The 72,089-nt window shown below is 37.8% G+C and overlaps 3 protein-coding genes and 1 long non-coding RNA gene across 4 annotated transcripts in view; 3 read left to right on the top strand and 1 right to left on the bottom strand.

Annotated features, from left to right (window-relative positions):
* The window catches only part of LOC141649578 (protein FAR1-RELATED SEQUENCE 5-like), a 1,639-nt gene extending 957 nt beyond the window's left edge, over positions 1 to 682 (top strand). Inside the window, exons 2-3 of the mRNA XM_074458264.1 lie at positions 197 to 524; positions 614 to 682. Coding sequence (XP_074314365.1) covers positions 197 to 524; positions 614 to 682 — 397 coding nt within the window. The remainder of the gene's footprint in view (positions 1 to 196; positions 525 to 613) is intronic.
* A 23,107-nt stretch (positions 683 to 23,789) lies between these two features.
* On the bottom strand, positions 23,790 to 24,260 carry LOC141646248 (uncharacterized). Its single transcript, XR_012545458.1, has 2 exons — positions 24,140 to 24,260; positions 23,790 to 24,053 (listed from the first exon to the last, which is right to left on the bottom strand). It is a non-coding gene; the product is annotated as an uncharacterized LOC141646248 (long non-coding RNA).
* A 5,503-nt stretch (positions 24,261 to 29,763) lies between these two features.
* LOC141649579 (uncharacterized) lies at positions 29,764 to 31,891 on the top strand. The gene is made up of 5 exons (XM_074458265.1): positions 29,764 to 29,892; positions 30,485 to 30,907; positions 30,998 to 31,227; positions 31,399 to 31,591; positions 31,658 to 31,891. The coding sequence occupies exons 1-5, from the start codon at positions 29,764 to 29,766 to the stop codon at positions 31,889 to 31,891; spliced, it is 1,209 nt and encodes a 402-aa protein (XP_074314366.1).
* A 3,587-nt stretch (positions 31,892 to 35,478) lies between these two features.
* Positions 35,479 to 40,810, top strand: LOC141647911 (uncharacterized). The gene is made up of 10 exons (XM_074456281.1): positions 35,479 to 35,612; positions 35,722 to 35,851; positions 36,847 to 36,907; positions 36,998 to 37,130; positions 37,719 to 37,842; positions 38,159 to 38,215; positions 38,299 to 38,395; positions 38,837 to 39,044; positions 40,212 to 40,272; positions 40,366 to 40,810. The coding sequence occupies exons 1-10, from the start codon at positions 35,494 to 35,496 to the stop codon at positions 40,423 to 40,425; spliced, it is 1,050 nt and encodes a 349-aa protein (XP_074312382.1). The 5' UTR covers positions 35,479 to 35,493; the 3' UTR covers positions 40,426 to 40,810.
* Positions 40,811 to 72,089: the final 31,279 nt, after the last annotated feature.

Below are 72,089 nucleotides of genomic sequence, written 5' to 3' on the forward strand. Positions count from 1 at the left end.
ATCGTATTTGTTTGTTTTGTTATGTAAGAGTAGGAGTGTTTTACCATGCTTCAAGAATTCATAAAATTAAAATTAAAATTACCAATTTAATTGTACTATAGAAATTATTCTGATTACTGATTTTATTTGTTTGGTTATGTAAGTATAAGTTTTGTAGTAATTCATTAATCTGATAGAATAAATCATGGTGTTACAGGTATCGCATGTCTTTTTCCCCTTTCATAGGGGTGAATCAACATGGGAATTCAATTGCTTTTGCTTGTACTTTGGTTACGCGTGATTATGAAGAAAGTTTTGAGTGGGTTTTTGCCAAGTTTTTAGAATGCATGGGTAAAGCTCCATCAGTTATATTGACAGACCAGGAAAGAGCAATTGGTAATGCAATTAAAAAAATCTTCCCCAACACTCACCATAGGCTCTGCCTTTGGCACATATTGAAAAATGCTGGTAAAAATCTGGGAAAACATCCACTTTGGAACGATATCTCAAGTGACCTTAATTTAGCAGTTCACGACAGTTTGGAGGTGCATGATTTTTAGATAGCATGGAAGGAAATGGTTCGTAAATATGGTATTGAAAAATGTTCGTGGGTGATGGAGTCGTATTTGATCAGGGAGAGTTGGGTCCCCGCATATTGGCGTGGGATATTTTGTGCTGGGATGTCATCGACGTAGAGGAGTGAGCAACAAAACCGGTTTTTCAAAACTTATGTCAATGGGAGGACTACTTTAAGTCAGTTTGCCCAGAAAATTGAGGAAGCCTTGAAATTGAAAATGGAGGAGGAGACCGCGAACAATCACGATTGCACAGAGAAACCGTATAAAATTGAGTGCAACTTACTTGTTGAGCAGGTTTTCCATAAATTGTATACTAAGAAGATATATAAGTTGGTACGTGACGAGGTAATTGGGTTAATTTATACGAACGTTGATCCGCCGAGAAGACTTGGGCATGGTGTGACATTTAACGTTGAAGATAAAAAAGTGGCGCCATTTGGTAAGTGTAAGAACTATTGGGTTGATATTGACAGAAGTGTGGGACTGCTCAAGTGCTCATGTAAGTTATTTGAGTTCAAGGGTATACTGTGTCGACATATTATTAGATGCATGGTTATCGAAGATGTGAAGGTGATCCCGGAGAAGTATATACTTGATCGATGGCGAAAGGACTTGGTTAGAGAATACGAGACAATCAAAACTGGGTACTATAATCCGGAAGCCTCAGCTCGTGCGAAGAAGTCGTTGGAGGCAACTATAAGGAACCATTACATTTCCACACTAGCGCTTCGAGATGATGAAACTTATGCAACATATGATAGATTGACTTCTGAATTAATTAAGGAGTTGGAGGGGATTGTTGGTGTTGAAACTATAGACGCCTATGTCCCTGGCGGTGTTTCTTCTAGGGTATGGGGTCACTGAAGGCTACAGCTTAAGGAATGCAATATTAGATATATGAAGAGGAAGGCGGCACAGAGGGAAGGTGGTCTGCAGGACCATGTTGACAGAAGAAGATATGGGAGGGTACCAAAAGGCAATAGAACTCCCGATGCTAGAAAGAATAAGAAGGTTAGTAATAGAGTAATTGTTATTCATTGTTGTACTAAATTCTTTAATCGGCTTTTTTGCATAACCCTCTAAATAACGTCATAATTTTTTGAATTGCAGAAAAAAACTAATGTTCCAAACCCATTCACCGCTAAGGAGCAATCATTTAAATACTGCATGTAGCGAGTTTGGTGCATCGCAATCTACTCCTACAAGACAGTTTGGTGCGTCGCAATGTACCCCTACGAAGAGCCAGTTTGGTGCGTCGCAATGTACCCCTACGCGGAGCCTGTTTGGCGCGTCACAATGTACCCCTACGCGGAGACAGTTTGATACGTCGCAATCAACTCCTACAAGGAGCGTATTAGGTGCATCGCAATTACGCTCACCTTATTCTACCCCTAGCAGAAGCACATTTGGTGCATCACAGCCTACTCCCCCTTTGCATGCGATGGAAGGAGATGTTAATCGATCGATGTACGAGTCATCTTACGAATTTTACCGTTAGTCTGTTTGTCATGTAAATTGCATATGAATGAAATTGCATTTTGCATAATGAAGACAATCATCTACTTAATGAAGTCTAATTATATTGACCAAGTTTAATTTCACATACCATAAGTTTAATTCCATAAACCATGAGTTTATAATTACAAAATTACATACCAATTTAAACTTAGAGCCCTAAAAGATCAACTTAAAAGTAAATAAAGTCATGGACAATATCGCCTCTTATAATCTTCGTCGTAGAAGAGGTACTCAGTACGCACTTGCTCTTCAATACGTTCAATGGTCGGGCCTGAGTGGAACCACAAGGTATACCATCCCCTTGTTGCCTTGCTCACAGAACGTTTCCACCAGCCACACCTGGGTATTATATAACCCACCATCAAGTCCTCATTAGAACCCACTTCTTAAGCGGATGATCTCTCATCGTCCCTTTGAGGATGACCTTTCCTTTTGGATACGCAACTGAATTTGGAACATTCCTAGCCCTTCTAAGAAATCTTTCTTCCTCTAGTTTTGTTATTTCCGCCTCCCAAGGACAATCCGGATTTGAAACCGCTTGTCTTTTATTTGGATGTTGAAACTTTCACCAGAAAGGGTCGCACTTCCGTTTTCTGTTCATATCCATAATTTCTTCGAAAGATTCCAGTAAGATCAAACATGCATAAAGATTAACGAGATACATGATGTTACTCAAAACTCACAATCATCAATCCTTTAAACCTAAACCTCAATATATGTAGAACATGCATATTTGGGGATTACATATCATATAATCAGAATCATCAAGACATTAATATATGAAGAACAAGCATGCATCTTGGACTGACTAAGCAACAATAATCATTTAAACTTGTACAGAGTATAAATTTAGGGCAAAATTTGTATACAAAGAACAATATTCCATCAAGTACTTCATCTTCTACTGATGAAGAACAATAATTCTTTAACATATACAGTAACATACATACTTGTTAAATTATTAATAAACATATTTAAGTTTAAATGTGAGATCAAACCTACCTTGTTGATAATGATGAAGAAGTAGGCATGATGTAGACGTTATCAGACGGTATGTCTCTTCAACTTCTCTGTGCAGTCAGTTTATATGGGGAAGTGGAAAAAGATATGAATGGGTGCCAATTTGTTGTGGGATATTAAAATAAACGATTTGTATTTTTTTTTTATTCAGTACAATATGAACATGATTATAGGATTATACTGTGGCAGCAAATTAAAAAAAAAAAGAGATAAGATCTTAACAATATTGCGTTATTTTAATAGCTTTATGATACGGATATTATAATATTGCATTATGTGATATGACGATCTAACAACGAACGAAACCTACTTAGATAAACATAAACATTATAACATTAATATATTTTCTTCTGTAAAATGATCTAAAAAGAACGAAACTTACTTAGATAAACATAAACATTATATATTAATATTTTTTTATTATTCCATAAAATAAAAAACAAACAAGACATTTCCTTATTGAATATTGTCCATTTTCATGGACAATATGGTGGTTGTGGCCAACCACCAGTAATTGACATATTATACTTGTTCGTTTCATCACGGCCACCTTCCTTATGGTACCAACTGCCCCATGCTCTGCAAACCAAGGCAGCATTCAGCCTAGTTTCCCTATCGCATCTTGGCAGGATGTAGGAGATGATAAGGTCCTTGCACGAACCAACTCTGAATGCCGGTGATGTCTTGTTGTATCCCTTGACCTTATAGTTATTTGGTGTATAGAGCCTTGGTTCCCACCTCATTCTTTTGTATGGGTAAACAACTTCCATTTAGGTTTTTTAGGGTTTTTGGGTTGTGTTGATGGAATGGTTGACAGAGAAAAAAATTTATGGGGACACATATATATATATAGGAGATGGAGATGGTGTCTTTTCATTTTTATACTCCATATTCAATGGTCAGTTTTACGTATATTGTATAGGTTCAATGTACATACGGCGTATGTACATTGAACATATACTCCATATTCTCTGGTAATTAATTTGAAGATGTGTGCGAAATGGTCCGTTTACTACGTTGTCTTCACGTGGAAATGCAATTCGTTAATTTAAAGTGTATACAAACAAATTTACATAAAATTAAACAAGTCATTTTCTTAATAGACTTCCCCGATCAGTTTCTTAATGATGTAACTGCTCCCGTTATTTTGGTGACCCAACAAAAATCCTAACGCTAACTTACGGCACATTTTACCGTCTTTCTCAAGTTCTGCCAAGTTTCCATCAGATGGATATAGTAACTTAAGAAAACGGTGCATGACGTAAGTTGCTGAATCCTCCTAAATTGCCACTCCTTCCTTCTCCTTCAGTTGCCATTTACTGCATTTGAGCGAAATCCCACCGGCCAAACTTGTTGCTTTCTCCAACGTCCTTTTCTGCAAAAACATATAGAAAATTCCATCTATTAGCGTTGTGCTATTTATGCTTTAGTAGCACATAACATATACGAAACGTTATTAGGACATTAATAACGCTTGCTTACCACAGCTTCATGAACATTCGTGTTGTCAACTGAATCATCGGTTGTCTTGTAAAGGCGTACTGACTTTTTACACTTGTTCACCACATACAGCATCCAGAGGCCATCAACAAATACAGGTACATGGAACTAGTCAATAAACATGGAAGGTTCAGGCACAAATTAAAACAAATACGAGTGAGGCACCGATAAAACCATCATGCATGCAAATTTATGCAGAAAAGGCACTTACATGGGTTGTCTCACTTAGTTTAAACCCCTTACTTATATCTTTCTTTACTAGGGTGGCCATATTCGGCATGAACTTATGACAGCCTCTACCCTTCACAACCAGATCAAGCATCTCCCCCTACATAAATTGAGGAAACATATAGTTCTAAGATTGTACATTACAAAGTTAGTTGAATATGTCTCACAATTTACCATAAGTTTTGAACAAAGTATGTAGTGTTGAGTGTCAATCGAATCTTCCATAAATAAAGTATAATTGATTACCCTTGCCAAAGCCTCCATTACCTAGTAAAGAAGTTAATCAAATTCTGATTTAGTAAAAATTAAAAAATTAGTTAATGTAATTTAGATGGAAACCTTTTTCAACAACCTCTACACCAATTGGTTCTTCTCCAAGAATAGTTTGACGAACACGACGGACCGACAATTCAACTTCTCCGTAGTTTCAGCACATTTTTACGAAAAAAGAGATAAACTTACCATTGAAAATTGAGTCGTCTTTGCATCTAAAAAATAACAATATGGACGATATCAAAGTACACAAACTGTATTATTTTATGAAAGCAACTACAGAATCCTAAAAATTCCCATGCACTAACCCATACGCAGCTTTGGCAGGATGTAGAACTATACGGCGTAGAAGTTTGTCAACCCTTTCATTGATAAAAGTCTTTTGGTCCACATCTTCAACACTGCAGTTATTTGTTTCCTTTTCTGTGACCTTTTTAACTCGCTTACGTCCTACCGTTGCCGGCTTTACCTTCACCTTCTTCAAATCCACATCAACACCCATTTCCTTAGTCGCCGAGCACCCTTTACCTTCAAGCCACTTTGGTCTACAGTAGTGTGGACAAGGCCCTCGGGAACTGTGTCCGCGGGATCCACACTAGGCATAATCGACTCGAGGTTCTTTCGAATCGAATTAAGACAAATTAGAGTCGCCACCAAGTTTTTTGGGAACTTGGAACCGTTCAAGTCAACTTTACACCTTTCATCGAAAAGCATAAAGCCAATCGACTACGAGTGATTAAAGATAAAGACTTGTACCCTATATCACTCGATTTGAATGACTCTCGTAATCCAATGGTATTTAGACGGATCCACAAACCATAGATCTTGAGTAAGGGGTGAGGGTACGTGTTAGGAAGCCCATAAGGACACCTAACCCCGCCCGTCGATAACGGCCTCTACTAAGTCAAGTGTCGGATTTCAAACAAGGTCATAGCTACTACGATATATGATATGCAAACATCGTTTTCAAAACCCTAACATGTGAAGTTTCTATGTCGATTTAGATGCAACTAAACTAACTTTGTCAAAGTTGTAATTTAGCATGTGGGTTGATTGATCTAACAACATATAAGCGAAACAAACAAGGCTTGATGGGAATGGGGGAGCCGTTGGGATCTACCCTATTACAACCCAGGCATTTCATGCCGACACGACGAGAAATAAGAGATACAACTCGATCTAAAATACAATGCTATACACAAAACCGTACATGACGCATTACACGGCCATTCGGCCTAGGGAAACGTGCACAAGGGGGGTGGCCCACGGCTTACATGACTCACGGCCTTGGGTCACTCCTCGTAATGTGTGCTTTCACTTAATCTCATCGAATTAGACATAAGGCCACGCACCAAAGCATGCATTAGCATAAATCGGGCCATGTTGCTTTAAACAACATGCGATTTACTAAGCTCTTACATGCATTGGGGCACAACCATCTAACCAAACAAGACTAAGGTTTTGAAAGATGTTTTGACTCGATAAAAGAAAGCTAACTCGAAAATTACAACTCGATAACAAACGATACATTACAAGCGACAAAACAAATAAAGAACGAACGTTGTAAAACAAACGAAACAAGAAAAACCAAAGGACACGGCCAAGCCTCACGGCCTAAAGCCACGTCCAACCCTAGGTCCTAGGTCAAGTTCATTAGTTAGATCGATTGATTGCGAAACAAGTTCGAAAGCGGGCTAGAAAACAAGTTAGAAACGACGTTAATCGATTTGAAAAGATACCTTGCAAACGCGCATTCTACACGGCCTAAAGGGGTCCAATTAGGTCAAGTTTGCTAATTAATTTAACTCATCGAGTGTTAATAAGAAGGTGCTAATCACGTACTCTTATACTAGCGAGAAATTAGGTGAAAGAGAGAGAGATGCATTCAATTAAGTTACAGAATTGTTAGTTGATTTTTAAAGGTACGTCGATGTACCCTAATGTGTCTAATTAGGTTATCAAATTGATCTAATGTCATCTAAATGAGTTATATGTTAACAATCAGAGGTCATATTAACATGTAAATGGTCCACGAGTAGGTCGAATCACACGAGAGAAGAAAGGAGTCAAAAGCGAAGAGCGAAGTTAGAACTCGTTTTATTAATGCCCTACCTTGAACACGAGGATATGTAAATGAGACGGGGGTGTACGACCGACTGATGTAGCGGTTTCTTTCCCATCTTAAGTCAACGCGGGTGTTCATGGTGGTACTTTAACTCATACTCGGACTAAACTAGTTTCGTAGTTAATAATAACAATCGATAAACAAACGATAAACAAAATAAAACGAACTATAAAAACAAACATAAAAAAAAACGAAATAAAAGGGAGAAAGAGGAGGATTTGATGCACCCTCAACCTACATGTATCGTTGACACCGTCTTGGGTCGTAATCGATGGTAGATTTTATCTCGAGAGGCCGTCGTCGACGAAGAAACAAAGCAAACAACACGTTTTTATCGAATCTGGACAGCAACTTTCAAACAGCGATTTCTCTCTCGTTTCACGATGAAAATTCGATTTAAAAGATGTTTTGAAAACTAGAAAGAGAGGAGAACAGAGATCTTGAAACAATCCCTGCTCGTTTTGAGTTATTGGGCACGAAAAACGAGCACAAACAGAACTAGATAGACAGGAAAAGCCTCGAAAACAGAGTTTATAACACTCTGTTTTTCGAGGGAATTCGTGTGCTCTCAAGGGCAATTTGGCTCGTAAATCTTTGTCTAATGTGTAGATGGATGTTGTATGGTTAATTAGGAACAAGAAACTCGAATTTTGATGGAGGTTTTAAGGGAGAACGAAGGGTTTCAAAGAGGACACACAAACTGATTCTCTGTTTGTATGTCGGTTTTGTGGAGGGTTTTTGAGAGGCAATTAGGGTTTGTTTCTGGGGCTTAAAGCTTGTGAATGAAGGTTGTATGTATGGAGAACTTCGAGGAATGAATGTATGGTGGAGGGGTGGTATTTATAAGGAGTTAAGGTAGGGTAAAAAGGGGGAGAGGCAGACGGGCCTGTTCGCGCATAGCTGCTGTCCAGCAGCTTTGGTGAGGGTTTGAGAGGGTTTGTGACGGGTTTTCTTGGTGGTTAAGGTAAGGTAATATGGGTAGGATACTAGGGTATGGGTTAGGGTTAATGGGCACGGGTTTTGGTAGTGTTTGGAGCGGGTTTTGGACTCGGGTTTGAGCTGCAAAACAGGGGGGGCTGCTTTGTGTATGCGGGCTGTTTGGGGGTGATTTGGGACGGGATTTGGGCCGTGGTTATGGGGTTCGAACTGGGGTTGGATGGGTAGAGGCTTAGGTTAGTTAGTGTACTCGAGATTCGTGCCAACTCGTAAATAAAACGGGCTCAAAAACCGAGCTATAATCGAGCTCCAAAACGCGTGGTTTTTTTTTTTTTTTTTTTTTTTTTTTTTGGGAAAGGTAAGTTTATATTATTGCCAAATCACCAAATACACTTAAAAGGATACCTCCTTATCCACCTTACTGCCGAGCAATGAGCCTATCTACCCACTGCTTAGCCTCACTAGACAACTTGAGCTCACTTTTACAACGAATTCTATTACATAACTGTGTCCTAACACTGTGATACACTAAGCTAGGTCTAGGGACCAACTGATCAATTCTACTGCAATTCCTGTAATGCCAGATCTGATACATCAAAGTAGCTATCCCAGCAGCTATGACATGCTTCACCATCAGTGACCGTACTCTCAGGTGTATCCACCAAAGAATCACCCCCTGTTCTGGTATGTTGATCTGCATCCATTGTGCCAGTAAGATCATACACCTTTTGCTGAAATCACACTTGAAAAATAAATGCTCCAGAGATTCCTCTTCAGTCCCACAAAGGAAGCAGCTATTGGACTGAATAATGTTCATAGAATTCAATCTATCTTGAGTTAATAACCTGTTTTGAGCAGCAAGCCAAATGAAGAAGCCATGCTTAGGTTGTAACATCCTATTACTCATCCAAGGGTGCCACTCCATCTGCAGTCCCTCTTCTTCCAACCAATGATAACCAATTTTAATCGTATAATGTTGTCCTGTATCCTTCCAAGAAGCATCAAAAAGAAACTGACTAAGTACCTCCTTCACCCAGCATATCTTCCTCCAAGCCCAGCTGGATGAGGGGGAAGGTTTATAAGTTTGCCAATTCTGTTGCTTCAGATAAACAGCATGTATCCATCTTACCCACAGGTGGTCAGCCTTTGCTTCTATCCACCACACATATTTTCCAATTGAGGCAATGTTCCACTTATGCAAGTTTTTAAAGCCAAGACCCCCCTGCTTCATTGGCCTACAGATTCTAGCCCAAGACACCAAGGCAGGAGTCTCTTTTGCCTCATTGCCATGCCACAAAAATTTCCTACACAGAGCATCTATCTTATTCAGAATAGTTTTAGGTAAAATGAATATACGCGCCCAATAAGTGTGCAAGGAATGAAACACAGCTTTTATCAAGGTAACCCTTCCTGCATAGGACAGCTTCTTACTCCCAACACTCCTTAGTCTCTCAGTCACCCTATCAACAAGCAACTGACAGTCAAGGATCCCCAATCTCTTAGGCTGAATATTAACACCCAAGTATCTAAAAGGGATTATGCCCCTCTTCATACCCGTGGCCTCCTCAATGTTCTTCATCAAACACTCAGGCACTCCATTACTAAAAAGATTTGACTTACCCTCATTCATCCTCAAACCAGATGCTTTAGAAAATGTTTCAAAGGCCCTCAACATCAATGAAATTGAATCCTTATCCCCTCTACAGAACATCACCAAATCATCAGCGAAGCATAAATGATTAATTCCAATCCTTCCACATAAAGGGTGGAATTTGAAACCCTTAGCCGTCTGAATTCTGTTCAGCAATCTACTTAAATACTCCAGGCAGATGGTGAATAACAGGGGAGAAAGTGGGTCACCTTGACGCAACCCTCTTTTGCCCTGGAAAAATCCTATCGCCATTAACTGTCAGGGAGTATGAAGTGGTCCTGACACATTGCATAATCACTTGAATAAATCTAGGAGGAAACCCCAGAGCCTCCATCATCTCTTCTACAAAAGCCCATTCTACAGAGTCGTAAGCTTTCTGTAGATCAATCTTCATCAGGAGCCTAGGAGAGCAAGACTTCCTCTTGTACAATTTGATAAGATCTTGACAAACCAATATATTTCCAACTATGTCCCTTCCTTGTATAAAGGCACTTTGCGACTGACTAATAATCTCAGGGAGGATGCCTGATAGTCTATTACAAATTACTTTGGCTAGGCATTTATACACCGTGTTGCAGCAAGCAATAGGCCGAAATTGCATCACATTCTCAGGGTTATCAACTTTTGGGATCAAAGTAAGGATAGTGTTATTGCTTTCCTTCAAGAGTTTGCCAGAATAGAATACATTCCTAATGGCCTTCACAACATCTCCTCCAACCACATTCCAACTATCCTTAAAAAATTGACTCCCAAATCCGTCTGGTCCAGGTGACTTGTTTCCAGGGATAGAGAACATAGCGAGTTTAACCTCCTCATCAGTTATGGGAGCATCCAATCTGGCTTTTTGAGCATCACTTAGGCACTGCCCACTCCTAACAACACCCAAGTGAACATGGCTAACATCATTGGAAGTGCCAAGCAGCCCTTTATAAAAATCCTCAAAAGCTTTTTGAATCTCCTCAGGACGAGTACAGAGCACACCATCCTTATCCCTCAGCTGATAGACCCTGTTTTTAACTCTCCTTTTTTTGATACTGGAATGAAAGAAGGATGTATTCTCATCACCCTCTTTCATCCAGTGCTCTTTAGCCTTCTGAGCTAGGTACTGATCTCTAGCTTTCTTCAGGTTTTTAAGATCCTCAGCACAAGCTTGTTCAGCCTCACAATATCTTTCATTCAAGGGATCAATTCGTAATTTCTCTTGAAAATGCTTCAAGGATAGTTCAGTAACTTGAGTAAGATTTTCAATGTCACTGAAACTTTCCTTATTCAGCTGTTTCAGGCCCTTCTTCAAATTTTGCAATTTTTTAACAACTTTGTACATAGGTGTCCCTTGTACATCAATCTGCCAGCCAGAAGTAACTACCTCCTTGAAATTCTCAGCCAAAGCCCACATGTTGAAAAGGGAGCTTTCTTCCTCACCCCCATAGCATAATGACTTATGATACAGGGGCAGTGATCATACAAGCCTTCAGGAAGGAAGTTAGCAAAAGAATCCGGGAAGACATTCATCCACTCTTCATTTATAAGAACCCTATCAATCCTACTATAAACCTTAGAACCAACCTCATGCTTATTGGTCCAGGTAAAATAGGACCCAACAGTTTTCAATTCAGTGAGTTGACAGTGATCCATCATCTCCCTCATTGGAGCCATCTCACTCCAAGACACATCAGTTCCTCCTATTCTTTCATTCATCCCAATGACGCTGTTAAAGTCACCACAAACAATCCATGGCCCCATGACAGTAGCTGCACAGTTGACCAAACTTTCCCACAAATTTACCCTCTCATGACTCCTATTGAATCCATACACCATAGTCATCCTAAATTCCTTCATAGTACTTTTATCTAATATATTAGCATGAATACATTGATCAGTCACCAACTGAATATCCACCTGATACATGGAAGGCTGCCAAATTAACCACACCCTCCCACCAGGATGACACCCACTATTAGTGCAAATGGACCAATGCTCACAAATAGTATTCCTAACCTTAATCCACTGACTTCCTTTTATTTTAGTTTCTAACAACCCAAATAAGCCTATTTTATTCTGATGGAGAAACCACCTTATTTCTTTTTGTTTATTTAGGCTATTCATGCCTCTGATATTCCAAAAACCCATGCTACCCATTCTCAGAACATCCAACCAGTATTACTCTATTTCCTGCACTCCCATTTCTCACTTTCTGCATTGAAAGAGTAAGAGTATCCATAAAAGAGAGTCCCCTAGGGGTAAAAATCCTAGGTTCCCCGGAATCCTGCCTTAACATCTTGGTAATGAATCTCCTAGGTAAAGACTGAGTGGCAACCACCGGAGAGTTCTCCAGAGTGACTGGCCCTGCAACAGACACAGTAGGTGCAGGAGTTACTACCTGCACAGGAGGAGTTCCTATTGCAGCAGCTTTGGGAGGGCCAGGAGTTTGAGGTTTAACAGGACCAGCAGCTTTTGTAGCCTTTGGCCTCCAAGCCCTCTTAGCCTTAACACCTACCTCCTTCCTGCACTGATCAGCTGAGTGCCCCATGCCCTTACACTTATCACAAGACACAGGGAGCCAATCATAAACTACTTTAATCCGTTGTGTCTTACCCAATTCATCCAAAAACACTATTTCAGTTGGGAAATCTTGTCCAATCTGAACCTCAACCAGAACTCTCGCATACCCTAAAAAGGCTCTGTGAGTAGTCGCATCATCACAGCGCAAGTATTTCCCAACCAATCCACTGATCTTAGATAAACAACCTAATCCCCAAAATTTAATATCCAAACCATACATCTTCAAAACGCGTGGTTAAAACGAGTTTTTCTCGATTTTTAAATCGATTTTTTAAATCAATTAACACATTAAAATAAATGATTTTTCAAATCAAATATACTCATAAAATGATTTTTCAAATCAAATATTTATTTTATTTTCAATAAAATAAATTTAAGAAAATAAATTCAAAATAAAATAAAATAAATTGAAATCACCTAAAAAAAGACCTTAATTTAAATATCATTTAAATTAAAATACCCCGTTGACAACGCTCATTCTACATCGTAAAACGAACCCAAATAATGACAATGACAACTAAATAAATACATGTGTCCTATCATCATCGGGTGTTTGTCGGGTTCTCTATAAATTCCAATATCGACGGATACGGGTATCTACAAGTAGCGTGGACCTATTGGGTAAGGTTGGCCATAAACGACATTCCGAACAACATCAGACCTTCCAAAATGATCCTCTGAATCACCTACCCTATCAGCAGCTATTGCCTTTTGAATATCAGAGTGTTGCCATGCACCCAATCTTGGCTCATCAACTTTCCACCTAAGGCCCTTACCCTCAAAGTTCAACCTATCAAGATAAATAATCTGCAAGTACAACACGTGACAGATACAATGCACAGTTATGGAGTGCAACTTTCAGGGAAAATTAACAACCATATCTGAAGCAATTCACATATAATGAGGAATCACTTACCATCAAGACTAATGCATAGCCTGAAATACCATCACATGTACCTTCACCAGTATATTTCACCATCCACTGTAAAATGAACTTAGACCAATTCCATTTCCAACTTTCAGAAATGTAATCGTAAACAACCGCTCGTAGCGGCTCTGGACTTGCAAAGTTGCTCTTCGTAGTACAGAGAAGGACACCTAATACATAAAAAATGAAATGCCGCAAGAAAAGTACTCTACTTTTGACCTCAGATATACATGCATTGTAGATGAAGTTGTAGGGGACACCACCATAACATTCATAGTGTTTCTTTAATTCCTTAAACTCTAGACGCCTTGAAGACGTTTCTTCAAAGTCAAAGGCGTCATCACCATATGGTAAACCAAGCACCCACCCAATCATTTCCTCATCAACTTTAACAATATAATCATCACGAATTTTCAGTTCACAGGATCTAGGGTTCCACCTACGACTCAACCATGCCAGGAAAAAACGGTCCAGTGACTTGTTTATTTTGAGGTCAAGGATCGTCGAAAAATGGACGCTTTACCCACTGGATTTGATTACTATTTAAGTTGACAATGAGCTCCATTACTTTATGAGGATAAAGGCGCATTGGAGGATACTGAAATTAAAGATAAAAAATTGGGGGTTTTATCGAACAAATTAGAATTAATAGGGAGTACTAATTAAAATTTAAAATTTAAATATTACCTTTCTGGGGCCAGATGATTTGTGAAGCTTCCTTGGCCTTCCACGCTTTCTGGGTTTATCGATGCTTCTATCCTTCGAATGGGTGTCCTTCAAAAGAACCAGTGAGATTAATTTTAGTACATCTCCTGCAATTAATTAGCACAAGGATTTACATGAGTATGAAATTAATTTAAAGACATACAGATTCTGTTTCGTCTCCGGATTTTGATTCATCCTCTTCATATTCGCCATCAGATTCTCCCTCGTTGTTAAGCTTCATGGTGAATACGGTTGTTCAATTAAATCTAAAATATTGAGTAATTAACAAATGTAAAAGTGTAAAGAAAGTATGGAAATACGTTATCGTTGACGTCTTCAGCTGATTTGGTCAAACATGTTACTTCGTCTTCTACTCTTTTGTCACCCATGTCTATTCCCTTATTGATATCTTGACAACAATCTAGAACATTTCCCCAATATTCTCTGCCTACATCCATTATTTTCGACTTGGAGGGAAGTTAATTTTTTTAATTTTTCGCGAAATAGGGTTTTGAATTCTGGATTTGGGGGTGATTTCTTTCGATTTTTCATTTCGGCGCCTGAATGAATGTTTTCCCTATTTATTTTCCCTTTAATTTTTTAGGAAATTTTTTCACTTATACCCTTGAAATATTGCAACTATGGAGGGATGGATTTAGTGAAATTGAGGGGCAATATTGTCAACGAAATTTTGTTTAAAATATTTATTTCTACCAAATAATTTAAAAATGTTTAGGTTTTAGGGTTTTAGGGTTTATGGTTTAGGGTTTTAGGATTTAGGGTTTAGGGATTAGGGATTAGGGTTTAGGATTACCTACACGGGAATCATATTAAACGAAGAAACCGACTCAAGGGTGGCAGCATTGTATTATTCATCCTACATGTGATGTTACAATCCTCAAATATGAAGCATTATGGATTATGGGGGTGACATATACACTACTTTGGACAACGTCCGGTACCAACCTGTATTGTGTTAATCATCCTACATGTGATGTTACAATCCTCAAATATGAAGCATTATGGATTATGGGGATGACATATACACTACTTTGGACAACGTTCGGTACCAACCTGTATTGTGTTAATAATCCTACATGTGATGTTACAATCCTCAAATATGAAGCATTATGGATTATGGGGGTGACATATACAGTACTTTGGACAACGTCCTGTACCAACCTGCGTAGGGATTACCTACACGGGAATCATACTAAACGAAGAAACCGGCTCAAGGGTGGCAACATTGTATTAATCATCTACATGTGATGTTACAATTCTCAAATTAGATTGAGCTTATTTATAAATCATTATTTAGTATAATTTATTTTAATATATTTAAAATTATTTATATTAACCATTAAACCATAGAAACCCTAGAAACCGTAGTAAATGACCTATTTATCGTCAGAACTATTTAATAGTTCTATATAATGTAACCTCGTTCCTTTCCCTATTAAATAGTTACAATAACACACACTTTATTATCAACTCCTCATATCTACCCCAATATTAAATCCAAATTAAATATATTATCACTACCTTAGAAGATGATGTTTAATGTCGGCTTGATGACGAATGTCCAAGAATCCGAGATAGACATAATGGATGAAGATAGGAAGTCCTTTAAGGAAAATCACGTAGAGGACCAAAAAAATGCAATGGAATGGCTCTTTAAACGTACTCACACACTTGAAGAAGATGGTGTAAGGAGAAATCAAAGTCGAAACATAATTCTCAATCTGGAAGAGATTGTGAGAGATGGAATCTTTAATAAGTTAGCATTGGGAGATAAGAATAATATGGCCGAGGTTTGCAAATCCTGGGCAAAATGGTTCCTCATTGGAACAAATGGTCCTAGGCTTGACAGAGTTTATGATCAAAGTTTGACATATAAACTCCGGCTAGGAACACAAGTCGTTAGTCGAGGTGATTTAGATGTTAAGAGATCGCCTCTGTCATTATATGAACGGAGAAAAAAACAAAAGAAGCTTCCATCTTCATCAGAGAGTACAATTACTAAGTTATTTTGAGTAATAATTTAATTAAGTTGGAGGACATGCATATTATGGGAACCTATCTAATATCTCTTTCTTATCTGTTGTTGTTAATTTGTTTTGCAGATTTTCTGGGTTGATGTAGAAGTCCCTTATCTCGAAGCAATATGATGGTTTTATTGTCTTCTTTTGTATTTGAAAATCATTATGTATTGTTGACATTATCGTTTATGCAATTTCAAATATCGTTTTAATTTGTGTTCCATTATCGTTTCGATGTTTGAATTTCAATTCATGATGTATTGTTCACATTATCGTTTATGCAATATGAATATCGTTCTATTTTCTGTTCCATTATCGAATTATATAAATTTGACTTAAGTTCAGAAGTACAATTTTTTAATTTTTTTTAAAATTGAAGAAATAATCAAAACAAGTCATCAAGCTTCAAATATTTCAATATCGCTTCGATGTTAATTTTAAAATTTTATGATATTTTTTTTAATCAAAAAAATAAATAACTAAAAAAATATCAATTGCCCAATTGAAAAAGACACTGAGTAATGAACAGACATCTTCATAGAAACTCTGTCTAACAATTAACCATCTGAAACTTTATTTTTTAGTCGCAGAAAGGTTTCTCTATTAACAGGTTGTAATTAATTATAATTAAAAAAAAAATTTGAGTAATCACCAGACATCTTCATAAATACTCTGTCTTGCACAATTATCCATATCAAATGTGATATTTTAGTCCCAAAACGTCTTTTCTTATAACAGTATTCATTTATTATAATTAAAAATTATAAAGTATTTACTTTTAAACGGTTCATATTAATCCCACTTCCCCGTACACGTCAACCCTCATTGGTCAATAAAAATATAATTTCTGAAAAGTTCTTACACGCGCCGTCCCTATTAATAGGCTCATTGGTTTACCATTTCTATCAATGGTCCACATTTCCCATTTTACTCATTAATCATATTAAATTGATTTTTAATTTTAAAAAAAAATCCCACAAGTTAACTTAAAACATGGCGGATAAACGATGCCTCTGTGAGAAGTTTGAAGAAGATAAAAGGAGAGAAAAGGCCATAAGACAAGAACCATGGTATTTAGAAGTGAAAAGGAGAAAAGTGGAACAACGTCAACGGCTTGAGAAAGATTATTTGGATTTCATTAGAAATCCCCCACAAAAAATTAGTCTCGACGGTACGGATAAGAGGTCATCTGCTAACCAAGTTGGTTCTTCTGAGGATTTGATGGTAGGGTATATATTACCCCGGTACGGATGGAATGCAATTGTCGTGAGCAAAACAATCAGAGCATGGCATCAATGGTGGTTTCGGTCCGCGTGGCTAATGGAGGAGATGGAGGAAAAGACTAGAGAAGAATTGGACTTCTACGGCGTATATGATGGAAAATTATATTGTCCATGAAGTTATCTATTAAGTCCGTAATATTTTGGGATTTCATAATTTAATTATTATAATTCTTCAATTTAGTTATTATAAGTCTTCTACGGCGTATATGATGGAAAATTATATTGTCCATGAAGTAATCTATTAAGTCCGTAATAATGCTGTTTATGTAATATTGAGTTTCTAACGTTGTTAATATTTGATGGAATTGAATCATATGTTTAATGCAAAATAGTAGGAACTAGTGAATTCTAATATCTAATGGTTTTTAAATGTAGATATATGTAAAACGTAAACTTCTACAATAAAAATGTATTTGAAATGAATTTATATTAAACCATACCGATGCTTAAATTTTGTTGATTATACCTCTAAGACGTAAACTTCTACAAATATATTGGTTTGTGAAATTAACTTAATTTAAAACGTAAATATAACGATTTAGACAATTAATCCACTTGATATGAAAATAAACTCCATTAATGAAAGTTATGCATGCAAAAAAGAAGTACAGCAATTGCAAAAGATACTGCTAAACCCGAACCCAAAAAGGAAATTTAGATATCAATTGACAGACAAATATGGACTATGACTCAATAGTTATCGAAATCTATTTTTAGTAAATAACATTTGAGTAATACATCCAAAAAGGAAATTTACATATCAAGTGACAGAGAAATAGGTACATAAACCTAAGATAGAGACGAAATGAGTAAACCTTTTTTAAAAACAAACCCTAAAATAAACCTACCCTAGTAAAAAAACCCTACAAACCCTTTTTAAAACCATACCCTAAAATAAACCCAACCCTAAAACCACCAAAACCAACCCTAAAAGAAACGTGACGTAGAAATAATTATACTTAACAAACACTAAATACAACCCCAACCATATAATGAACATAACATAGAAACACTAGAAACCCTAAAACAACCAACCCTAAAATAAACCAAACCTAGAAACAAAGCGCCATAAGTTAGACCTACTACTTCGTACAAAAAATAGTTGATCAATTAAGTTGTATAAACGAACATTGTCTAGTAATGTTCAATTAAAATAGATATCATAATATTATATTTGGTATCTTTTCAAATAATTTAGTTTCATGTAACCTTTCATTATCTGCTACATTCTTCAAATAAACAGTTGTGTATTTAAGGCCACAGACCCATTACGGTCACGCATCTTAAATAAATACCTTATGCTTCCAACCTAAAAGACTATCTCAAGTTAAATTAAACATAATTTAACATAAAAAAATATTCAAATATGAGAATTGTTGATTTGTCGATTTCATTCAATCAATAGATTGGAAGAGGACAAACAATTGTTCAAAGAAGAATATATCGCCAACAAAAAGCGCTCCATGCAAATGGATTTCGATGTTGACTATAGTGTTGAAAGAAACCGGGGAACGGGTTCACCTATTACCGAAGTCCTCGGCAATGTGGATATTATGAGTACTCATATATTCAATAGGTTGGCCACAAAGTGATAAGAAGAATGTAGCAGAGGTATGCAAAGCTTGGGCTAAATGGTTTCTTCTTGGAGACCATGAACCATCATTTATAAGAGATTACCGTCTGTCCTTACGCCGAGAGGTGAAGTTTGGTATCCTTACTATAAGAAGAGGAACTAATTTAGTCAAGGAATATTGTCTATGCCAGGGGATAAGAGACCCAAAGAACAAAAGATTTGTTTCATCTTGACCAAAGGCTTGCCATAATAGAGGATAGGGTTGCAAGAATTTTATCAAGGGTGGATCAAAGAGTTTACTAAATAACTTTCATGGATCCTTTTAATTTCAAGTAGATTCATAGTCTCGTTTCGATTTTAGATGGTTGAATTTGTTATGTTCCTATTTTCAATTCAGTATTAAGTCTTATCTACCAGTTCGATTTTACGTTTCAAATCCTTGCACTCTTTAATTTACCTTCAAATGTGCTAAATTAAATTATTTAAAAATTATGCCAATTTCAATTATTTATATAATTTCAATCAAAATACAAGAATGGTACGCCAACAATGATCACCAACTTATTTTTTTATATTTAATAGAGCAATGGTGAACCAACGGTAATTAAAAAGTAATTTTAAATTAAATTTATATTAATTTAATTTAATTTAATTAATTTCTTTGATGTCATGGTAGTAGAACAGTCACCAACTTAATTATAAATAGTGGGGAGCTAACACAAAGTAGCCATTCTAAAACATAATTATTCCTCTCTTTCTAAACTATTTCACCTTTTATCTTCTCTCTAAATAAATCAACTAAATTTTTTAGAATGAGAAACCTTAATGAATTGTTAATTGAATCGTTGCTATTTTTAGAAGAACAAGTTTCCAATCTTCGTGAACTCGAGTTCAAAGCAATGAAGGTGGTTGTCGGGGCGATTGAAACTCGTAACGATTGTTATTTAAGGGGCCTTAAGGAAACAGAAAAGGACGCGGATGATTTCATCAAATACGTGTTGGGTACGTATGAAAAATTTAACAATCTTAGAAAAGGGTTTGAAGAGGATATTGACGCTCTAAAGTTCATTATTAATAAGAATTAGGAGACCTTTTTTTATTCCTGTTTGATATTTAGTTATATAATTACGTTGTACTTTTTTTTAAGTTTATCCTGGTATTATTTCTAAATTAGTTAACATTGTTGGGTTTTCTCTACTTCTACCTCTTACATTAGGTGTATCATTCATTTGATTTCTATGCAAGTGGCCATTGTTTGCAAGGTAAATGAAATTGACAATCACCAACAGTCATAATTTATGAACCAATTTGTCAAAAATAAAAATAAAAATAAAAACGCAAGTGGCAATTGTTTTTAACTATTCAACGCACGGTTCTCCAAAGGTCATAAATTCAATTATAAATATTTGGTGGTTAACATCATTCTAAAAGAAAACAATTTAAAATAACAATAGTTATCTCTTTGTTCTCACTAAAACTACAAAAGATTTCAAATGGCAAACCTAAGTGGTATGTCAATGGGTTTGATCGCCAAATTGGAAAAACACATTCAAACGGTACTTGAACAAGAGTTGAGAACGATGAAGATGATTGTTGGTGCGATTGAAACTCGGAACTATTGTTATGTACAGGGCGTTAAGGAGATTGAAAAGGAAGCGGATGATCTCATACAATCCTTGTTTATTTCTTATGGAAAATGCATCGACCTTAGGAAAGAACTTGAGGATGATCTAAAGGCTTTAAAATCCTTAAATTAGTAAGGATTAAAAGAAGTCCTTAATTAGATATTCATGTATTTAATTTCCAATTAATATCTATGCATGTTTTATTTTTATAATATTATTATGTTGTACTTTTCTTATTTAAGTTTTATCTTAATATTACTTCATTTTAGTACTATCATGGTTGGGTTTTCTCTTCTACCCCTTTTATATTTTGTTCGATTTTGAATGTTAACTATGTGACATCATTTTAATTTCGTACTTGAACAAGAGTTGATAAATAAATATCGGTTTTAAATACTCGGAATTATATTAATTACGTAAGATTTATTAAAATACAATTCATTGTACCGGAAGATTAAAGGACAAGTTGTCATTTCCTATAAACATATTAATTTTAATTCAACTTCCACTTGTTAATTTTAATTTATAATTAAAAATCCTCCTGTGTGGCATATGAAAAGACACGACCCACACTTTATTTATATATATGATACATATATTCAGTAAATCCTAACCACATCTACTACCCAAGCCATTATCTAATTTGATTTGTCTATCAATATTTCAAACCCTAAACCTTTAAAACCTAAACTGAAAAATTCCTTCAAAATAATGGATCGGAACATTACCAAAACATTGATTACAATCGAGTACAACAAATGTTTCATAAATCGCTTAGAGGAAATCGAAAGGAAGAACAACCTATTCCTTGTTAATGTTCAGATCCCACTCAAGGTGGCCAAAGATCGTGGCTTTATGCCGGAGTTGGAGAAGATGCGGCGAGATATTGCATCGCTTTACGAGACCTCAAACTAGCAAAGGAGGTGAAGATCAAAATCATGGAAGAGAATGCCTCCCTAAGAGCCTCTATTTCTCGTTTAAGTTCTATTTAATTTAGTGGGCATGCATGATGTCACTTATATTAAGTATGTAAATTTTAAATGTGGGTTTTTAATATTTTCCATTTGAATCAGTTTTATTATCATTGATTTTCTTTGGTTTCGATATAACATATGAATATCTATTAATAGTTAAAAATGTGGATTGATTTACCTATTAAGTAGTCCGTATAAATTATTTTGATTTGACTAAACACAACACAAAAAGAATTACAATTGATTTGATTTGATTATGTGTGTCGTGTAAGCAAGCAACGAAACGGCAGAAATCTAGCATGCATGCATGTTGATTTGACTTCCAATTGACAGGATTTAAACACATCATCACTAATAAGAAAAATAAAAAAATTTGTCTTTCTCCCCATTATAAAAGGAAAATGGCACTATTTTACATTCATCTACAAAAATAAAACTACCTTTAGATCTCATATATACTTGTAAGGAGGACTCCAAACTTGTTCACAACTCTTGTGTTACTAATTCATTCATCAAGGTATTTAACCATTCATTCCTTTAAATTAAATCGTTTGTATAGTTTACAATTTTTGCATGTATGCGCCAATCAATTTAATAAGTCCTCAATCATAATTATATTTTAATTGAATATAAACGGTTTATGTGATATGAAAGGTTGTTATATTTGTTTCTTTTTACATAACGCTTTAATTTTTTTAATTGAATATAGACGGTTTTAAACATCACTAATTACAAAAATTAAAAAATTGTCTTTCTCCCCATTATAAAAGGAATATGGCAGTATTTTACATTCATCTACAAAAATAAAACTCCCTTTACAACACAAACCCTAGATCTCATATATATACTTGTAAGGAGGACTCCAAACTTGTTCACAACTCTTGTTACTAATTGTTTGATCATTCATCAAGGTATTTTAACCATTCTTTCTTTTTTACTGCTCATTTCATCAAGATATTTAACCATTCTTTCTTTTAAATGAAATCGTTTGTATAAGTTTAAAACCGTAAACGATTTTTGCATGTATGTGACAATCAATTTAATAACTCGTCAATCATAACTATTTTTTGATTGAATATAAACGGTTTATGTCCATATTGGCGATGGGATATGAATGGTAGTTGTCATCCAATTTTCCTTTTACATAACGTTTTATTTTTAATTTAATTAACTCGTATGAATTTCAGATGGTTAGACAGTTCATTCCTATATTAGTACAATACACTATCAATCGCAGAATCAAACTCGCTCGGTTGCGAGAGATTGACACTCAGTTGGCCGATCTAATAGACCGAGCGGAGGTGATAAGGCAGCGGGCAATAAGTAGAGGGATGAAGGACGTGCAGGAAAATATGGAAGCTCTTATACATGAAGTGAAAGCTAATCGTGAACAAGGGGTGATTGAAATCCAGAAAATTGAGTTGGAGCTTCATCAACTTGAACTTCTTGGTTTTTAGTTAGGTTAAATATGGTTTATATAGTACGTATTTTGTAACGATTAAAAGGTTGGTTTATATTTTCCAATGGATCTATGATTATCAACTACTCATTTTCCTTTTCAAATTCCTGTTATTTTTTTTTAATTACTATCTTACGTTCTTCGTTAAAAAATACCCGTAATTTTACCAATGTGTGATGACTAATTTTAATCCAAAAAAAATCCGGCACATGAGGAGAACACGGCCAAGCGAGTAACAAACGCCACAACGAGATCTTATGCTGCTACAAATAATTATGCAATTTAACTTGGTAGGACTGACCATTATTCACTTGGGCCATTAATATTCATTTTCCATGTTTCTATGTTAAAAACCAGACCATTAGGAATGTGGCCCCAATAGGGGAAAAGCCCAATCAAAATATAGGTCTTATATAACAATTTGGGCTCATTCTATTTATCAACTAACTTACTTGGGCCATCGGTAACTAGACCCATTATTACTTCCTCAATTGGGCCATTTTCATCGATTACTTTTCGTCGACCCATTTACTTCCTCAATTGGGCCATTTTCATCCATTCTTTCTCGTCGACCCATTTACTTCTTCAATTGGGCCATTTTCATCCATTCATTTACTTGGGCCGTCAGTAAGTAGATGTCATTTGCAATTTGCAATTTGCAAAGTTAACACATTACAAATTAAATGTTTTTCTTTTTGCAATTGATTCATTTTAAGTTTTTAAAACCTTAATAATCAAGCATAACAAACCGAGACCGAAATTATTTTTGATCGACAACGAATAATGGACAACTGTCGTCAAAATACAAATTTAGATCAACAATCAATAACAAATTAAAGCTTCTTCTCTTATTTATGTAGTATTATCACAATACAAATTGATAATAATAATACAAATACAACCCATGAATAATACAATAACCGACGAGCTAACTTTTCTGATTTAGTAGCACGTAACTTCTGAGATTTCAATTTAATATTTTCCGATGTCAATTGCCGCAACCTATCCTCCAAAGAGTTGTTTAGATCAATCAACCTGTTCATGTTCCGATCAACCTCCACGCATTCATCCCATACGAAGTAACCACAATCTTCAGTCTAAAGATGCATTAAAAAATTAATTAGAGCAATAAACATAGATATTATACTAATTATATTATTTTGAGCTATAAACATAAATATACCTTCCATAAGGGACAACGATAAAAAAAACCTTCCTTTGTTAGGTCCATTTTTCTTCACGAGTTGACGGATTGGAACCAAGTTATGATAACAATGTGAATCGCAAGAACAAGATTGATTAAAACTCATATTTGAAAGATGGTGGATCGCAAGAACAAGATGGTGGTGTCGATACAATTGAAATATAGTATGAGATTTTAATAATTAAATATGATTATTAGATTTGGAAACAAAATATACTTATTTTTTTAAGGAATTATTAGATCTGGGAAAAAAAAAATATACTGATTTTTTTTATGGATTATTAGATTTGGGGAAAAAAATATACTGATTTTTTTAAGTGAGAGAAACGATTTTTTTAGTTAGAGAAAGGAGGTTAAAATAAATAAGAACATAAAATAAATATAAGAAACAAAAAATAATTACTATAGAGATTAGTATAAAAAAATTAGATTAATATTGCTAATGATCTTTGGAAAGTGTAGCAATTAATAGGTTGTCTCTTTTTGAATTTGAAATTCAAAATTTTCAAATTTATCCCTCTAAAAACTCATTTGAAAAAGATTCCATATGGTCCCTACCAAACTCCACTTGGCGTGCTCTCACTGGCCTGTGTACCAAGGCCCTTGTACACTGTAATACTCCGTATTTTATATTACTATTTAAGTCGGGTTAATTGTTAGTCGATAATTACGTTAAGTTATTTTATTTGACTCGCGTTGTATCGTAAGATCGAGTTGTTTCGTAAGTTAATTGAGACGGGTTATATGGAATTCGAGATGTGAGCTAACCCATTTACCCTCGACCCATTTGAGTTTACCCAATAACATATTTAACCCAATACCCAACATCATGTTTTAACCTAAATTTACCCTAGCACTACAAAACCCTACTCCCTCACCCGCCTCCCTCATTTCATCGGCATCAACCTCAACCTTCACGCAAATCGAGAGAGAGAGAGTGAGTGTGGGTGTTGACGGCGCAGCAAGGAAGGCTTTAGGGTGATTGTCGACGTCCGTAGGCGACCCTGGTGGCTGTTGTGGTGGCAGAAAAGGTATGAGTGCAACCCTTCCCTTCTGTTTTCGTTTTTCTGTCGGGTTTTGGTTGTTGTTGTGTGTCTTAGGGAAGTGATGCTGGTGGTCGTTGACGGGGTAAGGGAGTCGTGTGGTATGTGTCGAGTGTGGTGGTGGTTGTTAGGGAGGTTTTAGGTGGTCGTAGTGGCAGAGAGAGGCGGCATCGACACAGGGTAACAAACGGATTAAAATATGGGTTTTCAGGCGGGTTTAGACGGTTAGGTTTGGGGTGGTGCCACCGTGGACTCGGGGGAGGTCGAAACGGTGGCGCCACGGTGTCTGGGTGCATCGTCTGACGGCGAGCAGGGCTGTGGTGGTTTGACAGGGGATAAGTGATGGCTGCGGTGGTGGTAAGTCGAGAACAGGGGGCGGTTGGTGAGGCACGGTGGTGAACCAGGCCAAACGACGGCCCTGGTTTGACTCGCCGGCAACAGTCGACCCTGTTGGGGGCGGTTGTTGGTGGCTGGGTCAAGTTGGGGGTTTGGGCTGGTGGCTGACACGGGCTAGTGGCGGCGCGTGGGAGCGTGGGAGTGCGTGTGAAGGGGACGGTGGTGATGACGGGTTGTTTTAGTTTTGAAACGGTTTTGTCGTAGATTTAATCGTTATAATTCGTTAATTTGTCGTATTCTTAGTTAGTTAATTTAATTCCCGAGTTATTTAAAATAATTAGAAACGGGTTTTGAGTCGGGTTTGTTAAAATGGAAAAGCTGCTATATCGGGAAAGTTTCCATTTAAGGAAACTTTCCATTTTAAGAAGTTTCTATTTTTAGTAACTTTCTATTTTGGGAACGGGAATAGTTTAAGTAATTGTTTATCGTTTATTTATCTTTCAGAGGGCGAATTTGTTGTGGAATATTACTGAGCACCCGACTTTTTGACTGCAGTACTGAGGTAGGGAATACACTGATTGAGTTCTTACAGTTATAAAGAGTTGGCATGTTTGGTGATTATATGACATGTCTGATTATCTTATTTATCTTGTTGAGCATTATTATTCATATGTTTCATACATTGCATTTGCATCGGAGTTGGAGTTGGAGGAGATGAGATTATTGCGATTAAGGCCCAGGCGGGTTCTGCAGGACTTGCCCTGGTGTCCTCGGCCATTTAGCCGGTATATCGACGACGGTCGATTGATATAGTCTGCCGGGGATCGGTATGGCTGGGCGTTCCGGGGATGTGTGTGATGGAGTTGCGAATGGAGGAGTATAGCATTGCATTCTTTATTTATATCGTATTACCTACTCAACCTCGCGGTTGACCCTGTGTATTCATGTACGCCTGTGATGATCCATTTTCGGGGAGCAGATTGACAAAGTTGTTGAGACATTTGGAGTGGCAGGGGAGAGAGCATGGATCACCTGACTTAGAGCTAGCTCACTTTTATTTCCGTTTAGCTATCAGACTTTATTTCCAGTTTTGAGACATGTTCCATTTCAGTTGTAAACATTTATAAACTTTTAATTTAAAGTACTGTTTATCTTTCCCTTTGTTACCTACTGCCTCGGGTTTCCGAGATGGTAACACCTTTCTTTATCTGAGGAGTCCTAGTCCAGGCCCTTAAATAAATGGGGGTGTTACAAAGTGGTATCAGAGCGAACGATCCTCAGGCCTAAACCAATGAATCCAATGAACATAGGAAGAGTCTAAATAAAATGAACCCCGGGATAGAACTGTTAGGAGCATACTAAAGGTAAGGGATGAGTTAGGGGCCCCCTCACACCGAACCATAGGCCCTCTCAGTTTGACCCGGGAACCCTGAGTGTAAATGAGAGAAAGGGTAGAAAAGTTGCATGATGTTGAGTATGACTTCATATATCGTTGCCTAAGTGTTAACTGATTGATATATTAATTGTTGCATAAAAGAGTTGATGGGAGGTTGTGGCATAATACTTTGCATGTTTTAAAGTTGATTCATACTTATATCTCTATAAAGTTTGTGTTAGAAGACTATGACTAGTGATATGCGGTTATATGATCCCTAAACTATGTTAGATAGACAAGTAGGGTAAGAAGTGATAGAATTGGCTAGAGTTGCCAAGGTGATTTTGTGTTGCAGCTAATTCCTAAAATTTTCTTATAGTCATGCCTCCACGAAGGAACCATTTGTAAACATCACCAGCAGCAGAGTTAGATCGACTCTTTGGTGAGAATGAGGCCCTAAAGGCCAAAAGAATTGACCCTGCCAAGATGAGTACTATAGTGGCGAGGCATAACCCTACCATTTTCACTGGAGAGGGGGAACCTCACTTGCTGGGAGATTGGTGTCGGGAGTTCACCAACCTATTCGAGCTGATAGCTTGTCGGAAGAGTCGCAAGTAGACCAGCCGCCCACTACCTCGGGGCCACGGTGGGAATGGTGGACTAGGAACAAGGCGGAGATCCGACATGTTGCTAGGGATATTGAGGAAGGATACGTGTCTTGGTTGGAATTTCAAGTGATACTGACGGACCAGTTCATGCCAGAGTTCAGGAAAGCTAAGCTAAGGGAGGAGTTCGATACGTTTAAGATGACAGAGGACATGACGGTGGACACATACCATAGGAAGTTCCGACTGTTGGCTTCATATATCGATGAATTTGCTAAGAACGAGACCATGCTGGCTATGAGGTTTGAGAGGGGACTGGCGGTGGATATCAAGAAGAGGCTCACGGCAGCTCCACCTACCACCGTTCAGGACATCTACCTGAGGGCTGGTGCTGCTGAGAGGCTCTCCGAGCAGATCAAGGAGGATAAGAAAGGAAAAGCTGAGAAGAGGAAGCCGGAAACTGTCAGTGATAATACTGGGACCAAGAAGCTGAATTCAGGCAAGTTCGGTGGGTACTCCACCAATAGTGCTCCTGGGGGGATGAGGAATCAAAGCGGAGGCAGTTACAGAGGTGCTAGTATTGGAGGTAATACGCCCAGGGTCACTTGTTTTGGCTGTGGGAAGTTGGGGCACAAGATATGGGAGTGCCGAAGTTCTGGAGGAAACCAATCTGGGGGTTTCCAGGACACCACCTATCATCCGGGTTGGTGGATCTCGAACAGCAGGATCGTGGTACAACAACTACCGTACTCTAACACCGGCTATGGAGGAGGTGCCCGATCGGGGGGCAAGTAACAGTTATCAAGGAAGCTATAACAACTATCAGAACCATAGCCAGCTGAACCAGCCCAGTGGGGGTGGCAATTTTCAGAGGAACCAGAATGAGGGGAACAAGCAACCTGGTACGGCTTCATCGAGTCAGTCCGGAGCTAAGTCCAGTGGCAAGCTCTTTGCCATGGGAAAGGAAGCAGCTAAGGAGGATGCTCACGTAGTGACTGGTACTTTTCTTGTCAACTCTATACCCACCTTCGTGTTATTCGATTCTGGTGCTACACATTCATTCATATCTAGGGAGCATGTTAGAGCCTTGAACCTTACTGCATATGATAGAGTGGTCGATTCATTTATAGTACCCTCGGGAGAGTCTCTGTGTCTTGTGATAGAATCTATACTAGTGTACCTATTTAGATTGGGGAGGTTGTCTTTCATTGTGACCTTATGGAGTTTCCATTGGGTGGTTTCGAGGTGATTCTAGGGATGGATTGGTTGGGGAAGTACAAAGCTTTCATTGATTCTACCGAAAGAAAATATCATTGAGAGGACCTAAGGGAGTCAGAGTAACCTACAAGGGATACGTGATCAAACCCAAAGTCAAATTTATTTCAAGTAAACACCCTCAAATCGAGTCCGAGGAAGGGAGACCAGTTGATCTTGTGTCGATGTGGGATAGAGAGTCCGAGACCCCTAGGATTTTCGACATACCGTGGTGAGAGACTTTGAGGGGGTATTTCCAGAAGAGATTCCTGGGCTACCACCTAAGCGCGACGTTGACTTTTCCATTGATCTAAAGCCGAGAGCTGGACCTATTTCTAAACCACCATACTGAATGGGACCGAAAGAGATGGAAGAATTGAAGAAGCAATTGGATGAATTAGTTGAGAAGGGTTATATTCGGCCCAGTGTTTCACCTTGGGGAGCACCTGTCCTATTTGTCAAGAAAAAGGATGGAAGTTTGAGGCTGTGTGTGGATTACCGAGAGTTGAATAATGTGACTATCAAGAACCGTTATCCATTGCCAAGGATCGATGATTTGTTTGACCAATTGAGTGGGGCTGGAGTGTTCTCGAAGATTGATCTGAGGTCGGGTTATCATCAACTGAGGATAAAGAACGAAGATATTCCTAAGACTGCATTCAGAACTAGATATGGACACTATGAGTTCGTGGTCATGCCCTTCGGATTGACCAATGCGCCAGCTGTGTTTATGGACCTAATGAATCGGGTGTTCAGTCCTTATCTGGACAAGTTCGTGGTTGTATTCATTGATGATATATTGGTTTACTCCAAGAATGAGGAAGAGCACGAGGAGCATCTGAGGATAGTGTTGAGAACTTTGGCAGAGAATCAGTTGTATGCCAAATTGAGTAAGTGCGAGTTCTGGTTGAAGAAAGTTGCCTTTCTGGGGCATGTGATTTCCAAAGAGGGGGTGTCAGTGGATCCTAGCAAGATCGAGGCGGTGACTAGATGGCAGAGTCCAAAGAATGTGGGCGAAATTCGAAGCTTCTTGGGACTAGCTGGATACTACAGGAGGTTTGTCAAAGACTTCTCGAAGGTAGCAAAACCATTGACATCCCTAATGAGGAAAGAGAACAGGTTTGTTTGGGATGAGAGTTGTGAGAAGGCTTTCTTGACACTTAAAGAGCGCCTAACCACAGCTCCTATCCTTGCTTTGCCAGATGGGAATGATAACTTCGAAGTGTATACTGATGCTTCCAAGAAAGGGTTAGGGTGTGTGTTGATGCAGAACGGGAAGGTAATCGCGTACGCTTCTCGACAGTTGAAGACCTATGAGGAGAATTACCCTACCCATGATCTAGAGTTGGGAGCCGTGGTGTTTGATCTTAAGTTGTGGCGACATTATCTCTATGGAGCGACTTTCAAGTTATTTTCTGATCACAAGAGCCTGAAGTATATCTATACTCAGAAGGAGCTGAACATGAGACAGAGGAGATGGATCGAGTTGATTGGCGACTACGACATGGACTTACTCTATCATGAAGGGAAGGCGAATATCGTAGCTGATGCTTTGAGTCAGAAGTCTATCCATGCCCTGATCAGTGCCAGATCCAGGGTGAGGATGTTGGGTGAGCTAAGGAAGATGGGGATTTACATGATCCGACGAGGTGAGACCATTGGAGATATGACAGTTGAGCCGGAGTTGTACGAGGAGATTTGAGAGCTACAGAAAGAGGATGCTAGAATTCAGAAATGGCGCAATGCGGTAGAGCAGGCAGGTACAGAACCTTACTCTAAATTCAGTATTCATTCAGATGGGAGCTTGAGGTTTGGACAGAGGTGGTGTGTGCCAGCTAACGAGGAACTGAAGAAGAAAATTCTTACTGAGGCATATGCTACTCCTTATTCTGTACATCCTGGAGGGGATAAGTTATACAAGGATCTCAAGAAGACGTTCTGGTGGCCTAATATGAAGAAGGAAGTCGCTGAGTTCGTGTCTCGATGTTTGATATGCCAGAGGGTGAAGGGTGAACACAAGAGACCGCAGGGGAAAGTTCAGCCGCTAGATGTACCGGAGTGGAAGTGGGAGAGTATATCCATGGACTTCATCGTCGGGTTGCCTTGGACTCAAAGAGGTAACAACATGATTTGGGTGATCGTCGACAGGTTGACCAAGTCAGCTCACTTTATTCCCATGAAGGATACTTGGAGTAAGGCTGAGTTGGTTAAGGCTTATGTTCAGTACGTGGTAAAGTTGCATGGTGTGCCTAAAGATATCGTCTCCGACAGAGATTCCAGGTTTCTATCCAAGTTCTGGCAGGAATTGCAGTCATTGATGGGTACTCAACTGAAGATGAGCACCGCTTTTTATCCTGCTACTGACGGTCAGACAGAGACGACTATTCAGACCCTCGAGGATATGTTGAGAGCTTGTGTTCTAGAGTTTGGCGGATCTTGGGAGGACAGACTGGGGTTGATCGAGTTTTCTTACAACAACAGTTATCACGCTAGCATTGGGATGGCACCATTCGAGGCACTCTATGGTAGGAAATGCAGGAGTCCTGTGTGTTGGGATGATCGATCTATTTGTCGTTTTGGGGCGAGAGATGATTCAGGAGATGGTTGAAGCAGTCTGATTATTAGGCAAAAGATGAGAGCTGCCCAGGACAGACAGAAGAGCTATGCTGACACTAGGAGAAGTGACATTTCTTTCGAGGTGGGAGAGAAGGTGCTACTCAAAGTGTCGCCGATGAAGGGAGTTATGAGGTTCAGGAAGCGAGGAAAGCTGAGTCAGAAATTCATCGGACCTAATGAGATTTTGGACAGAGTTGGAGAGGTGGCATACCGTTTAGCTTTGCCACCAGCGTTAGCCAGAGTTCACAATGTCTTTCATGTTTCCCAGTTGCGGAGGTACTTGAGCGATCCATCACATGTGTTGAGTCCTGAGGTGATCGAGGTGGATGAGCAGTTGTCCTATCTGAAGACACCTAAGGAGATTTTGGACAGGAAAGTGAGGAAGACCAGGAATGGAGAGACAGCTTTGGTGAAAGTCTTGTGGACTAACCACAATGTTGAGGAAGCTACATGGGAGACTGAGGCTTCCATGAGGGAAAACTATCCACACCTGTTTGAGTGAGGTAAGTTCCGGGACGTAACTTTCTTTTTAGGAGGGTAGAATGTAACATTTTGTTTTATGGGCCTAAATCCATGAGTATCTACATTAGAAAATCTGTTTTGGTACCCACGGTGATGCTTGGAGGTTTGATAGATGAGCGAACTTCGGGACGAAGTTCATTTTAAGGGGGGAAGACTGTAATACTCCGTATTTTATATTACTATTTAAGTCGGGTTAATTGTTAGTCGATAATTACGTTAAGTTATTTTATTTGACTTGCGTTGTATCGTAAGATCGAGTTGTTTCGTAAGTTAATTGAGACGGGTTATATGGAATTCGAGATGTGAGCTAACCCATTTACCCTCGACCCATTTGAGTTTACCCAATAACATGTTTAACCCAACACCCAACATCATGTTTTAACCTAAATTTACCCTAGCACTACAAAACCCTACTCCCTCACCCGCCTCCCTCATTTCATCGGCATCAACCTCAACCTTCACGCAAATCGAGAGAGAGAGTGAGTGTGGGTGTTGACGGCGCAGAAAGGAAAGCTTTAGGGTGATTGTCGACGTCCGTAGGCGACCCTGGTGGCTGTTGTGGTGGCAGAAAAGGTATGAGTGCAACCCTTCCCTTCTGTTTTCGTTTTTCTGTCGGGTTTTGGTTGTTGTTGTGTGTCTTAGGGAGGTGATGCTGGTGGTCGTTGACGGGGTAAGGGAGTCGTGTGGTATGTGTCGAGTGTGGTGGTGGTTGTTAGGGAGGTTTTAGGTGGTCGTAGTGGCAGAGAGAGGCGGCATCGACACAGGGTAACAAACGGGTTAAAATATGGGTTTTCAGGCGGGTTTAAACGGTTAGGTTTGGGGTGGTGCCACCGTGGACTCGGGGGAGGTCGAAACGGCGGCGCCACGGCGTCTGGGTGCGTCGTCTGAAGGCGAGCAGGGCTGTGGTGGTTTGGCAGGGGATAGGTGATGGCTGCGGTGGTGGTAAGTCGAGAACAGGGGGCGGTTGGTGAGGCACGGTGGTGAACCAGGCCAAACGACGACCCTGGTTTGACTCGCCGGCAACAGTCGACCCTGTTGGGGGCGGTTGTTGGTGGCTGGGTCAAGTTGGGGGTTTGGGCTGGTGGCTTGACACAGGCTAGTGGCGGCGCGTGGGAGTGTGGGAGTGCGTGTGAAGGGGACGGTGGTGATGACGGGTTGTTTTAGTTTTGAAACGGTTTTGTCGTAGATTTAATCGTTATAATTCGTTAATTTGTCGTATTCTTAGTTAGTTAATTTAATTCCCGAGTTATTTAAAATAATTAGAAACGGGTTTTGAGTCGGGTTTGTTAAAATGGAAAAGCTGCTATATCGGGAAAGTTTCCATTTAAGGAAACTTTCCATTTTAAGAAGTTTCTATTTTTAGTAACTTTCTATTTTGGGAACGGGAATAGTTTAAGTAATTGTTTATCGTTTATTATCTTTCAGAGGGCGAATTTGTTGTGGAATATTACTGAGCACCCGACTTTTTGACTCAAAGATCGAGGTAGGGGAATACACCGATTGAGTTCTTACGATTATAAAGAGTTGGCATGTTCGGTGATTATATGACATGTCTGATTATCTTATTTATCTTGTTGAGCATTATTATTCATACGTTTCATACATTGCATTTGCATCGGAGTTGGAGTTGGAGGAGATGAGATTATTGCGATTAAGGCCTAGGCGGGTTCTGCAGGACTTGCCCTGGTGTCCTCGGCTTTAGTGGTATATCGACGACGGTCGATTGATATAGTCTGCCGGGGATCGGTATGGCTGGGCGTTCCGGGGATGTGTGTGATGGAGTTGAGAATGGAGGAGTATAGCATTGCATTCTTTATTTATATCGTATTACCTACTCAACCTCGCGGTTGACCCTGTGTATTCATGTACGCTTGTGATGATCCATTTCTCGGGGAGCAGATTGACGGGTTGTTGAGACATTTGAGCCGGGCGGGGAGAGAGCATGGATCACCCGACTTAGAGCTAGCCCACTTTTATTTCCGTTTAGCTATCAGACTTTATTTCCAGTTTTGAGACATGTTCCATTTCAGTTGTAAACATTTATAAACTTTTAATTTAAAGTACTGTTTATCTTTCCCTTTGTTATCTACTGCCTCGGGTTTCCGAGATGGTAACACCTTTCTTTATCTGAGGAGTCCTAGTCCAGACCCGTGTACTTGTAGCCTTTTCGTGAATTATGTGAGTTGGGTGTAGAGCTGATCAAATTGCCCAAGCCCATTGGCCCTACCCGGCCCAACCCGCTTTTTAGAAGGGCTTGGGCCTTTTGTTTTGGCCCAAAAAAGCCCATGGATTGGCCCGAAAAGGCCCGACATATTTTTGGGCCGGGTTTGGGCCAAGCATTCAGCCCAAATTTTGGCCCGGCCCGGCCCATATTTAATAATAAATGAATATTTTTTTTTATAAAACCTATTAAACTAGTGTTAAAGTTATAAACAACTTTTTAAAAACTCAAGTATATTTTTTTAGATTTATAAAACAATGTGTATATAACATAAATTATATCACGAATGCATGATTAAGCATTCTAAAGTGGGGGTGTTTGTCTTTATTTTATTTTGGAGAGCATTTCATCATATTTTGTACAATTTTATAAACTACGTATGTTTTTAAAGTAGTAATTGAAGGTATTATGTTAATTATTTTCTAATGTAAGTTGTAAATTTTAGAGCCCGAAAAGCCCATTTAGGCCCAAAAGCCCGAATTAGCCCATAAGGGCCGGGTTTGGGCTTGTCAAATAAGCCCACACATTTGGCCCGGCCCAGCCCGACCCATACAAATGGACCATTTTTGTTAGAAAGGCACGGCCCAAGCCCGCACTGGCCCGACCCATGATCATCTCTAGTTGGGTGGGGTTTAGTAATAAGAGAGATGAATGAATAAATATGAATTAAATAAGAAATTGTGAGTTGGATGGGGTTTGGTAATAGGAGAGGGGAATGAATAAATAAGAATTAAATAAGGAATTGTGAGTTGGGTGGAGTTTGGTGATAGAAGAGAAGAATGAATAAAATAAGAGTAAAAATTTTCCAAAAAAGGAAAGGGGAAGAAAGTTTGCATAATCCGTTTAAGGAAATAGGGAAGAAAATAGTGAATAAAAGGGAATATGAGTAGTAATTAAAAGATTATAAGTTAATTAAAAGATACTCCGTAATTATTTAATAAAAAGAAGAGAAAATTGTTGATTACAGCCTTTTATAAACCTCATTTTGAAAATTACAGCCTTATATAATTTTTTTTGAAAATTACATCCAAAATATTACTTTTCTTCTAAAATTGCACCAATTTGAGTTTTCCGGTGAATTTTTATGATGTTTTTATGATGTTTGGGGTGATTAATTGGTTTGTGTTAATGAGAGGTAAGAAATTTGGGTAAGTAGGCTCTCAAATAATAAAGGGTACATCATAAAAAACATCATCAAAAATCACCAAAAACCTCAAGTTGGTGCAATTTTAGAAGAAAAGTAATATTTTGGATGTAATTTTCAAAAAAAATTATATAAGGCTGTAATTTTCAAAATGAGGTTTATAAAAGGCTGTAATCAACAATTTTCTCTAAAAAGAAAGCATTGTTAAAAAATATTAATGCCACTAGAAAAACACAATCCACAAGAATTGAAGTTGATGGTATTCATGAAGTACCATCGCCTCCACTCAATAACTTGCCCTCTGCGTTTCCCGGCCTTGAGTTTCCCCAATTCCAGGTACTCCATCCTTTCCTCTCCAACTTTTATTTATATCGAGGGAGCCCGTAACCGCTACATTTTTCCCGTAACCGGGTAATTTATAAATACTGTCTGTCAATGGTTTCAGGATTCTTTGTTTTGCCAAAAAGAGTATTTCAATGGAGGGTATTCAAAATGGGAATATGGTGGTGGGTGACTTCGTCTCACTTCAGAACAAAATTGCTGCAATTCGTGCTGATGGTTCTTCTAAGCTCCAGGTTTTGTTAATACCCTTTTTTGTTTTGTTTATGTTAATCAAAGTTTGCCCCCTGTAGTTTTTAAGTTTGATACGTCTCATATTGTAACACGGTCTTATTCTATAATTTGTGTTGCTTTGTAGTGAAACACCTGATTAAAGTGGGTGCAATCTATTAATGTTGGCTATTTGATTGCGTTTTTGTTGATTACATCATTTAGAAAATGCGTTGATGGTAGTTGCTAGAGTTTGATTCTGAACCGCTGATCAATGCCGTTGTTTGGATGTGCATGTTTGTTCCTTGGCTAGGTTTTGGGGTTTTGTTGTGTATGAAATTTACTACTTTTCGACATTTAGTCATGGGGTGGTCACATTCCATACCCCATAAGTTTTTTTTAGTAAAGACGAATTTGAATAGATGGTGTAGTGGAGTATGAGAGGGGTATGGATTGATAAATGGAATGGCAGTCGACATTTCCGACCATTAGGTTCAGAAAACTTATGATAAGCCAATAGGCCATGGCCCCATTTTGGAGACAATTGTCGATTAGCATGGGTGTAGGATAATCTTCCTTCACACTGTAACTCAGTGAGGGTTCGCTAATCATTTTGGCTTGAGAGAAAGATTAAATAGGAATTTCTATGCTTGTAGGAGCTAGATGTTTTTATCTTAGATTTTTAGTAGGATGTTTTGGATTGCTATCCGTACCAGTTGAACTTGAAATAGTTAGAACTTATTAGGCATTGTGTACTTCCGAATCTCCAAAGACCAAAAGCAATTGGGTTTTGGACAAAATATTTTGATCTAAAAGTTGGTTTCCATAGAAAATGTCGTCCGAGAAAATGGAATGAACAACCTTTTTTTGATCATAAGGGTAAGGGTTAGGGAAAAGGTGGTTACCGTCAGACTACAACTCAAATGATTAGATGAAATCAGCTGACAAATTACGGCAGCTACTGTAAATGATAAATGACACTTTAAACTTTAAAGTGGTATAACACAATTATTTTTCTCAGGTAATAGTCGATTTTGATGGTACATTGACAAAATACAACATCAATGGTCGAAGAGGGGACAGTAAGTTTACATTCTAGATTTCTTGCCCAATACTTTTGAAATCTTTACGAGAGTCTCTTTCCGTTCAATGATTTCTTATAACATGTGTAGCCAGTCATGCACTTGTGCAGCAGACAAATCCCGACTATGATATCAAGAGACAAAAACTGTACGACTATTATCACCCATTAGAAATTTGTCCAACCATAACAGTGGAAGAGAAGACAAAACTCATGGAAGAATGGTATGTTTTCTTGTATTTCTGACTTCATGATATGTCTTCGAGATCTAGTTAGTTATTTTCGGTTTGCTAGCATCTTTATCCCTCTAACCAAGGCCACTTAAGAAGCTGATTTTGTTAAAAAAATGTTTTTTTTATGGATAAAAAAAATTAACATCCTGAATCTGGTATGTGAATAAGTTCATGGTATATTCGTAGTTCCTTTGATGTATAACGGTGACAATGGAGAGCTTTTGAAATATCAAGCTACTAGTAGTAGGCCTTGGTTTTCTGAACATTCGCAATAAGGTTCTCAATTCAGCTAAAGCATGTTGATTATCCGAGATTACTAGCTTGAATTGATGATCACGGTAGTAGATGAGGAAATACAGAGACATGATGGAGAGGGAATTTATATCCTCTCTTTCTTCTCAGTTAGTCAGTTATATGCTCATTTTGATAAATGTTGAGATGGCTCGTCGTTGCGTATTATCCTATATAGATTTTGTATCCTTTTCTTGGTCTTTGTTTCTTTTTTGTCAAATTTTGCATAGAAAATTTTGATTAGCCTGAGTTTTGAATTTCACTATAGAATCGCTTATTTCTTTACAGGTGGGAGAAGACACATGCTCTTCTTGTTGAAGGTGGTCTTACTTATGCTGACATACAAAAGTCTGTTGCTAAATCCAGAATTGGATTTAGAGAGGGCGTATTTACACTTTTTGAACTTTTGGAGGTGATTGCTAATTATCTTGCCATTCTTGCAATTTTATCTCAAGTGTCTTTTGGTACGGGTCTCTGTTCTTTACTTTTTATTTGTTTCTTTAAGCATCTTCCATTATAAAATTGCAGTTTATATTCTTACATCTTGTTGAATTTGGTTGACTACCAAAGTCATATGGGGAAGGACAATATAAATGGGATCCAGAGAGTATCATTGAGTAACCTCTTCATGATTTTTCATTTAATGCGTATGAAGGTTTTTTGAGGCCGTCTGCTCTTATTGTTTAAAGGTACTCTTTTGGGTTGTTGTTTCTTAATTTTTGTTGCAGGAGAAAAATGTTCCTGTCCTCATTTTTTCAGCTGGGCTTGCTGATATCATCGAAGAGGTAAATAAGAGAATACTTTCTCGCTGCTTGTGATGATAAGGATTTTCTTTCCGCAATATCAATCTGTTCCATTATCCTTGAAGGTATTGAGGCAGAGATTTGACAGATCTTTTAAAAATATCGAGATAGTATCAAATCGGATGATGTTTGATGACAGTGGGAATCTTCTAGCTTTTAAAGGTAATACGGCCTCCATCTCTTTTATAGTGTTTGCATTTGACATTGATGTTCAAAACATATCACCTTTAACCGGCATTATCACACAATTCACGATATTTACAACTTTTTGTCAACGATAATATGAAAATTGTTGTGATAAATCTAACCTGATTGACCATCAAATTCTACTGGGGCCAATAAATTTGGGACAGATTTGCATTTGTTATATTATAAGATATATGTCAACCTCATCAACATTATCTCATCTAGTTGATGCTTGTTACAGAAGCGCGTGCATTTTCAGTTTTTTCACTAAACTAGATGATCTAGAATCATTGAGAAAGAGACGCTTAAGCATGTTATCTTATGCTTTTCCAATCTATTTCTAGAAAATCGCCTATTCTGAAGTATTTTGAGAGGATTTTTGTATTTCCTCTCTAAATCCTGGCTTGTTCTATCCAGGAAAAACTATTCATGTCTTGAATAAAAACGAGCATGCCCTTGACATGGCAGCACCTCTGCGTGATACCTTGGATCATATAAATGAGCAGGTCATTGATCATTCTTCAATGAAAAAGAGGACCAATGTTCTACTTCTTGGAGATCACATTGGAGACTTGGGGATGTCAGATGGTCTAAATTATGGAACACGGATATCAGTGGGATTTCTGTAAGTTAATTTGTTTGCTATCTTTACTCAAGGGGCATAACGTGATTTCCTCTCCTGTAATGTAATATTTTTATTATGCCCATGCCCCCGGTCCCTTTAATTTTTTCATGGATCTCATGTGTCATGTTAATCTGAAACTTCGAATTAAGTGTCGTCCTTTGCCCTTTGGTAGATGTAGTACAATTTTATAAGCCATTGCATAGATGATAACGCCTCCTCGATTTTAACTCAATGCAGTTTTAGGCAAGCATGAGGGATTGTTCACGCTGTGGCTTTACTCGAGCGAAAACATGAATATTTTTCCTTAAGATCCTTTAGAAATTCTGCTAACTGCTGCTTTATGTTGAAAGTGAATTGGTTTGCTCTCAATCCTTGTTGGAAGTGTTTGCAGGTCCCATATTTATTGTTTGGGATTAACTATGGCAATATATTTCTGGTTTTGCATGATTAGACCCTTTGATAAACAAATTTGTCTTTTCAATATGAACACGATGATACTGATTTCGTAAAAGATGACCAACATGTAAGGTATGGATAATTGGGAACAGAGAATGTCAAACATAAGAAATTTGCATGGTAGTGTCGAGGTGTTTGGGTAGTGTCTCACTGACCTTGAGCTTAAGCTAGCACAAGGCGAGCTTTATGAGCTGAGATAGCAGCGATTTTAAACTGGGATAGTAAGATTATATTATGTGCAATAATTGCATTAGGAAAACAAGTAAAAAGCTGCAAAAAACAAAATACTCAATAGGCCACGTTTTTCCTCAAGAAACAATCCTCTCCAAGTTTTCCACATATAAATCAATTCCATCATTAAATGTTCACCTTTGATAAGAGCTCGCTATAAAAACGAGAAAATGATACCAAGATTACCCTAATGCCTCAAGGATACCCACGATTAGCAGGTAACGGATTGATAGCAACCTTATGCCATAGTTTTTGTGAATATTGGACACGACACGACACTTCGCGGAAAATAACCAAATCCTACACTGCGACACCTTGTCGTGTCAGACACTTGCAGCCGAGTCAGTGTAACATAGCCTTTGGTTGATAATTATGTTTTTTATTTGCAGTTTTCATTAATGCTTTGTTATTATTCATATGATGGTTCAACACAAATCCTTAGAATACAAGCGAAATAAAAAATACATATGGATGTTGCAGGAACGACAAGATAGAGGAGTCCTTGGAGAGTTATCGTGAAGCCTTTGATGTCTTATATTTGGCAAGTGTTTTGGCTTATGTATCTTTGACTTGATCTTCAAACTTTACAATTTGTTAATCATGAAATGATCTTTATCTCTATTTTTTGTGATAGAATGATGCACCAATGCTAGGAGTGGTTAATCTAGTCTCTCAGTTGATCCAGGAAGCGTAAACCAAATGATGTTAAAATCCAACGCTTTATGCCTTGCTCATCGGTTGTGAAAACAATGGTTTATCGGCAGTTCAAAGCTGAAGCTTCTTATTTAGTCAGGTGTGCGTGTCTCTAATTTTACTTGGTATTCTCATGAGTTGGGAGCCATGATCTTCAGAATGACATATTTATTTGAAGTCGCAAATCATTATTCATTTCTCGAACTGGATGACCCATTCTTCTTTTGTAATCTATAAAAGGCAGCGATTACATACAGCGAGGGATTTGCTCAAATTGGTTTGCTCCTAGCTTTTCCTCATTGGTTTTCTGCCATGAAATTAGGTTGCTAGTGTTTACGTGGTATTAAACCTCAGTATAAGTATTGGTCAATGTTTTCTGATTTTGGTCATAATGTTAGAAAATGTGCCCGATAAGGTCACAATAATGTTTAATATTTTTCGATTCAGTCTCAGTGTAGATGTGGCCCAAGTGTCATATAAGCGGCCAACACAAAAGTTTATCAAGGGTATGACATGCTTAAGCATGAAACCTTGTTATCATGAATATGATGGGTGTTAATAATTTTGACTGATGTATTTTCACAGAAATTTTACCATTAAAAGCGAGGAAAGTGGTTTATTGAAAGCTTGAAATTATTATGCATTTTGGAGATCAGTTTGTTATATTCAGTTTGGTTCAGTAGACGGTGAGTAATTTATTTTTCCAGGAGCTTAGGAACTGTCAATACGCAAGATATCTCACAGGTTCGAGTCGTTAAATGATTAGTTTTGTCATTTAAGTTTCAGTCTTTACTTGCATGTGCACCACCACACATTTCTTAGAAGGGCTTTTTTAAGTCAGACTCCATCAAGTGAGGCTGACATCCCTGTACCGCTGTTCACAGGAAGCTAAAGAAGTTGGAATGAACAATATGTGTTATGTATTATGCCCTTTACAAAACATTTGCTATCTTTTAATCTGTATAGTCTATGCAGCCACGATCGTCGCCAAACCTTGTACATTACTTTAGACGACAAAATCTAGGCAGTAGAGTTCAACTCTATCTGAAGCTGGCGGTGAAGAGGGATAGACAATATTGATCCCTTCTTCATGTCAACCTGCAACTCCCTTTGCGCCTTCTTGGAGTAACTCCTTTCACCTTTCTTTACCCCTAAATATCACCCTTTCTTATCCGTCCTCACTCTTAGGTACTCCTTTCATGTCAATCTGGGAATTTTTCATTCGAGTTTACAATTTGGCATAGATTTAAGATTTCTCCATTCAGTGTCTAATTTGATTTTACTAGCATCCCAAGTCCCACATTGGCAAAAAAGAGGAGTCATATCTAGTTTATAAGAGACCCATCACTCCATTAGTATGAGGCCTTTTGAGGAGTCCAAAGACAAATCCGTGCGGACTGGGTCTAGTGTGTGGTGTAGCATAGCCCAAGGTAGTGGACTACCTCGTTTAATCCTAGGACCCGATTTCCCACCAACACGTTTAACCTCGCAAGTGCGATTACCAATTGTTTTTAATTAAAATGCAATTGAACTAATGATGGAAATTGAGCAAGTAAATGAAATGTTGTAATTCAAAGGATTAAAAGCCCTAGGACTCGATTTTCCACCAACAAGTGCACGTTTAACCTCGCAAGTGCACGGGTGTTGTTGCACAATGTGGGTCGGTTTCACGAGGAGCGAGGGAGATTACCAATCGTTTTTAATTTTTTGTTTAGCTAAGTCGGCGATAATTGAGTTGGGTTTTTAAACTAGTCAACTAAACTAATTAAATTAAAATGCAATTGAACTAATGATGGAAATTGAGCAAGTAAATGAAATGTTGTAAATCAAAGGATTAAAAGGCCTAGGACCCGATTTCCCACCAACAAGTCATAATTTATCGTCATGATTCCCTTGGCTAGTTATTGGGGTGACACGAAAAGGGGAGATGACTCTAATTCGCCTAGAAGCCCCTCTGAGGTTCGCACTAGGACACTAGACCTTCCAACTTCCCTCCCTCTTGGGTTCGGAGTTTATAAGAGACCCATCACTCCATTAGTATAGCCCAAGGTAGTGGACTACCTCGTTTAATCCTAGGACCCGATTTCCCACCAACATGTTTAACCTCGCAAGTGCGATTACCAATTGTTTTTAATTAAAATGCAATTGAACTAATGATGGAAATTGAGCAAGTAAATGAAATGTTGTAATTCAAAGGATTAAAAGCCCTAGGACTCGATTTTCCACCAACAAGTGCACGTTTAACCTCGCAAGTGCACGGGTGTTGTTGCACAATGTGGGTCGGTTTCACGAGGAGCGAGGGAGATTACCAATCGTTTTTAATTTTTTGTTTAGCTAAGTCGGCGATAATTGAGTTGGGTTTTTAAACTAGTCAACTAAACTAATTAAATTAAAATGCAATTGAACTAATGATGGAAATTGAGCAAGTAAATGAAATGTTGTAAATCAAAGGATTAAAAGGCCTAGGACCCGATTTCCCACCAACAAGTCATAATTTATCGTCATGATTCCCTTGGCTAGTTATTGGGGTGACACGAAAAGGGGAGATGACTCTAATTCGCCTAGAAGCCCCTCTGAGGTTCGCACTAGGACACTAGACCTTCCAACTTCCCTCCCTCTTGGGTTCGGAGTTGGAGCCCTTAAATTGAAACCCGAATCCACTAGGAACGTGCACTTTCAAACTCCAACTAAGGTCATTAAGTTCTCACCATGTTCCAAGTCATCTAACTCCTTCTCTCAAAAGCCGAATTCAAACTCTAAACTAGAAGTGCCCTCCCTTGGTTCTCCCTTTCGGTCTCAACCTAGCTTAGCAATAGGTTCAACTTTCGGGTACCCGATTCCCGACCTAACCAACTTTCATTGGTGGACAAGGGTCACAAACCAACATTACCCACAATTGATCAATTTATCATATAATTCCTCTAGCTTACCCTTACTAATCCTCCCAACAACTAATTTTTATGTTCAATCGAATAAATTACTCATGTTGGGGTTAATCGAGTCCTAGTTAAAGGACTACTCACTATTCATGTTTGGGATTGCCAAACAATTAATAAAGGAGGAGACTTTGACAATAAACATGATAATATTTGATTTCTACATTTAAACATGCAACTAATTATGTGAAAAGGGAATATTAACTAATTAAACTAAGATTAAGATATGAGAATGTAAAAAGGAGCAAACTTTGTCACAACTAATCAAAGGTTCTAACTTTACTAGAGCAAGAACACCAAACAACATGAACAAGATGAACAAGAGAGAGAAAATTCTATTCTAGCAATAAATAAAAGAAATCCAAGCACCAACTGTCGATTTAAACTAAGAAAGAGTAAATGTAAACAACTGAATAAAAAGGAAATGAAAGGAAATGTACCAATTATGCGGAATAACAAGATCAATGGAGAAACAAAGAAGAAAACTTGGTGGAATAAAGTTTCAAACTTTGTAAATTGAGGGGGAATTGTCACAAATTACAAAGATGATGAGTTTTCTTCTTTTGTTCTCATAAATCTCTCTCTCAAAATTAGGTTAAGTTCCTAATTTTCTGGAAAATTATGTATACTTTTCTCATAAATCTCTCTCTCAAAATTAGGTTAAGTCCCTAAATTTCTGGAAAATTACATATATATATATATATATATATATATATATATATATATATATATATATATATATATATATATAGAGAGAGAGAGAGAGAGAGAGAGAGAGAGAGAGAGAGAGAGAGAGAGAAGAGATCAACTAAGGTCCTTAGATATAATAAGTCCATAAGTACTAATGTGGACGGTTGGATCAATCAAACAAATGGCCAAGATTTCGCAGTCAAACCCCACTAAACCCCATTAAACTAATATTTTTGATTTACCTCTCTCCTCTTACCCACTAACCCATGCATGCTACACTGTTTGTCCATCAGTCCATGATCATTTCCCTCCTCATTTTCTAGACAATTCAAAACAACTTGCGGGTATTTTTCCCTCTATTTCCTGTCATTTCGTCTTCCTTTTCTTTCTTCACAATTCTGATAACTCCATTTTCATCACTACCAATTAACTCCATCCTAACAAACGCCATTTTCATCACCACAAATTAATACCAACTCGCGTGCAAACTCGCCTGTCTCCATTTTTTTATAAGGTATTTTCTCCATTCCTTATTTAGTGATTTGTAGTTTGTTTTTTTGTTAATTATTGCATTTGTTAAACTATCATAAAAAGAGTTCATTTGATTTTTCAATCTTCAATTATGGGTTTGCTGATGTTTATTTGTTCAATTGTTAATTATGGTTGTGCAGATCAAATTCGAGGTCATTTGATAATTAACAATGGTTTTTGCCAAGAAAAATGCCAAGAAATCTTCCAAGAAATCTAAATCGAAGGTAAAAAATCTCGTCTTGTTGGTATAACTCTTATAGAATGATGTGTAACTTCAATTAAATATCTGTATAACTCTAATCCCAATTGTTTGTCATCTGAGATGGATGTTGTAGAAAGTATTGACACGGGAGTTGATATCCAGGTTAAAAGTTTTGATTTTGATTTATACGTTACTAGATGTCTAACTCTGCTTACTAGATGTATAACTTTAGTACTCAATATGTATAACTCTGGTTAATTAATGTAAAACTCTGGTTAATAGATGTATAACTTTAGTACGCAATATGTATAACTCTGGTTCCTAGATGTATAACTCTGGGTTCTAGATGTATAGCTCTTCCGATTCTCGTGACCAACTCCTTCTTCATAATGTCAAACTCTAATTGTTATATGTATGACTATACTTTTAATTAGTTTCCATTCATAGAGTTATACAATATATGCCTACAATTATACAATTTATACCTGGATATATACAATATATAGCTAGAGTTATACAATTTATACTTTGGAGTTATACATTAGATGCCTGGACTTATACCCGGAGTTATTCTGGAGTTATTCATTATCTTGTATATGCTTACAGTTATACATTGTATGGCCGAGTTATACATTCTATGACTAGAGTTATACATTACATGACCAGAGTTATACTTTCTATTGCTAGAGTTATACATTTTATCGCAGTCATTTGTTGTATAACTCTGATTACATGTTGAATAACTTCTTCTGTCATAATGTATAATCGGAGTTATACAATGTATGGCAGTCGACATTCTATGGCTAGAGTTATACATTACATGGCCACATTTATACTTTCTATTGCAGTCATTTGTTGTATAACTCTGATTACATGTTGAATAACCTCTTTGTCATAATGTATAACCGGAGTTATACAATATTTGCTTAGAGTTGTACATTTTATTCCGGAGTTATACAAAGTATATGCCTAGAGTTACACATTAGATAATTTTAGTTTCAGATTGTCCACTTTTGTTATTATATGTATAATCGCATCGTTAATCTGAATCCCTTTTTGTTTGTCACTACAGATGGATGATGCACCAAGTACCGAGAAGGAGTCGATTCCCTGTGTTCAAAGTTTGACCCTTTTATAATCGTTGTCATTTGTTGTATAACTCGATTACATTTTGAATAACTTTTCTTTGTCAGAATGTATAACTCTTGATATTTTCTCGATTAACTCTATTATCGAATGTATAACTTTACTTATATTTTGTATAACTCGACTATCTATTGTATTACTTTAATTCACAAGTATGTCTATTTCTTTGTTCCAAATATCTCTAATTGCAACTATAGTATGTCTAATTTTGTGTGTTGTCCTTGCTTTTCCCAAGATGGTTGAGGCCAAGCCAAGGGTAAAGAGGGTGCATGAAATCACGGTTTCGTGTCGACCTCAAAGACCTGTCTCTCTCATTGAAAAGCTTAATGAGGATCGGTGTCCCGTTAAGAAAATTGGGTTTGGTGGCCTTTTGGAACTCAAGATTAGCAGCTTCCCACTTGCACACGTTCGCCTGTTCTTGGAGTCCTTCTCTGACGGGTCATATGTGTTCAGGGCTTCGCGGAAGAAGGAGTTTATGATCAGTAAGCATGACGTTCATGACTGTTTCTTGTTACCTTTCGGACCCAATTCTCTCCCTTTGGTGCCCGTCAGCTCGCAGAAGGGGTCCAACGATCCCGAGAATAAGGAGCTGAAGGACAAATGGCGGCAAGCGTATGGGGTGGCCAAAGGGAATAGTGCAATACCCTTAGGGAAAGTTCACAAGCAACCACGGAGTACGAGGAGGCGGACGATCAATTTTGCCGGCTATTTGTTTTGTTTTCGTATGTCTTCATTCTCGCACCCACCCCAAACAACGGGATAGATTGGAAGTCATGTTAAGTTGTAGAAGATCCCGAAGCCATCCCGCATTTTGACCGGTGCTCTTATATTTTGGACATGATGGTGAAAGCGGGGGGCCGATCTGTAAAAAGGGGGTAACATTGTTGAACGGGTGTATCCCCTTCCTCATGATAAGCTACTTTCAGCGATATGATTACAAGGGTAAGCCTTGTAATCATGATCTACCTTTGATTAAACATTGGGATGAAACTGCGCTTGTAGAGAGGGTAAAATTTGAGGTGGGTCAAGGGGGATTGAGTACTTTAACCTTGTCTAAGACCAGGTATCCGAGGTGCCTTCAAGACCCCTCTTATGGAAGGAGTGTGGACGTGGCGAGCCTCGGCGACCCGCGTGAACCCAAACTATCGTTGCTATCGGGCCCCCACCCCCTCTCTCCCGCCCAACTTCCGAGAAGAAGTTCATTCAGATAGAACTACCAAACAGTGTCGAGGATGACCAGGAATTGAAAGCTAGGGTGTCGATGTAAGTGCAAACTATTATATATTTCTGCGAGATGGATTCTGTTTCACTTAACGTACCCATATATTATAATATAACTAACTTCTTATGTACTTCTTGGATGCGGGGTACTCACGAGCTTTATCTACAAATGCAAAGGAACGCTATTGTGTTCTATTCATGGTACGCAGATGCAACCGCACGGATCAAAGTCAGAACTAGTGATCCGACGGGCCTAAATCCTAGTCGGGCCTCTCAAGAATTCTTTGAGGGTGAAAATATTCAAAAGTACGTCGCTGAAGGTAAGAGCAGTTGCGAAAGGTGAAGGTTTCGTGGGTAACGCTCCCGCATTTGGAGAGGTAGTTCCGAGCCTCCCAAAAAATCGACGGAATCGATGCATCTACGCGTCAAATAAGTGAAGTTCTGTCTAGTCTCGCCAATGATGAGGGTGGCAGGGGTGGTAACCCCCGTGTTGAGCCGCGTCGAGAGTCCGTCAAAGCCGACACGCCAACGAAATCAGTTGCAGTTTCATGGTCAAAGATTATGGAGGAAGTGGGAGGTGATACGATCGTTTCTAAGCCGTTGTCACTGCTAGCCCGGGGTTAGAGGATCAAGTTGTGTGCACCCCGTCCCAACCGTCGAGAACTGTTGTTGGAGGCGCGTTACACCGAGGAGGAAATTGACCAAACTATCGGACCGTCAAAGGACGATGAGGCTCGCCTCTGGACAGGTGATGAGGGGCATGAGCACGTTCATGGGGACGGATTGAATGAAAATGTTGGAAGATTGTCAGACACTGACCATGAAAGAGCAGCAGACATTGTAGGCCAAGCTGACGGACGGTCAGAGAATGCTGAATCTCGGCCCGTGGTAGGTGATGAGGTGCATGAGCAAGTTCATGGGGAGGGATTGCAAGAAAATGTTGAAAGATTGTCGGACAATCAACCGTCGATAAGGCGATGGAAAAATCTACGGTCCCAGGGTGGGTTTGGACACACAAGAATTGATGGAGTGTCTGTTTTCTCTTCTTTGAAATGAAGGAAGCTGCATGTGGACTTCCAGCGTACGGGAGTGGTCCTGGTGGCGAGGTAAGTTTGTTAATTTGCGATAAATACTTTTTATACAATGGTTTTTTTTTTGTTTATTGGTCGTGTATAACTCTAAGTTGATATAGTATAACCTTGTTGAAACTTATGTTGAGGCCTTGTAACTGTAGTGCCACTGCAACGGCCGGTTGGTACAACTCTTAACCAGTATATGACTACAGTTATACAGTATATGACTAGAGTTATACAATATATGCTTTGGAGTTATACATTAGATAGCTGGAGGTATATCTAGAGTTATACAGTAGAGTTATACATTATAGTGTATATGCTTACGTTATACATTATATGGCCGAGTTATACATTCTATGCTTACGTTATACATTTTATGGCCGAGTTATACGTTTGGCGTTTAATTTTGTTATTTTTCATTCAGGCCACTGTTAAAAAGGATGTAATTGAGAATGTTGAACAACATTCTAACAATGGGGGAGTAAACGTAGATGTTGTCGAGGGTGCGGAGATCACCCCGGGGAATCCTTCAACTGAATGTACTGGAAATGAAATCCCTCTGACTTTCATGAGCACGGCAGAGGTGAATGAGGCATTTGCCGGGGTTGAGGAGCGAACGATCGGTGCTGCCAAAGAAGGTTTGGTAGTTGAAATCGCTGGTGCTAGGGTTGAGCCGGTTGCACCACTCCCACCCCCTATTTATGTGCCGTGATGTGACATGATCCACCATCCTTTCTTACTGCATTCAACCGCCCCCTTCCGTGTATGGACATTGTACCGAGAACCTAGGTTGTTCTCGGGATTGCGGGGCACCGAACCCGACCAAAGCACGTATGCTCACGGTGGTTGCGTTTTAACAAGGAACGTTTCGGGGACGGTGTTCGGGGTGAGGAAGGATGTAATGGATTATGTCTTTGATGAATTCCACGACCATAATAAATCGTAAGTAAAAGATAAGTTTTACCTATATTTCAATACGACGATGACAAACAGGCCATGAATGCATTCCCTTCTGCGTGTCTCAATTTTGCTAATCCTTTGTAGGGAACAATTGGTCACATATCCCCGTCCAAACCGCATAACGCGTATTGATCTCGATCGTTGATGCCCGGAAAGAGTTCGGGAAATGTCATCGATCATTGTCATCTGTGCTACTCAATCGGCTTACGCACGCGAACACCGCAAATTGTTTCAAGTTCGCGCTGTTTCTTTGGCCTAGGTCACGCTGTAAGTGTGCTCGAACTCCGCAAGTTATTTTGTGACAAACTGTACGTACCTTGTGATACAAGCTGCCAACCCCCGTCTATCATTTTTATAGGCCCTAGCAATTGAAATTTGGCAAGGCAGGAAGAAAAACTTGGTTGTTGATCATTCTGAAGGCTTTTGTTACTCGTGGGACATGTGGCAAGAGTCGTGTTCTAGTCCATTCCAACCGGACTCCGATATGGTGAGCTCAGATATCAATATAGAGACATTTACATACTGGAATTATACATTATTTTCGTAGAGTTTAACAAAGATATGCTTAGAGTTGTACAATATATGCTTTAGAGTTAGGCATGGAGTTTTACCTAGAGTAATACCTGGAGTTATACACTACATCGTATATGCTTACGTTATAGATTTTATGGCTAGAGTTATACATCCTATGGCAAGAGTTATACAAAGATATAACTTTAGCTTTCAGAATTACTAGAGTTATACATTCTAGGGCTGAAGTTATACATTATTTGTCTAGAGTTATACAGTATATGCTTAGAGTTTTGATGAGTGGCTAACTTCACTCCATAACTCTAGGCATATAATGTATAACTTTAACCATAGAATGTATAACTCACTGCACATAAAGTACAACTGTAAGCATATACAGTATAATGTATAACTCCAGGCATCTGCTTAGTGCACATAATGTACATCTGCAAGAATATACTGTATAACTCTGGAAATTGAATGTACAACTCTACACATATAATGTATAACTCTAACCATAGAATGTATAACTCCAACTACGCACAAAATGTATGCCTCTAATCTGCTAATTATGTTTTAAAACTCTTAGATTTTTGGTGCATGTTTGTAGGTTTTCGCCCCGGTAAGCACTGGCGATGAAGATCATTACTCTTGCATTTGCATAAATTTCCTCTCTGAGCAGATCGAGTATCTTGATAACCGTTCTTACGAGGACGATCTTCTGAAATTACCATACGGAGGGATTGCGCGTATTACTGTAAGACTTATAAAACTGGTGACTAGATTAATTATCAGCTCCATTTGTTTTGTTAATACGTCTTCCCCTTTTAAACGCCTTGCCTAACTTCCGCCGGGATCGATGCAATGGGAAAGTATATGGCCTACAAAGGGCTCGACAAAGGCAAGAAAGTTGAAGGGTTCCCTTTTGTCAACATTAAATTCAATCGGCGGGAGCGGGACATACGCCAATGACCGTGGTCCATACGTCATGGTTCATATGTTGTTCTTTGTACCGTGGAGAGCCATTCGATTGTACCCTAGGGACCGAGGAAAGCAATGACCTCATGCGAGCGGAAATTGCTGCAACCCTTGTCCTCAGTGACATTAACTTGGACAGGGAAGATGTGTTATCCAGGGTATCAACTTTTAAGGAGCTTAAAGACCGTGAATTGGAGGAGGTGCGTGATAAACAGAGGACAGCCGACAACACAAGTGGAAGGAAGAGAGGTGTTGGAAACGCCGGAGAGAACAGTTCTGCTAAACGACCTTGCTCTAAGGCCAGTTCAACTTTCCAGACTCCACCTTCCAAAGTAGCCCTGGGCCGGACGCCGTCCAGTCGGGCCCTCTCAGCTGTTAATAGCCGCTCCCGGGGTAAGGGCGATGGCCTTGGTTGCACCAAATATTGCGGGGAACCAGACGCCAACCTTACCGTGGTCGCCAAGATGCTGAAGATGAACAAGGCATTAACTAGGGATATCCCGGTGTATCGCAAACAAGTGGCTGATTACGTTTTCCTTGATGACTACAAATATCCAAATGAGTAAGCTGTCTAAAATCCTAATGTTTTATCATATTAAGCTATATCAATATAGACACATTTCCATACTGGAATTCTACCGTTTTTTGTGTATAGTATTACAGTATATGCTCAGAGTTGTACAATTTATACTTTGGAGTTATACATTAGAGGACTGGAGTTATACCTAGAGTAATACATGGAGTTATATGTTTCATCACTAAAGTTATATATATCGTTAATGGAGTTACACATTCCTAAAGCTGATTATACGTTTCATCAGTGAAGTTATGCAGTCATTTTAATAGCAGTTACCTTCCCATTTAGTATACGTCATAGCCTGATTAACACTTGCTGTCTGAACTACAGTGAACCACTTGTGAGTTACGGCCGGCACGGAACAATTAATAGGTTGCAAATGTTGTCTATGCTCCCTGAGACGCCAATGGATGAAAAAGTGATTGAGTGTTGGTCCTTGTTGCTTAATCGATTGGAGGCAGAGGATTGCGCGATTTTTCGTTCGTCTTTCTTCGGTATCCGTCATATGGTATGGTCCTAATCAATCCTTTAATATGTTATAAGAGTTTCACATACCCTCTTTAAAACTTTCACAGTGGAAAGTAAGTCTAAAGTTATACATACCCTCCCTGGAGTTAAACATTTTGTTTTAGAAGTTATTAACAACCAAGATATACTTAGGCATTCTTCATTATCTTTGTAAGAGTTCTTGTGAAACTCCAATGCACAACCCCTATAAATCCTTTGGTATCCTCACACATATCTTGCTACTTGAACAGAAATAATCTTGAGCCTTGTACGAAACCCTGTCCAACAAACACCGGACACCGAGAGGTTGTACAATACGTGGGACGTCTTCCGAACCGACTGTGGCAAAGATTTCAGCTTGAAGGCTGATTTAATCTTCGTACCCATTAAGATTGAAGCGCATTATGCATGTGTGTGTATCAACTTTAATTCTAGGACGATTGATCTCCTGGACAGTAAGTACTATTCAAGTCCGCGGCAATCGGAGATATGCAAAGCATGTCACGTTATTGTAAGTGGAATTAAATTGTAATTATGTTCAACTAAAAAGTGTTCTCACCGCTTTTACAAATCTCACTTTTTGACGTTCTTGTCTCTGCCAGGCGAGCCTCATGAGCGACTACGTGGAGGCTAGGGACGACGAGAAGGACAGAGCGAAAGACATACCGTCGTTCCAGTTCCGTCAGATCCAGTTTGCCTGGCATCAGCAAACGATAAACGACACCGAGTCTGGCTTGTTCTGCATGATGCACATGTTAATGTACGAGGGTGATAGGTTTGGTCACGTTGATCTCGAGAGGAAGGTGAACCGTCGATATTTGGTGATCCAGTTGGCAGCGACGCTTCTCCTAGCTGACATGAACATCATCAGGGAAGGAGTTCTGACCAAGGTCAATGGTTTCATTGGCGAGAAATTACAGATCCTGAAGCAAGTAGAAAACAGACGGAAAGCAGCGCGGAGAGGAGATAAAAAACCTGCGAAAAAATAGAATGTATCCCTTTGATTCTGTATTCTCTTTTTTTGCAACTCTAGAATGTTGTCAAGAAACTCCTTAACAACTTAGACAACTTGTTGGAATAGATTGTTACTATATGATCTTGGTCAGTCATAATTAAAATCCAAGTTTTACAGATAAGTGTTAGAGTTATACACTCTGTGAAGTAAAGTTATACAAATTATGTGCAGGAGTTATACAACACATGACTGCAGTTATGATAAAAGGCAAAATTTATTAGACAGCTAAGAGTTATACAAAAAACATCAAGAGTTATACAAACTGTGTACAAGAGTTATACAACATATGACTGCAGTTATTTAAATGCAAATTTTGAACAAGAGTTATACACTCTGTGAAGTACATTTATCCATATATGGGTAAGAGTTGTACTTAAAGCCACTGAAATTATAATTCCTTCTTAAAGCCACTTTTAAATATTGGATATGTTGCCATGAACAGAAGTCATCAAAATAATGTAAAAGAGTTGTACAACATTAGCTTCAAATTTCACACACCATATTACTCGAAGTTATACAACTGAAGGTGCAATCCCCCTTCAAAATAGACAAAAGCTAGCTATTAAATACCCGTTCCGTCTCACCAGATTTTTTACCTTTTAAAGAAAAAAAGATTGTAAATAATTTGTTGAGACGGGGGTATTTTTCTACTGCCTACTACTACACTACAACATGTTAAGTTTCTCTATTCTTCTTCTTCGTCGTCTTCGTCTTCTGATTCTTCTTCTTCTTCTTCTTCTTCTTCTTCTTCTTCTTCTTCTTCTTCTTCTTCTTCTTCCTCTTCCTCTTCTTCTTCTTCTTCTACTCCTTCAGATGCTGGTGAAGACGGTGGATGCTCAGAGAATGGGTTAGGGCAGTTCCGTTTATCGTGGTGTGCCATTTGTTTACAGTTATTACACATGCGCTTTGGCTTAGAAGCCAAGGCAATGGCTTTAGCCTTAGCTAACACCATTCTTTTACCGCTGCCTTTGTTTTTCGATTGTTTTGGTGGAAGTATTGTTACCTCGTCACCGGCGGGGCAACCAAGGATTTGCTCAAATTCCTGTTGCTTTGTTAAATCCTTCTTGTACGGTAAAAGTTTCTCCTTGAACTCTCTAATTAACGAGCTTAAGTTCACAACTTCAGTCTCACTCGCGCCACGAAGTAAACCAATGGTAGAATGAACTTCTGACCACAACTTCACCATCGCAACTTCTTTTGCATCAGCGCTACTATTTGTTTCCATTTGTTCACCATCACATTCTGAAATCTGAATTGCAATGCATCCTTTTTCCATCTTGTAGAAACGTAATCAACTGGAATTGTCTTCATGCCGTTAGCCGACAAAATCCAGACTATATGTCGGCACAGAAATCCCATCCTTTCAAACATCATACAGCTGCACTGTGTAGCCCGTGTCCCTGTAATCCAATTAAATTATGCCGTTAGTAGTCTTATACATATAATAATAAGAGTTAAACATTATCACGCAGAGTTATACATATGGCAACAAGAGTTATACATTCGAAAGCTACGATTATTCAAACTCTAATCGAGTTATACTACAAATAGTGCGGTTACTGTGAAAAATTGAATAAGTTCTAATGTTATTCTGAAAGTAGAGTTATACATATGGCAACAAGAGTTATACATTATGAAAGCTAAAGTTATTCAAAATGTAATCAGAGTTATACTACATATGGCAACAAGAGTTATACATTCTGAAAGCTAAAGTTATTCAAAATGTAATCAGAGTTATACTACATATGGCAACAAGAGTTATACATTCTGAAAGCTAAAGTTATTCAAAATGTAATCAGAGTTATACTACAAATGACAACAGTTCATTGAAAAATTGAATTTCTAATGTTATTCTGAAAGTAGAGTTATACATATGGCAACAAGAGTTATACATTCTGCAAGTAGAGTTATGCATATAATAAGAAAAGTTATACATTCAGAAAACTTAAGTTATTCAAACTGTTGTCAGATTTTATACAGCAGACAACTGCAGTTCACTGAACAATTGTATAACTTCTACGTTCAGACAATGTAACTTTGGCACTATATCTAGCAACTTCAGTTAACTACTACATAAAGTTGATGCCAAAATGTTGTTACCTGGGTTGTACTCTACGTTGAAACTTTTCTGTCTGATTGAATCCTTTACGACAATCACTTCAACTCCATCGACTTCAGCATAGCCGACACTCTTACATGTATCGATTGAGCAAATGACCTCTAGTTGGAATTCCTTGAAAACCTCACGGGTATAAACATCCGACGCATATTCCTCTATGGGTAAATGCGTCCCCATTGCCGGTGTTGAGTGTCGGTTTTCATGGTCAAGTCTCTTCTGCGTATGCCGTTGATGGTCCATAGCGCTTTCAAAACGCATCCAAAACTCCACTAACGCACACGACTTCGCTCGAACTTCTTAAAAAAACTATTAATGCTCTCTGATCTCTGGGTTGTCCTCATTACACCACCTATGTTCAAGTCCCTGCAATGTGCCATCACCCATTGGCTCCTTTTTTCGTACGCTTCTGTAAACCACTCTTCGTTCACAAGACCATGCGCTACCATTATTTCTGCCCACCTAGCGTCAAAGTCGTCTGCTTCTATGTTGTCGTCCCATATAATGTTGTTCAATTTCTGAACGAACTCCTTATAATCCTCCCTTGTCACCCCGGCCTTTGATGGCACCTTGTTCATTATATGCCACATGCAAAATCGGTGGCGTGAAGTCTTGAAGGCAAGGGGTACGACCTTAATAATGCCCGGACACTGATCTGTGATAATGTACTTGGGTTCCTTTCCTCCCATAGCATTCAAAAACCTATTGAAAACCCACTGGAAGGATTCATGGTCTTCATGGGCAATCAATGCCCCACAGAATGTCACTGATCGCTTATGGTGATCTATGCCAGTGAATGGCGTGAAAATCATATCGTACTTGTTTGTTGAGTATGTTGGGTCGTACGACACTGCATCTTCAAAAACGGAGTAGTTCCTTCTAGCGGTTCTGTCAGCCCATATTGCGCTTCGAAGGCTGTTATCCTTGTGAACTTCATAATCAAAATAAAACCCCTGCCTATTTTGTGCCATATTCTTGAACCGGTCAATGAACAATTGACCGTCCCGTTTATGGATGAAGCACTTCATATCTCGGTGGAAGTTCTTAAAATCAGTTAAGGATGCACCAATGTTCTCGAACCCGTTTACGAACTCCTTACACATGTTGTACGTCCTAGTTGCTCCTATCCTCAACTGCAGTGGACAACAAATCCTTATCAGTGCTGATTAATAACCAAGAATTCCTCAACTATAAATCTTTCAGCTATTCTTATAACTTCTTATTATTTATAACTTTTAGGTTTACATAACTCTATCATCTCGGTGAATAACTTTAGAAGTTTGCCATTTAATTAGTGGATGTTTGTTTAATAGTAAACTAACCCTTGAGTTGTACATTATCAAGTACTTGTGAAAATCTTCTATGTTCCGCGACATCTTTTGAAACTGACGATCCTCACTCGATACAAGCTCGTGATTATGCCCCATGTGGAATCGGTCAATTACTAGTACTCCATTCTTCATAAATAGCCTGACATGTGCTTTACACCCTACCCTCTTGACTGTATATTTCCTCTGGTTCACAGTTCTTTTTCCCCATTGCATTCCTTCTTCCCTAATCCCGATCTCATTTTTTTTAATTACTGCCTCTCCTTTTGGGACATATGTGAATCCCTCTCTGTTGCAAACCAAAGAACTTTGACCGATTTCACCGTCGCGCCATTTTTTCGTCGAGTACTTCCGAACATCAAATCCGGTCGCCAATGCATAAACTTTATAGAATGTCACTGCCTCGTCGATTTCAAAAAATTGTTGCCCTACACAAGGTGTAAACTCCGCTGCCAAATGCTTACAATACTCGTTTCGCATTTGCCTTGCGACCATTATCCGAGCGTAATCAATCATCCATGAAATGATTAAAGAAATACATAACTCTACGCATATACTGTATAACTCTATGCACATACGGTATAACTCTGGGCACAGACTGTATAACTTTGGGTGTATAATGTATAACTTTAGTCATACAATTTATAACTCTGGGCACAAAATGTATAACTGTAGTCAGATGACGTATAACTCTAGTCATACAATGTATAACTCTAGTCACAGTTTGTATAACTCTAGTCATACAATGTATAACTCTAGTCACAGTTTGTATAACTCTAGTCATACAATGTATAACTCTAGTCATTTAATGTATAACCCTAGTCACACTTTGTATAACTCGGGCACGAGAATGTATAATCGTAGTCAAATAATGTATAACTCTAGTCACGGTATTTATAATTCTAGTCATTCAATGTATAACTCTAGTCACAATGTATAACTCTAGTCATACGATGTATAACTCTAGCTACACAATGTATAACTCTAGGCAGAGACTGTAAGATGTATAACTCATTCTACACAATGTATAACTCTTAGCAAATAATGTATAACTCTAGGTATATAATGCATAACTCTAGGCATACTTTATATTCTAAGAGTTATACATTTAATGAAACGGCACAATATATGGAATGCGAAGGGTTATAAGATTTCAAGCAGGGATATGACACAACTTCCTAAACAAAATTCGTATTAATTTAAGCATCAAACTCCAAACATATTAATTAAAAAACAACTCAAAGGACACATTACTAATTATAAATTCATTCCACTATCTAAAAAACCAGTTCATTATATCCCTATCTCCACCCTAAACTCCAAACCCTAAATCGTTAAAACCTAATAATAAATTCCAAACTTCCTTCAACAACAATGAATGATGCCATTCGTAATATATGCATTATGACCGAGTACAACAAGAGTTTCATACGCCGGTTGCTGGACATCGAGAGGAGGTACAGGACCTACCTTGAGGACGCTCAGATCGCACTCAAGGACGCCAAAGAAAATGGCTTGTCAGAGCAGCAGATAATGCAGCTATTAGAAGATATTGCATCTGCGGAACGAAACCTCCAAATAGCAAAGGAGGAGAGGATGAATATCATAGAAGAGAATTCATCCCTATATGAACATCTAAGAACTGTATTTTTAGCAATGCATTAAGTTTATGTATCTATATCTATTAATTAAGTTCATGTATGTTAAATGTGGGTTTGTTTTACTATCCTCTCCATCATCTTCTTTGTTTTATTTTATTTAATTTGTTTTACTAACAAACACAGAAAAACTAAGCGAATAATAATTACTGAGGAAAAAACAATGACGGAGAAAAACACATGCAAATAACATGTATAACTCGGGCACGAGAATGTATAAGCTGCAGGCATTTAATGTATAACTCTAATCATACAATGTATAACTCGGACAAAATGTGTATAACTCTAACCATACAATGTATAACTCTAGACACAGCCTGTATAACTCTAATCATACAATGTATAACTCTAGACACAGCTCGTATAACTCTATGCATTTAATGTATAACTCTATGAACAGTCTGTATAACTCTAGTCATGCGATGTATAACTCTAGCTACACAATGTATAACTCTTAGCATATAATGTATAACTCCAAACACAGTCTGTATATGCTAAGAGTTATACATTATATTCTACGAGTTATACATTATATGCCTAGAGTTATACATTATATTCTAATCATACAATGTATAACTCTAGACACAGCTCGTATAACTCTATGCATTTAATGTATAACTCTATGAACAGTCTGTATAACTCTAGTCATGCGATGTATAACTCTAGCTACACAATGTATAACTCTTAGCATATAATGTATAACTCCAAACACGGTCAGTATATGCTAAGAGTTATACATTATATTTTACGAGTTATACATTATATCTTTGTATAACTCTATGCATGATTTGTATAACTCGGGGCACATGATCGTATAACTTTGGGTATATAATGTATAACTCTTACCATATCATGTATAACTATAGTTACACTCTGTATAACTCTAGGTAGATCTTTGTATAACTCTAGTCATACAATGTATAACTTGTATAACTCTTACCTATATATGGATAACTGCAGTGATGTGTTGTATAACTCCTGTACAAAACGTGTATAACTGTAATCATACAATGTATAACTCTATACACAGTATGAATAACTTTAATGATACAATGTATAACTCTAGACACAAACTGTATAACTATATCAAAATTGGTTCTTTAGTAAGATTTGTACGCACAATTTAGGGTTTGAATTCTTTGTGTTACCGAAGTTGCAGGAAATTGTCAAAGAGTTTTACAAAAACCTCTGGAGTTATAACACGATGAATATAAGAACTGCATGTGTACCCTGTATTATTGAAGTTATACATATTTGGGTCAGAGTTATACTAAAACCCACTGAAGTTATAATTCCTACTTGATCAAGCTTTTAAATTTCCATCATTTTTTGCGATCAACAACAAGCTACCAAAATGAAAGCACAAATCTGATGAACACCATGAAAGTACAACAATATTAAGAATAATGAACACAAATTATATAACTACAACCTACAATAATGAACATTCGGAACTCACCATCGACGGCAACTTCAATCTGCATATAATCGTTTTCACGAACACTGACTGTCATTTTGATCGTGTTTTTGTGATGAACAATGACAAATTATTTATTTTCAACAAAGCGAATGAATTTTATACGGAAAGATGATGTAGTTAAACAGTTGGAATGAAATTTCTTTTCTCTTTTTGATGATTTATAATGGATTTGCAGAATTATTCAGGTTTTTTGGATGATTTTTATGGGTTTTGCTTGTTGAGAGGTTTTGAATGGTGAAAAGAGGAGGGAAGCATGCAAAATGATATAGGAGGCTTTGTTTATTGCTATTGTCCGCGGGATTTGATATGGAGGCAGTACATAAACAGTGAAAGTGGTCCCCCTCTCACACAATCAGCATTTTCTTTTTTTTTTTGCTCTAAAAAACACGCCCTCTCTCCTCATCTCATCCCTTCAATCCCTTCATCCAAGGGCTCTTATAAAGACTTAGGGCCTTATAAGGTATGAAGGCCTTATAAGAACCCTTCTATATATATATATATATATATATATATATATATATATATATATATATATATATATATATATATATATATATATATATATATATATATATATATAGTATGTCCTTTACAACACGAGATGGTATGGATAAGTAATTTGTTAGCAGATTTACAGGTCACACTCCAGACTCCAATACCTCTCTTTTGTGACAACCAAGCTGCACAACACATAGCTCATAATCCCGTCTTCCATGAAAGAACTAAACATCTGGAAGTGGACTGTCATTATGTTCGAGATAAATTGCAACAGGGTTTTCTGTATACGCAGCATGTTAGAACTGGCCTCCAGCTTGTAGACTTGATGACTAAGGCCTTAGGTTCTCAACAACATCATTATTTGGTTGCCAAGCTTGGACTCAGAAGCAATAGACAGAGTCAAGCTTGAGGGGGGAATGTGAATTATATAAGTCAAAGATTGACTAATATTGACTAGTTAGTTAATAGAGCAAGGAAGTTAGTTACTATAAATACTACCTCAATGTAACAGAATACTTCACTTCTTATGAATACAAATTTTCTCTCTTATTTTACATTTCTCTCTCTATAACAAACTCCTTAACAACCTTAAGCTTTCTTGCTTACTTCATCAACGGAGGTCTATATCATTTCACATGGAGGCGGGATCTCGTGAGTTGGGGTCTTATGGTGAGTTGTGAGTTGGGGAAATCAAGGGCTGAGATTAAAAGAAATCAAGGGCTGAGATTAAATGATAAATTAGGAAAAAAAAGGAAAAATCGAAAAATACAAAAGCAGCTGAAACATGAAAGCAGAAACTTCATTCAAACGATATTCTCTCTCTCTCTCTCTCTCTCTCTCTCTCTTTCTCTCTCTCTCTCTCTACATCTCTCTACAAATCAGAAACAGAGAAACACAAAAATCAGAACGCCGACTATAGAAATCTCATAAAAAACCTAATAAGATTACACAAATTCGTTGATTTTTAGCTGCAATCGAATTACAGGTAATGTAAATTCGTTGATTTTTAGTGTATTCAATCGTATTTTCGAAATTAATGTAAAATTCGTGAAATTCGTTGATTTTAATTGAATTGAATACTTGATTTGACTGTTTTCAGGTATAAAATATGGACAACGATATTAACAACAATTGTAGCGAAGAAAACAACTCGACAGTAAATATGGAAACATGTAATACTGTTATTGATTCTTATCTCTTTATCCGCCGTTGTTTATAAATCAATTATTGATTTCTATGTGTTTCTCAGCTGTTATTCTGATATTATTGTACTGTCTGGCTTGTATTAGAGTAGAAAAAGAGAACTGTTATTCTGATATTAATGTACTATTATTGTAATAGTACAGTAACATGATTATATTATTGGACTGCTATTATGATATTATTGTAATATTATTGTGCTATTATTGTGCAGTAGCATGAAAATATATGGCTTGCAAAAGAGTAGCATAAAAAATACGAAGATTATCGTATGTAATAAAGTAGAATCGAGAACTGTTATTACGATATTAATGTACTATTATTGTAACAAAGACAAGTAACATGATTATATTATTGACTCGTTATTGTGATATTATTGTAATATTATTGTGCTATTATTGTGCAATAGCATGAAAATATATGCCTTGCAAAAGAGTAGCATAAAAATACAGTATTATCTGTATGTAATAAAGTAGAATCAAAGTACTGTTATTCTGATATTATTGTACTATTATTGTAAAAGTAGATAAACATGATGATATTATTGTACTGTTATTCTAATATTATGGTACTATTGTTGTGATATTATTGTGAATTAGCATGAAAATATACGGCTGATAAGAGAGTAGCATAAGAAAAACACATTTAGTGTTATTGTGATGTTATTGATTGTCGTCTGTTTCCCAACTCGTTATGTTATCATCTTTGTTATTGTCACATTACTCGCAATGTTGATCTCTCCCCCATGCTACGTTATTGTGATGTTATTGTCATTTTGTTGTCCACTGACTGTACTCATTATAATAATTTACTGTCCCAGATCTTTCTACTGTCTCTATTGTTGAAGACAATGCAGTCTTAACTATTGAGGATTCTTCTAATAACAATATATTCACCAGCCCAACCTGTTCAGGCGAAGAAAACGATGAGTTTGTTCCAACTCTTCATTACAGCAGTACACCCGGGGGTACTGAGCAGTGGGTGAGGACTGTTGAGAGTGATTTTACGCCTAAACGTGGCATGTTCTTTCTTACCTTGGACGATGCAGTATAGTTCTACAGCATATATGCATTGGCTTGCGGATTTGATGTGAGAAGTTACACAAATGCGAAATATAAGGCGGGCGTCAGCGTCAAATCACTGGTCTGTAACAGACAGGGGTATAGAGATATGAAAAGAAAACTGCGACTTGAAGCAACAAATCACGAAGCTGCTAATTTGAGTACAGTAGAGAACAAAGAGCGACGAATTAGACAACCAAAGAAGCATGCTCTGACAAGGTGTGGCTGCAAGGCGCACATGAGGTTAAGAACCTGTGAAAAAACATACGACAGACCGGCTGGATATATTGTGGACGTCTTTGTAGACGTTCACAATCACTCTCTTTACTCTGTCAAAAACAGAGAGTTCCAAAAGATGTCAAGGGACGTCCATGATTACATTAAGAGGACCATTATTGATCATACTAAGCTAAACATAGGTCCAACATTGAGCTTCAGAATTCTCAAGGAATACTCAAATGATTATCAGAATATCAGTGCCTCTTTGCTAGACTTCAAAAACTTCAAACGAAATATCAAGTGTTACATTGGGGATAAGGATGCTAAAATGTTCATTGGGCATTTCAAAATCTTCAATTTGAAACAAACGGGTTCTATTTTGCTTATGATTAGGATGAGAACAAATGCTTGACGAAGGTTATTTGGGCTGATAAGGAAGGGATAAACAACTACAAGTTATATGGAGACACGATCTCGTTTGACCCTACTTATGGGACAAACAAATATTTCATGGTGTTTACTCCGTTCACCGGAGTAGAACACAACAAGAAGACGGTAACTTTTGCAGCTGGGTTACTTGACTTCGAGAGTCAGGATTCATTTGAGTGGATTTTTAAAAAATTCCTCGAAGCAATGGGGCAGCAGCAACCTCAGTGTATAATTACAGACCAATGCCCTGGAATTAAAAAGGCATGCCCAAATGTCTTCAAGCATTCTGTGCACAAGTACTGCATGTGACATATCATGCAGAAAATGCCTGAGAAGGTGGGAAGGGCAATCTGCAATGACGGAATTTTTGACAGACATAAATGCCGTTGTTTGGGATGTCGACTTAGAACCAGAAGAATTTGAACAAAACTGGCAAACCGTTATTGAAGCACATGGTATGCAAAGCAACCGGTGGTTGAAGTATGCAGTTTCAATCAGATAAAAGTGGATACCGTCTTACTTTCGCGATCTGCCTCTAGGTTGTTTGCTACAGATAACACAGAGATCCGAAAGTTCAAACAACTATTTCAAACGGTTTGAAAGCCACTTTGGAACCCTTGTCGAGTTCTGGATGAGGTACAATTCTGCAATAGAACAGCAAAGGCATTCACAAAGGAGGTTGGACACTGCCAACGAGCATAGTATGCTCGAGAAAGTAGGGCCGATGAAGGTAGAGATGCATGCCTCACTTGTCTACACACTTCCTATCTTTGCAGACTTTCAGAACAAAGTCAAACATACGATATACAGCATGGGGGTCGGGGGTTTGACAACAGTAGCGACAGTGGAGTACCGTGACGTTCGTGATGGAATGAAGCACAGAAACTTCTGAGTGGAATTTAACACCAAAACTAACGAGAGTAAATGTGCATGTAAGCTGTTTGAGAGGCATGACATTGTCTGTCGCATATACTGTGAGTGTGGAATAGTAGGCAGGTACACAGGATACCTGAGCCTTATGTCCTTGCTTGATGGACAAAGAAATCCTACAGGCCAATTGTCCGAGATGAAAATGGAAAGGTCATAGAAGACATTGACGAAGCTGACATCAAGAAAGCTGAGATGTCAAAGGTTTGGTCTGAGATTTATGCAACTGTCGGGGTGATAGACAGTTATGCTACGGTTAAACAGATGAAGCAACTGCAGAAAACCCTGACACAGTTCAGGGAGAACATCACAGGACCAATTGAACCGAAAACTAAAAACCAGGAAATTGAGGCTCTTCTTGGCATCACAGCTTCAAATGATATTGACCTTCGACCGCCTAACAAGGCCAAGAATAAGGGTAGTGGCAAAAGATTGAGGTCGTCGAAAGAAAAGGCCAAGAGCAAGCCACAAAAGAGGAAGCGCAGATGCGGTAACTGCAAGAAGTGGGTGAACCACAACAGTAGAACTTGTAATCTTCCATTTGCTGAACCGTCCCCCTTCTGATGACGATGATGATGAAGAATCAGAAACTGAAGAGGTATGAATCTGAACTATTACTCTCCTATTGTTCTAATGTTATCCTCTTATTCTACTGTTATTCCCCTATTATTCAGGTGTTACTCGCTATTCTCTGTTGTTGTGTTATTCTCGCTATTCTCGCTATTAATGTGTTGTTATTTTTGAATAGAAAATGGATATTCTTCGTGGAAATGGATAGTGTTTGTAAAGCTTAATTAAACTAGTGGAATAACACCAGAATAAGTGTAGACTAATAGTACAATAACAGCAGAGTAGCTGCTTATTATGCGGAAAAATGCTGCAATAACAACAGAATAATGGTAGAATAACAGTGGAATAAAAGCAGTCTAAACCACTACTTTTACACTTGACTAAATTTACACTTGAATAAAAATGAATAGTTTTAACAAAATAATCTTTGGACTAACAATGGAATAAAGTTGAGAATAAACTAGTCCTTTTGTGGAATAATACCGCAATAACAAGAGAATAAACTACTTGTTATCCGGAATAATAGTGCAATAACAATGAGAATAACGGTGCAATAAGAATAGAATCACAGTTGAGATAAAACGACCATTGGCGATTGAATAGAAAATGGATATTCTTCGTAGAAATGGATAGTGTTCGCAATAACAAAGCAGAGTATTTGCTAAATTTGCTCTAATTGTTATTCTCTTGCTATTAATGTTATTCTCTTGCTATTCTGCTATTAATGTGTTGTTATTTTTGCTCTAATTGTTACGTTACCTCAATGACAAATACTAAGCAAACATTGCAGGAATATGAATCAGATGCATGAACTAAGAAAGACAAAAGAGACGCAAAAGACAGCTGCTACAATGAAGACCTCGCCTAAATGTCAAAGACTTTTACTATTTGTCATTGTTTGAATTACATTTTATCCTAAAATGTTACTTCTGGATAATAAAGTGAGACCTACATTATATGAGAATTAATACTAGTTACTTTAATTTTTTTGTTAATATTATCTGACTGTTTTCCACAAACCACCCACAAAATAAAACTGCATTTACACACTACAATAATAGTTGAATAATAACAGATTAGTAATATTTATAAAAAGCCGTTCCACTTTTCAATTTTTATTAAAAACAGTTACCTAACCTAATCTAATATAATTACAGGAAAACTGTTTGTATTCCCCAAGCCCTTATAAATACTGCTATTGCGTGTAAAAAAAAAAAAACACACACTGAATAAGTACATTAAAAAAAAACTCTGCATCTCCTCTGCAAAAGGTAATTTCTTATCTTTTTTTTTGGTAGGCAGGTAATTTCTTATCTTTCTATACTTTATTACAGAAAAACTGTTTGTATTCCCTAAGCCCCTATAAATACTGCTATTTCGAGTAAAAAAAAAACACACACACTGAAAAAGTCCATTCCAAAAAAAAAACTTTATCTCCTCTGCAAAAAGGTAATTTCTTATCTTTCTATTCTTTATTTTTCTTTGATGTTTACTTTTCTTATCTGTCTACACTATACTCGATGCTGCAGAAAAGGTAATTCTCTTTCTTCTGCTTTGGTATGCTTTTAATTTGGTTGAAATATTTTAAACATCTTTTTATAATGCAAAAAGTTTCATACTTCCAATGCTGCAGAATGAGTGACGTAACTGACGATAACCGAAGGTCCCCAACAAGGGAGGAAATCAATGAAGCGAAACGGAAAATAGAGTCCCTTTTGATAGAGTTGATCGAGACAAGGACAAATATAGAGGCAGCAGAATACCGTGAAGAGGCCTTAATAAGAGAGGTCGACAATGTTAGGACACAGTTGAAGGTTGCTGAACTTCAAAATGAACGTACGCGTAGACAGTTGAAGGAAAAGAAAAATAGGAACTACACAGAAGCCGACATGGACAATCAATTCATTCTTTGGTGTGAATGCTTTGAAGAAGTATTACATCGAAGTCTATCCTTCAATCTCTGCCGATTGGACACCGATTCCGATTACGAAAGCCATGGAACTTATGGAAGGATACAAAAACCCTTTTCAGGATGAGTCGGTGGAAGTTGAGAGCACCTTTGTCAAGGACTGCGCGCAGCGTCGAGAATAGAATAAAGATATAAAAATCTAACGATGATGGTCCAGGGTCTTTGCTTTAAAATATGTTTAAAATATTTATTGCTTTAAAAATAATGGCTTTAATATTTTAGAACGTTAATGTTTATTATGTAAGTACTATCTTTAAGTACTATTTACTACTATGTTTAAGTAATGTTGGAATAACGAAGTCTTTACCGAATAATAGTGCAATAACAAAGCATAATAAGCGCTAATTATGCGAGAATAATCTACCAATAATAATGAGAATAATGGTAGAATAACGAGTGGAATAAAAGCGAGTCTAAACCATTGCTTTTACACTTGACTAAATTTACACTTGAATAAAAATGAATAGTTTTAACAAAATAATGCTTTGGAATAATAAAGTGAAATAACAATGAGAATAAACTAGTCCTTTTGTGGAATAATACTGCAATAACAGCAGAATAAACTACGTGTTATGCGGAATAATAGTGCAATAACAACAGAATAACGGTGCAATAAGAATAGAATCACAGTTGAGAAAAAACAGCCATTGACAGTTGAATAGAAAATGGATATTCTTCGTAGAAATGGATAGTGTTTGTAAAGCTTAATTAAACTAGTGGAATAACAGCAGAATAAGTGTAGACTAATAGTACAATAACAGCAGAGTAGCTGCTTTTTATGCGGAATAATACTGCAATAACAACAGAATAATGGTTGAATAACAGTGGAATAAAAACATTCTAAACCACTACTTTTACACTTGACTAAAATTACACTTGAATAAAAATGGATAGTGTTTGTAGAAAACAAAGGTAATAGGAAAACTTATTTAAACTAGAATAACAGTCGAATAACTGTAGACTAATTGTGCAATAATAGCAGAATGACTGCTCATTATGCTGAATAATACTGCAATAACAACAGAATAATAGGGGGATTAGAGTAAAAATGGATGGTGTTTGAAAAAAGTACAAGTAATATAAAAACTCAATTAAATTAGAGTACACACTGGAATAACACCAGAATAATACGGGAATAACAGCACAATAAACTAGTTATTATATAGAATAACAGTGCAATAACAGAACACTAATTATTTAACAAACAGTTTACACTAACTTAGTCTGACTTTCCTGGATACACAACAGTCAAAGGTACAACATTCACTACGACGCCTGATTCTTCACTAGCAGCAGATGATTGGGGTTTCAATTCTTTCAACTTGTTCCTAGCTGACCCCAAACCCAACGTCTTCGACCTTTGATTCTCACAAGCCGTCGCTTTATCAAGAACTACTTGCCTAAATATTAATATCCGCCAAGATCAGGGAAGCCGATATTTCAACACAGAAGATTCGACGAGCAATCTTGCTGTGAAGATTGGACTCAAACACGCTGCCACCATATTCGGCCATCGTGTACAGCAAGAAACACCGGACTCTAATTCAACAGTTCCTTCTTTCTCCATTTAAAAGGAACATCAACGATTTCAAAATTGCGGCAATCTTGAGACTTCATAACATTATGACCCTCCATAAAAACATACATATAGTTTGCCACAATCTCGGCCAATCTTCTGTACTCGGCTAATTTGTTGGCATCGTGAGTCATGTTGTCCAAAAAATCAATCGATTCATTCATAAAATTGATGCAGAAACAAGAGTAGTGATCATTGTACAGAATCGGCATAAACACAAGGTCCGAGTTCAAACGACATCTTCCATTGCAGGAATCGAAAAACACATTCCAGAATTTCAACAACTTCTTACTCGGACCGTCAAGAGGGCTTGAGGAATCAAAGTTAAATTTATATCACTACTTGTGGAGAAAAGTGGAGAAAAGAGTTGAAACGTGATGCAAAATGAAAAATAAAGTAAAAGACACCATAAGATAGAATAACTAACCGTTGCACCCATCCCAAAGAAAAGGCGACTTGGACTTCCTCGTATACAAGTATCATTAAGAAAGAGGGACCACCAGTCCACAACACCAAGCATTATCATTGACTTTGGAACCATGGATTCCATATCCTCTCGATTCAGGTAACTGTGAACACCTCAAGTGACAAGATTCTCGCTTCAAAACCGAAAAACAGACAAATAAGAGTCACATAAATATATTTTTGAAGAACACAAAGCAGAATAATATTTTAAACAGAAAGCGGAAAATTATTAAAATAAAAACAAGGTCTTACCCTTGCGAAATGTTATGATCATTCAAAAAACAGTAGTCTGCAACCTCTTTCCTCTTGGATATCATTGGGTTGAAAACATTTCCCATTGTTATCATTGATTTTGACAGGACAACTAGCTGAGGATCCACAGTACCACAATCATAGCTGCATCCGAAATTTTGAGGCACAACAGACAACAATAGCTCCTCATGTGCAGCAGAGTGCAGCAAATAACTTGTACCGATATTAGGAGCATTCAACCCAGCAACGCCATTATCCTCTAGGACAGCCTCACCAACAACAGTACCAGCCTCCAACACAACCTCGGAATCCTATTTATCAGATTTATCTATCTCAGACACAGCCTCATACAACAAGTCTGCATGACAAGACATCACCATATCCACTACTTCCTCTTCTGCAGTCACAAATGCTTCACTGCCAATTTGAGTGGAATGTTGAGTGTCATTAGGCAATGGAATGTCAGCACCAGTATCCGTCACCTTTGTCTCAGGCAAACAACCATCAGTCTTTGGAATTTGAGTTGCTTGACCCTCTACCGGTGTACACTCAACAGTAATAGGCACGTCCTCTGGCGGATTATCAACAAGATAATTTTCAACTTGAATGTTAACGTCCTCCACATCATTGTTAACATCCTCCACGTCAATGGTAATGTCCCCCACATCAACTACTTTCTCACCAACATCATCTGGCTCTCCATAACGAAACTGAATGTCAGCACAGATATCCGTCGTAATAGAATCTAAACCGAGCGGTGACAATTGTGGAGTCCCCTCCTTTGCACTTTGTTGAATGACGGGACTATGTTCAACACCCTTTTTTTCAGCTACAGTCGGCTGCACATCCGAAAGCCCGACACACTCCTCATAAAATTGAGAAAACAGATTAAATGATGGAGGTTCAATGATGACATCTTCATGTCTAGCGTTTTTGGAAGCTGGTTATTCAGGAACAGTTGATCGCGATTTATTTGCCGCTTGCATAGCCAATACATGCTTAATCCGTTCATCCAACTCACGGACAACTTGATCCTTGAAGAAAGATGGTGTGACAACCAAATTCTCTGACCCTTCAGAATGCACTTTTTATGACTGTTCAACCGTGCTTTCTTTAGCAGCTCGTCGGGTTACTTGGTTGGGCAACTTAGCAGCAGGTGCTTGACGCATAGCCTGCTGGTTCTTCTTCATTATCTTCGACTTTATAAGTTCCGCCCGTTCCAAGTATCGGCGACATAAAATCTGAGAGTCCCTCTCATTAAGCAGTATAAGTTGATGAACATCCTGTCAAGATAAAATCCCAAAATTTTACTTAAAACTGAATTCCAAAACATAACAAAAGTACAATAATAGTAGAATAACAGAGGAATAATAGTACACTAACAGCAGAATAGATAACAGTGGATTAATAGTAGAATAACAGTAGCATGTGGAGTAATAAAATAACAAAGGAATAATAGTACACTAACAGCAGAATAAATAACAGTGGAGTAATAATAGAATAACAGTAGAAGAACAGTGGAGTAACAATTGGAATGAAAAATAGAATAACAGTGGAATGACAAGAGAAAAGCGAGGAATAACAGTGGAATAATCGTAAAATAATAGCAGTAGGACAACTAATACTTAAAGACAATAACAGAATAACATTTTAGAATGATTCGTTTGAAAACAATCAAACAAGTGCTTACGTCGACCGCTGCGGACTGCACTTGCTCATCCGTAAGAATATCATCAGGTAGATCCAGCACAAGACATCGACGTTGACTACGTTGACCAGAGCCAACGATGTTTGGACGAGACAATGAGAAAGCAACGTCTGAACGCACCCCAGTGCCCAGAGCACCAGGAGCTGTCTCACGTTGCAACCTCTCACTGAAAGACTTAAAATCCCAATGTTTAATGAGCGGTAGCTCATTATTCACCTGATCACCGCTAAAGAAATAACGGTGAAAATAGGTGATAGCTAACAACACTAGACAACAACGAATATTTTTCCTCCCGTTAAGGGTTTCACGCACAGAAGTCACCAAGTCTGAGAAGACAAACTGACACCAATTAACTTCCTTGATCCTAGAAACATCTTCCACAGCGCTTAGAAGTCTCAGATCAACCACAAAACCCGACACAGGAGCAACGAAACACGACATAGCAAACAGAACAAAAGTCTTCTTAAACTCATCATCCGTAACCAAAGACTCTAGCAAGGTCTCCTGAACTTTATTAAGTGGTATCCCACTTTTTTTATTGGCGATACCATACTTCTCACGCCAAGCACGCTTCAAAGCTTCTCCATCAGCATCTGCAGAACCCGGAAACCCAGTAATGACCAAATCCAATTTTGGTCCAGAATTTGGTAAACCAAACACATCGTGCACATCATCTGCAGTCAACTCGTACTTCTCCGTTTCAGATATTTCAAAAAACTTCCCACTTCTAAAAGCATATATAATCTCCCGGAACATGGTATGGGGGAGGGAAGAAAGCTTCAACTCAAGTAAACCCTCGAATCCCATTTCCCTAACAGCCTCCTTCTGCTCCTCGGTGAGGGCTTCAATAACTCTGAGAAGAAAAGCAGGCTGACAGTAGCTAACAAATGGATCGGCACTGTGCACACAAAGGGGAAAAAATATGCAATGCATTAAAACATTTAAGATAACAAAAGCAAAGCAGCAGACTAATAGCAAAATAACAAGACAACAACAAAAAATAACACGAAAAGTAACATATTAATAGCAAAATAACAGCAAAATAAAAGTAGAATAACAGTAGTACATACACTGGGTTATTTTTCATGCGGCATCTCCAGCCTGAGGTTGGTTGCTACTTATCACAATTCCCTTCTCATGCTTAACTTTGCCAGCCAACTTACTACTAGTCTTTGGTGGACTAGACGACAACTTCGCAACTTGGGTCTCAGCCTTTCGTTTGGTTTTTTTAGTGGGTGGTTCGGTTGTACATATTTCTTGACTACGAGTACTCCTTCTCTGAGAAGCACTGCTCTTTGATGGAGATGTGACAGGGGATTTGGATGGAGACGGACCCGGAGAATTTGATGATGACGGTTGAGTAGACTTTGATGAAGCTGCGGATTTGATTTTTAACTTCATTTTCAGCTGTACTATCCAGAAAATAAAAATAAGGATCACTTTCAATGATAAATAGGTATTCAGCTGGACTTTTTAATAATGACGACAGAATGAGAGTACCGTAATAGCAGAATAACAGAACACTAACAATTAGTCAAACTAATAACAGAACCGTTATAATACAGCAGTAAAAACACAAAAAGAACAACACGGAAGTGTAAAGAAAAACACAAAGAGAATCAAAAGAAAGCCTCTTTGAATAAAGAGTCAAAGATAGTTTCAAAATTACATACGGCCTAAATAAGCCTTCATAAAACAAAATAACGTACTAAATTACAACCAGAGACAGTTTCAAATTACATAATACCTAAAATACACTCTTTCCGAGAAAGAACCAAAATGTACTTCCGAAAATACATGACATAACGTAAAAAGTCAGTCAAGGTCAACAACATTGACTGACTTACAATACAATTCGTA

Source organism: Silene latifolia, chromosome 3, assembly GCF_048544455.1.
Source record: "Silene latifolia isolate original U9 population chromosome 3, ASM4854445v1, whole genome shotgun sequence".
Lineage (NCBI taxonomy): Eukaryota > Viridiplantae > Streptophyta > Magnoliopsida > Caryophyllales > Caryophyllaceae > Silene > Silene latifolia.

Excerpts from the sequence above, each read along its gene's own strand:
- LOC141649579 (XM_074458265.1), top strand. The coding sequence starts at position 29,764 with ATGGCAGAGTCCAAAGAATGTGGGCGAAATTCGAAGCTTCTTGGGACT. Across the intron at positions 29,893-30,484 it reads CTAATGAGGAAAGAGAACAG|AAAGAGGATGCTAGAATTCA; the intron begins GTTTGTTTGGGA and ends TGAGAGCTACAG. Across the intron at positions 31,228-31,398 it reads TCTTGGGAGGACAGACTGGG|GCAAAAGATGAGAGCTGCCC; the intron begins GTTGATCGAGTT and ends TCTGATTATTAG.
- LOC141647911 (XM_074456281.1), top strand. The coding sequence starts at position 35,494 with ATGCCACTAGAAAAACACAATCCACAAGAATTGAAGTTGATGGTATTC. Across the intron at positions 37,131-37,718 it reads ACAAAACTCATGGAAGAATG|GTGGGAGAAGACACATGCTC; the intron begins GTATGTTTTCTT and ends ATTTCTTTACAG. Across the intron at positions 37,843-38,158 it reads CACTTTTTGAACTTTTGGAG|GAGAAAAATGTTCCTGTCCT; the intron begins GTGATTGCTAAT and ends TTTTTGTTGCAG.